This window comes from Miscanthus floridulus, chromosome 8 (genome assembly GCF_019320115.1).
Source record: "Miscanthus floridulus cultivar M001 chromosome 8, ASM1932011v1, whole genome shotgun sequence".
NCBI classification, from domain to species: Eukaryota; Viridiplantae; Streptophyta; class Magnoliopsida; order Poales; family Poaceae; genus Miscanthus; species Miscanthus floridulus.
The window spans coordinates 84,652,965-84,725,053 of record NC_089587.1 but is presented as its reverse complement, the minus strand read 5'-3'; the positions used below and the strand labels follow the sequence as shown (position 1 = coordinate 84,725,053).

Genomic DNA, 72,089 nt, shown 5'->3' with positions numbered 1-72,089 from the left:
AGATGATGCATCATACTCATTCTTCTCTTGCTCTTGAGTTCTTGCTGCCCTTCTCTTAGCTCTTGCCTCTCTTGTGATTCTTCTTTCTTCTTTTCTCTTCTTCTTGTCTTTGAGACGCTGCTCTTCCTTCTTCTTTTCTCTAGCTTCTCTTGTCGAGATCTTTGTGGCTTTTCTTTCTTTTCTTGCCTTTCTTCTTTCGGCATCGGTGGTCTTGGGTTCTTTGATGGTGGCATCACTTGCTGTGGACATGGACAGCTCGCTGCTGCTGTCGACATCCTCAACATGTACACCACTTGCGTTCGCAACGCGAATGTTCTTCAAACCTTCTCCTTCTTCCATACTTCACGCGGTGAAGCGTATGCGAAGCAATCTCGCTCTGATACCACTTGTAGGATCTACAGGATGACAAAGAAGGCCTAGAGGGGGGGTGAATAGGCCTATAAAAATTTAACTCAAAACTCTATTAGAACTGAGAGCGGCACTGCCGGCCTTATAGGGCGGCATTGCCGCTCTATAGAAATTAATCTAACACAGTTGAGATTTAATAGATATGAACCTGACCTCACTAGCTGCTTAATCCTGCAATATAACTTCAAGATCCAGTTCGAAGACTGGATACCACAAAAACTTCACACAAATGTAAATCGAGCAACTAAACCCTAACAACAGCTAGCAACAAAGTAAACAACAAGTATAATCAAGATGAAGCACGCAAGACACAAGATTTATCCCGTGGTTCAGCTCACCACTAAGGTTTGCCTAAGTCCACGTTGTTGAGGAAGCCACAAAAGGCTTGAGCTTGCCACAAAGGCTCGCCTTACCCTCGTTCTCAAATCAAGAGAGTAAACTCTTGAAGTGAGGGGTGATTTCTTAGCTTTCGAATGAGGTTACAAACCTCCTAAGGCTGCCACATAAGTTGGCAAGCACAAGGGCGACGCCTAGTCGGCTAGGAGTAAGCTCCAAGAGTAATAAACCCTAGAACCACCGGCCAAACGTGAACCAAATACTCTTAGACTTTGGGAATCAGTGGATCTACTCTCTAATCGAGTTTTGCTGCCTTTTCTCTCAAGTTTTGATGGTTGGAATCAAGAATTTGCTTAAGGGATGGAGGAGCAACAATGGAGGAGAGGGATGAACTTTGGTTCTATCTATTTTCGAGCAGAGTGACTCAGTGAGGAAGATAACCGTTGTGGGCCGGGTCTGAGGGGAATAAATACCCCTTGAGCCCAACGGTCGGTTAAGGGCGGCACTACCGCTCTTAACAGGGCGGCACTGCCGCTCTAGCCAAAACAGGTAACATGATCTAAAATTTGGTTGGCTGTTTTGACTAGGTGAGATGATGTAGATCTGTGAATTTGAGCATCTGGTTCAACAGTTGACCAACTGTCCTAAAATCCCTCTTAATAGTACAGCTTTCTCTAAACTCAAATTCAAAACATAAAAGAATTTAAACCTTTTTTAAGCTAGGTCTAGCCACCTTTCTTAATTAGGACACCTGTAACCTATACATCATCCTCATTCTTTGATTCCCTGCTTGTCATCTCGATAAACCTCATTAGTTCTCTAATTTGGTCGTCATCAATGCCAAAACCCACAATAGGGCTTGATTGCACTTATAAGTATATTCCAGTTGAAATTGCTCAGCATAATGAGAACCTCATATATGAAATTTGTGAGCTCAATAGATGCCTAAAATTGATTAGAACTCGGAGAACACTCAAGTGTTGTGTATGTTGTTTGCTGAACAAGTTGGAAAAGGAAATCGGCCAAACACACACTTGAATGCACTTGGTTATACTGAGGTTGAGAAAGGATTCAAAGAAAAGACTGGAATTGTGGTTACCAAGATTCAGATAAAGAACAAATGGGACAAGTTGAAGGAAGATTTCAAGGCATGGAAGAAACTAATGCTGAGGCAAATAGGGACTGGTTGGGATCCTATAAAGAAGACTATTGCTATGGATGATGAATGGTGGAAAAAAGCTAGAGCTATAAGTTGGTTCAAAAATTTTGCTATATTTGTTTTCCATATGTCAAATCTATTGGTAATACTTATAATAATATGTGTTGTTTTGCTTATTTCAGGACATTCCAGGTTGTGGAAAGTTCAAAAAGAAGGGCCTTAAGAATGAAGATGACTTAGGCAAGTGTTTTGTTGACATCACTACTATTGGTATTGATCATTGGTCTCCTCATGTTGTGAATGTTGAAGCAACTGAAAATGTTGATGAGACACAAGATGAGGCAACCAATTTTGAGCCACAAGATGATGATGTCATTCCTGAAACACAAGAGGAGGATATTGGTATTTCTCCTCCACCTGCTAGTGGTAAGAGATTGGCTAGGCCTATTGAAAGAAGTGGCAAGAAGGTGAAGTCTGGAAATGCACTCCTAATTTAAGAAGCAGTAAACAGTATGGCAAGTTCAGGCAATGAATATGTTTCGAAGAGACATGAAAAATACTCTATTGATGAAGTGATGGAGGTTGTGATTGCTTGTGGGGCTGGCTATGATAGCAATGAACATTACATTTGCAACTGAACTGTTTGTGAAGAAGGAGCAAAGGGAGATGTTCATGACCTTGCCTACTAATGAGATTAGGTTCAATTGGCTTAGGAGGAAGTACAATGATAAATATGAAAAGTAGAAATGGTAGTGAGAGTATGGCAGTTGTATGCTACATTTTATTTTTGTCGCATGTATACTACATTTTATTTTCTTGCAGTTCATTTATGTATGGCAGTTGTATCTTACATTTCATTTATGTCAATGTGCACAAGAGGATTAGGAATGACAAGAGAGCATATCCATATTTTAAGGATTGCATTGGTGCACTTGATGGAACCCGTATTCGTGTGTCTTTATCACCTAAAGAACAAGTGAGATATATTGGTAAGACTGGAATTGCAACTCAAAATATGCTTGCCGTTTGTGATTTTGATATGCGCTTCACGTATGTGGCTACGGGTCAACCGGGTTCTTTGCATGACACTAGTGTATTGTACCATGCATTGGAAGCAGATGTAGATGTCTTCCCACATCCTCCTCAAGGTAAATATTTTTGCTTACGTTCTTTTTCATACTTGAATGCACAAACTTATCTTGTTTTACATACTTGTAGGCAAGTACTATGTTGTAGATGCGGGCTATCCTAATCGTCCGGGGTACCTAGCTCCATACAAGGGTGAAAGATACCACTTACCCGAGTGGCATCGAGGTATGGAACCAAATACTCCAAAAGAGAAGTTCAACCATATACACTCATCTGTTCATAATGTTATTGAGCGCTCATTTAGAATATTAAAAATAAAATGGCAAATTCTTTACAAGATGCCCAGTTATTTAATGGTCACACAAAAGAAGATTATTGCAGCTACCATGGTCCTACACAATTTCATACGTGAACATGCTAGTGTTGATGTGGACTTTGCTAATTTTGATAGAGATCCTACCTACATGTCTACTATTTTAGAAAGGTACAACAAGTATGCCGTGTCTCAACATGCCTCCGATGGATCAACTTCGAAATCAAGCTTTGTGTCTATGGACACCTTTCGTAATAATATGGCTACATCCATCGCCCTAGCATGGAATTAGTGCAATAATTATTGTAACGACCTTATTTTGGAACTATGAACTTATTTCATAATTTCAGTTCTAGGCAAATGACATGTAATTTATTATTATTTTGGACTCCACTGCATGTACTTTCATTTCATATTTGTGATAAGTAGTTCAAGTCGAACCAGGGGCAAGAATGACAATCTACCCTCAAACTCATCTTTTCTGGAGCTGGAGACACCCTCCCAGCCAAACATCATCATCAGACAGCTCCAACTCCACCCAGAGCTAACTCCACCTGGAGTTCTGGAGTGAAGCAGCTTCACCCAGAGTTGGAGTCATGCCAAACAGGGCCTAAGAACCCCCCTGGAATGAAGGAGGAAAACTATAGAATTTCAATTTCTAAAGAATTTATTTCTTGTAGCAGCCTTTGGTTGATAAGAATATGTCATAGGAAAACTAAAGGAAAAATTCCCTTCCCTCTGGTTCCATATGCACAAGCACAAGGAACAATGACGAACAATAGCTATGTTCGCTTTGCTGAAAAACCAGGCTGAAAAGTACTGTTCGCTGATTTATTGTGAGAGAAAAACAAGCTTGGCTAAAATGAGTGGCCAAATTTCATAGTTTAGCCATTTTTTAAAATAGAAAACTTCTCAAAAAAGAAGAGGTCTACAATAACCTTACTATTTCTCATCTTTAGATAGCTAGTGCCCTGGTTGGCTTTATATGGCCACCTAAAATCAAGGAATAGTCAGCTTGCTATTTTACAGAGACAGATAGCATATCTATTGGAGCTAACTTTTTGCTATAATAATGCTAAAATAGCCTTCAAAACAAGGATAACTAAATTGTTGATGTTGCTAGGACAGGATACCACATTCCTATGTTTTGTTCTTAAACAAGGTTTGTTCTTAAGATTCCTTTAGAATTTTTAGTTTATTCTTGTACCCTGCCACACACATAAGTTTACAGAAAATTCGAAGACGTTCGGCCGGTACAGATTTCTACTGTAGTTCGGCTGATTTTGGATGATTCAATAATGTTCTGTGAGAGAGAATAAACTGAAACAAGCTGAAACAATCCAAGACCAGATCAGCTGAACACGCGGTTTGTTCTTAAGGTATCATGTTCTTAAGGAAATTTCTGTTACTTCTTATTTATCCTAATCAAGTAGTAGTGTTGAATAAAGAAGTAACATGAATTGGTTCTTAATATTTATTTAAAATTTCTTAGTTTTTTCTGTACTCACCCTAACACATAATCTTACACAATTATTTAGGTTTGCACATGCATTTCTACCATATTTATGTGTTTTCTCACCTGTGTTCCAAAGGGGGACTTAAGTAGTATGTACTGGTTTAGACTAGCAACACAAAATTTTACATATTGATCAAGGGATTTTCTCATTTGAAATGAGAAATAGAACACCATGTTTTGTTTCGAAAAAATTATTTGTGCTTGTGAAACGGAAGTATCAAATACATACAAAAATGGCATCTACTGGTTTCGGCTAGCAACACAAAAATTTATCATACTGATAAAGACATTTCCTCGTTCAAAATGAGAAACAAAGCGTCATGTTTCGTTACGAAATAACATTTCCGTGCTCGTGAAATGGAGAAATCAAATATTTCTGAAGTCACGTTATGCCATAGCCTTGGAGGATAATTCCAGTATCTAGGAGGGAATATTACGCGTTTGATTCCAGGACCGTTCGCTAGAAAGAAATAATAAGCAAGATGACGAGGTACCAAAGTGAAAGAAGTAATCCATCTCAGCAGCATCTCCTCTGTCTCTGCCTCTCTCCTCCCCCTGCTTCCCACGCCTCGCCACCTTCTCCACGCGCGCCGCCTTGCACGCCGCGCTCTCGCCGCGCGTGTGTGCAACAGCGAGGCTCCGTCCACGCCGAGCTCGAATACCTAGGCCCCGCAACCCGCGCCGGCGCCGCCAGCCCGCCATGGTGATCTCGGTGGCCACTCCCCGCCGCTCCACCTCCATACGCGACGCCGTGCTCGGCGGCGGCGGGCGCCAGCTGTACCAGCCCCTCCGCTGCGCCTTCTACGACTGCGCGGCTGGGGGAGGTGGCGGTGGATTGCCCGGGGATGGCCTGGCCGCCGCGCTCTCCGAGGAGCCCACCCGCGTCTCCGCCGCCGGCGGCGGCGGCAAGCAGAAGCAGGCGGCGAGGAACGTGCTGATCCTGATGAGCGACACCGGCGGCGGCCACCGCGCCTCGGCTGAGGCCCTGCGCGACGCCTTCCGCATCGAGTTCGGCGACGCCTACAAGGTTCGTCGTCGTCTCTGCCTTCCCGCCCAATGCTCCAGTCCTTTCGAACTCTTTTGAATTCTTTCTTCGAGAAGAAGAAATCGATCGACGATCGAGCTCCAAATTCTTCAGCGAACATTTTGGAGTTTTCCCCTAACAAAACAAATAAAGGATGGATGAAATATGAAGTCGATAGATTAGTTTGCTGGTTGGATTGCTTGGCGCAGGTGTTCGTGACGGATTTGGGGAAGGAGTACGGCGGGTGGCCGCTGAACGACATGGAGCGGTCGTACAAGTTCATGATCCGACACGTGAGGCTCTGGAAGGTGGCGTTCCACGGCACCTCCCCGCGATGGGTGCACGGCATGTACCTCGCCGCGCTTGCCTACTACTACGCCAAGTACGTACGCTTAACTCGACAGACGACAGCCGCAGCATTGCATTGCCTGATCATACACCATTGTTGCTGCTGCTGCTGGTCTTCTTGTTTAGTTTAATTTTCTCACTGATTCAATTCATCCCTGATGCACATGTTCTGAGTTATTGTTATCGACGCAATTGCAAATGGATGCTGCGAGGTGGTGGCTGGGATCATGAAGTACGAGCCGGACATCATCATCAGCGTGCACCCGCTGATGCAGCACATCCCGCTGTGGGTGCTCAAGTGGCAGAGCCTGCACCCCAAGGTGCCCTTCGTCACCGTCATCACCGACCTCAACACCTGCCACCCGACATGGTACGCACATGCATGCTAACCACTAATCACCACTGTGCTTGCTTCTCCTCCTCCTCGTCCTGTGCAGTGCAGTGTTGTGCATCAGCCTCGCCATTTGCCAACTAGGAGTTTCTAGACAGTCTTGCTGACATCGGTTTGGTTCAGGTTCCACCACGGCGTGACAAGGTGCTACTGCCCGTCCGCCGAAGTGGCAAACAGGGCCCTGCTGCGCGGCCTCGCCCCGTCCCAGGTCCGCGTCTTCGGGCTGCCCATCCGGCCCTCCTTCTGCCGCGCCGTGCTCGACAAGGTACGAATTCTGATCGACCTGCATTGCCTTGTCATGCCTTGCCTGGGACGCCGGCGGCCGACGGCCGACGGCTTACTTTACCTTACCTCTGCTGGCTGGCTCGCATGGTTCACAGGATGAAGTGAGGAAAGAGCTTGGACTGGATCCTCGGCTGCCCGCTGTTCTGCTGATGGGAGGCGGCGAGGGGATGGGTCCGGTGGAGGAGACCGCGAGGGCCCTCGGTGAGGAGCTCTACGAGCACCGGAGACGGCGCCGGATGGGGCAGGTCGTTGTCATATGCGGCAGGAACCAGGCGCTGCGGTCCACCCTGCAGTCCCTCAGATGGAAGGTCCCTGTCAAGGTAGGTACCATGCATGTCTGCATGAGAATGAATATGCCGTATCTAGAGCATGAGGATGCCTTGTTTAGATGCGCATTTCGGATGGATGGATACCTCTGCATTTTTACGGTTTGGATGGAATTGGAACTGCTGGTTGTGGTTGCCTGACGTCTCAAGCTCTTTTTGTCTTCATTCATCAGATCAGAGGGTTCGAAACACAGATGGAGAAGTGGATGGCCGCCTGCGATTGCATCATCACAAAAGTTTGTCCTTGGCTTGTGATGCTTTATCTGATCTGATGACTGTTTATTTCGGAGTACTAATTGCTTGCTTGCAGTGTTAGTATTTTGCACTGACTGAATGACATGCATGTTTTTTCTGGCATTTGCAGGCTGGTCCTGGTACAATTGCAGAGGCACTTATAAGAGGACTTCCTATTATCCTGAACGACTTCATCCCAGGACAGGTCAGTGTACCTCTGTCTGTTGTTTCAGTATATATTGTGGAATTTTCAGCCAGCCTCTACAGCTCTACTACCCCATCAACTGGCAGCATCACTAATTTGGTTTACTGAAATTATTCTTAGGTTAGGTGGCTGACTAGTTCTACAAGCATGTAGGCCACTTGAGAGTGACTGTTTCTGTATTTTATTGGCTTTTCTTATACCTTACCCTAAATTGTTTCTGTAAATTGGTTCTTTGCATCGGTGTATAAGAATTGCAAATCAACAGCTTTTGCTCTTATTATGCAGGAAGTTGGAAACGTGCCTTATGTCGTGGACAACGGTGCCGGTGTGTTCTCCAAGGACCCAAGGGAGTCGGCAAGACAGGTTGCGCGCTTGTTCAGTACAGAAGAGGATGAGCTCAAGAGATACTCACGTAACGCGCTGAAGCTAGCACAACCCGAAGCCGTGTTTCACATCGTCAAGGACATCCACAAGCTCCAGCAACAACCAGCTGCAGTTACCCGGATCCCCTACTCGTTGACCTCATCGATTCCGTACCATATATGAATTCAAGAATACTTTTACAGTTACATATTCTGCGTACTGGATAACCTGTATATACATAAGATTGGCATTATTCCTTAGCCTAGCTTGGAGTAGCTCTCAGTTCTGTTCATACATGTCAAGTTGTCATCTCAATAGGAATTGAAGTTATTGAGCTGTCTGAACCTTGTAATCTGCTGACTTAAGGGTTTATAGGAATTCCTAGAGGACGCATGTGGCCTATAGTGATACATGAGTGATCTTTGTGCAAGTCCCATAAAGAACTATCAACTAGCTATATAGCTAACTTGATCCTTTATGTCGGTTCTTGTTATTATGTAGCAGTATTTGGTGACGGGGATGTGCAATGTATTTCTCGCTACTGAATATGAATATTATTTGAAAATAAGTTGCATATATATTGTGACTAAGAATGTTATATTTCTATCCTTTACCAAGCTTGATATTCCAATTCTAGAGTTTGAGTTTCTGGATGCTTTCTACTTTCCATGCAAGTAAAGAAGATGCTTTTTTTTTAGAGAGAACTGATGCATGCATTTTTTTTAGATAATGTATTTGCATCAAAGAGGAATCAAACCAACTTATTACAACTTAATTAACACCATAAACAAGTTCAAGCTAAAACCCAATTCTAGATCTTGAAGGCCATCCATAAGGTCTCCAATTTTTTACAAGCCCACAAGCGCTCGTTGGTCCTCATGCCATTGCAATTGAGCCCAGAATCAAAGCGAATGGATCCCCTTGAATAGAACCTGCAAAAAAATATTTAGGTTGGCATTTGTAAAAAAGACAATGTTGTTCTTTATTATCTAAATTAACCATAAAATGGCTGTTTCACCTATCAGTGAAAAAGATTGGAAAGTTTTGATCTTTCCGAGAATACCAAACATCAAATAAGTCTAAGAAATTTTGAGGTGGGTTAATTCCTTGTTATGAAAGGGATGAACTTCAAGGAGTTAGATTTGTTGAATGTCTCGTGTGAAGTCATTTATAAGAAGAAATAAGTTTGTAGAATACTTTTTGAACTATTTTTATATGATGAGCAATACCACCAACCCAGCCATATATTCGCCTCCTCATGTGATTTCTACCATTTTTAATATTGAGAAATTGACTCAAGTCATATATGCATTAGGTGTATCAGCATTCACAACGCATATACATTTATGCAAGGTACAATGATATCTATTTCCATATCAAGCACATATATAGCTCAAGCTAATGTTTCAATCAAATACATTCAAGCACACATGGAGATGCGATAAAATCAAAGGGGAACTGTACTCTAAAAAAAGGGGAACTGTGAATACATTAACAGGGTTATTATAGCTATTACCACCGGAGACAGATAACATTAACAGGGTATTTGGATGATTACTAAGTAATATACCAAAGACAGATGATAAGCAATTTTGATTGAACTGTCGTCACTGTCAATGAACTGGTAAGAGACACAGGTGCCACAATTGTTTGTCTCCAGGAGACAAAGCTTCAAAGCATGGACCAGGGTGCAGTAAGTCGAACAGTAGGTCCAAAATTCGCCAATTCCTTCGCTATTTTGCCAGCGGCACAAACCAGAGGTGGTATCCTGCTCGCTGTAAATGAGGATTTCTTCGATCTATCAGATATCCAGTCGTCCACAAATGCTATCACTGTGACAATTACCATGAGGGCGGACAGGATCCAATGGCAAATTACTGTGGTCTATGGACCACAAAGGGACGAGGAAAAGATTCGGTTACTGCAAGAACTAAAAAGCGTCCCCCCTCGGGCTCACGATAGATGGCTCATTTTGGGAGATTTCAACCTTATCTAGCAAGCGGAGGACAAAAATAATTCCAACCTCAACCGGCGTCTGATGAACTCCTTCAAGGCAACCTTAGGGCACGTACAACGGGCTTTGAGATGCCGTCTCCATGATGACAAAATTGCAGAAACACCTCCATCCAGCGCAATAAATGAAGAAAGAGGGAGAAGCCGTCTCTTGGTGAGACGACGGCAAGAGCTCGTGCTCCCAGGCGATCTCGTCGAGCCGAGGTACACCGTGCGGATCGGCTGCGGGTGTGCACGAGAGATGAGCATTGCGCGCCAAATCCCTTCCATCGCGCCTGGCATGGACTCTGACACGGTTCATTACATGCTGCAAAAGTATACACTAGCAACTGATACAGAGATGGCAGCTCGTCTGCATGTCTGATATATACAGTGATCCTCCCTTGGTCTATAGGGCCAGTCAATGATCCTGAATATTTTGGTCCGTAGAAGATTGTAGTATGTGAACATTTGGGGAGAAAGCAATTTGGCATGGAATAAATTTGATTTAAATCTAGATATAAATAAATTAATATATCATTTATATTGATGAGAAATATTATAATCATGTTCATCTTATTTATGTTTGATTTCTTTTATATCAACAAGCAACATAATGGTATAGATGAACCATATTCACATTTGATCACTGCTACATGTAATCATTAAATAGTTTGAAGGATATATGATTTACTTTGAATGATTTATTTTGTATCAATTAGCAACACCATGGTACACAATGGTACATAGAAATGATATTCATGATTGATCACGGCTGCATGTAAGCATTAAATAATTTGTAGATAGCCAAATAGATAGTAGCTGTCTCAGAGTTGTATGAGCTGTCTGTTTAGCTGTCTATATTGTAAATCCCAAAAACTTACAGACAGCAGCTGTCTGTCCATTGTACATACCCTAAGGGGTCAAAGAGGTCAAATTAAATGGTCATCGATTCACGTGGAGCAACGAACAGGCAAACCCAACGCTAAGGGCACTCCCAATGCAGAAACCACTATAGTTTCTATGGGCATTAATTGTACTGCCACCTAAGCATTTGGCTGATGTGGCAAGGTAGTTATTGAAGAGAGAGAACAAAAATCATAGAAACCGGGTCTAAGTTAGAAACCATGTCTACACGAGAACCAAGACACGAAGGGATGTGATTGGTAGCGAATGGAGAGAGAGTGTATGTGATTGGATAAAAAGTTGTTCTGTAGAAACTATCCATTGGAACCATGGTTTCTATACATAGTGTCTATAAAAATTAATAGGTATAGAAACTATACGTAGTTTCTAGCATTGGGACTGCCCTAACCAAAATTGACAGAATTTTCTGCACCCTTGAATGGGACTTGTTGTTCCCAGCTTGCTTCTTTCACTCCTTGCCGTCTCTCATGTCGGACCATACACCGCTTTTATTACAAGGTGACCTCGACCATCGCCCCAACACATTCTTGCAGTTTGAGAATTTATGGACCACCATGCCCGGTTTCCACGAGATGGTCCAAGCCACTTGGGGCCGGCCGGTTAATTCACAGCTTCCTCTCAAGCGCCTCCATATCAAAATGGCAAGGCTGGCCAAAAGTATTAAAAGATGGCGTAGAGAGAAGATAGGGGACACCAAACTGCAACTAGCAATAATAAAAGAGGTTTTGTTGCAATTGGAAATGGCGCAGGAATCCAGGACACTCACGGACCAAGAGTTGGACTTGGGACGACGTCTGAAAATTCGCAGCACCGGACTTGCGGCAATTGAAAAATCAAGGATAAGGCAAAAATCGAGGCTCACTTATATCCGCTGTGGAGACGAACATAAAATTCTTCCACATAAGAGCAAGCGCCAGACGTAGAAAAAATTATATCCACTGCCTACAAACAGATGAGGGGATGGCTTTCAGCTATGAGGAGAAGGAAAAAGTGGCCGGAGATTATTTCAGGAATCACTTGGGCACATCGGCCCAAAGAGCCATGACTTTAGATTGGCAATCTCTGGGATACACCCCGCGGGATCTCTCGGAGTTAGAAGTGCCTTTCATACGGGAGGAGATCAAAGACACGATAAACTCGATGCCGTCCGACAAAGCCCCGGGCCCCGACGGCTTCACTGGCACCTTCAAAGCTTGCTGGGAGAGCGTCAAAGATGACGTCACGGCGGCCATGAATAATTTGTTCCAATTGAACTCCCAAGGCTTCGAACTCATGAACTCGGCAAACATTGTTCTACTCCCCAAAAAAGAAGATGCACTGAGGATCACATATTATAGACCCATTAGTCTTATCCACAGCTTTGTAAAGATCTTCTCAAAGCTCCTAGCCAACAGGCTTGCCCCTCTACTCAACTGGCTGGTCTCCGGTTGTCAGAGCGCGTTCATAAAAAAAGAGAAGCGTCCACGACAATTTCTTATATGTCCATACCACAGTACAAAACTTCACAAACAAAAAACCCCGACCCTCTTTTTGAAGCTGGACATCCACAAAGCTTTTGGCACAATCAACTAGAGTTATTTGTTGGAGGTACTGCAGGCCCTGGTCTTCGGGCAACATTGGCGCAAATGGGTATCCATCCTTTTTCGCATGGGCACAAGCCAACATGGGCCTAATTTCGGCCACGGCAGAGGGGTTCATCAAGGCAACCCCCTTTCGCCCATGCACTTCATCCTTGCCATGGATCCCCTGCAACGTCTGCTGGAGTTGACCACACAACAAGGAATCCTATCTCCTCTACCTTCGGTTGTTGCAAGGTGGAGGATCTCCATGTATGCTGATGACGCGGTCATTTTCATCAACCCCATAAAGGATGATTTGGATGCCATCAAAACGGTCATCTAAGCTTTTGGGAGTTTCTCAGGCCTGCACATAAATTTGCAAAAAAGTTTGATCCACCCGATTAGGTGCGAGGAGGTGGATTTGGAACACATCTTGTCTTCCTTTGCGGGAATCAGAGGTACCTTCCTCTGCCAGTATCTAGGGCTGCAGCTGCACATCCGTAAACTTCGGAAAATTCATGTACAACCACTTATTGAGCGCATTGGCCAAAGACTGCCGGGGTGAAAAGGAAGATGGCTGAACAGAGCGGGTCGCCTCACTCTAGTCTCCTCGGTACTCTCATCCATGCCGACCTACCACCTCACGGTGTTCCCCCTCGCAGCCTGGGCGAGGAAGAGAAACGACAAAATTAGGAGATCATTTCTATGGAAAGGTGAAGAAAATGTAAATGGCGGCCACTGTCTCGTAAACTGGCCAACGGTGGCTAGACCCAAAGCCTTGGCGGCTTGGGGATACCGGATTTAGAAAAAATTGGTAGAGCTCTTCGCCTACAATGGCTCTGGCAAGATTGGATAGATGAATCCAAACCTTGGGTAGGCGCAGATCTACCTTGCAATGAGACCGACCAGATACTCTTCAACATATCAACCAAGGTCACGGTCGCTGATGGTGCAAAGGCCCGTTTCTGGCACAACAACTAGCTGGAGGGCGAGGCCCCCAAATTTTTAGCACCACATTTGTTTGAGTTGGTTAGAAGAAAAAACAAATCGGTCCAACAGGAACTCCGAAGCAACAGTTGTATCCGAACGCTAAGAGGCAGGATCATCACCACCGTCCAACTTGAGGAGTTTGTTTCCCTTTGGATAAGGCTCCAAAATATCCAGTTGACGCCGGGTGTTCGCGACTCCATAGTTTGGAGATGGACTCCTGATGCCTCTTACTCCACCCGCTCAACATATAGGATCCAGTTCAGAGGTTCCTATGGTGAATTCCGTAATGACCTCATATGGAAAGCACATGCGGAGAATAAAGGTAGAAAAAATCCTAACAGCGGATAATCTACAGAAGAGAGGCTGGCTTCACCAGGACCAATGCGCCCTATGTAACGGACCTTTGGAAACGTGTCTTCATCTTTCACTGCTTTGCCCGTTCGCCAAGGCGGTGTGGAGCCAGATTCTATCATGGGAGCATTTTGATGTACAGTTTATCCACCCCACTCAAGCACCACCTCAGCAGGCATGCATCCAACTTTGGGCATCTCCAACAGATATATGGTGAGGTGTGGTAGGCTGACACAAAGGACAATGCCCATACACACATGATGACCAACCTTTTTTGGGTTCCATGTAAAAAAACAGTCAGATGACCATCAGGGCAGCTCCATCAATGACTGAACTAGCTCTAAGCATTTTATGGATAGAAGAGAGAGAAAAACTAACTTTTAATCAAGAGCCAGTTTTATATCAATTTCAAGATCACGTGAGGTTGTCACGTGGGTCTAATCATAGTATGAGTCATTAATAAAAGTTAACACTATTGAAGATGTTGTCTTAGAGCTAGTAAGTAGCTCTTACAGTTGTGGATTCTCTCAAGCAAAACTATTGTCCTCCATTTACCTGTTCCCCAGTTTACTGTAGAAACTTTGAGCTTCCTTTTTTTTTATAAAATTTGCCCTATTCGTTTCATTGAAATTTGGCTTATGCTGATATGTTGTGCACTGTTCGTTCGTTGAAAAGTACTGCAGAACAGGGCATTATTCATAATTTACAATGCATAGAATTATTAAAGTATCACAAATCATATGTTATGGATATCAAATGATATTGCCACACTAGAAGTATCGAAAACAATTTGTAGAAAAAAACACGGTCAAAACTGTTAAAAAACGATGCACGTAAACGAAAACATAGGTGAGTGGATGAGATGTGAGACAAGCAGACAAATGCTGCTGACACAAAGAATGAACAAGACAACAATATAATTATAGCAAGTTGCAACAAGAGGATCCTGCACGGCTGCACTTAAGCCCACTGCAAAATCTAGTTGCCTCCACAGATCATCAGCGGTCACAAAGGCAGGGCAAAGATTCTGAACCCTAGAAAAAATCCAACTGGCACAGATGAATTCCTCCTGTGGATATCACCTGCACCCTCACCAGTTCTTGTTCCATAGCATCTGTGCTTGGAATATTAGCCGAAAGCTCAACCACCATCAGCAACTTGGTCTCGGATAGCCTGATCATCACAGTCAGGCTCTAGAAAGTGGATTCAGAAACTATATTCAACTTTTTTTTTTAAAAAAAAATCCACAGATGGCGGAGCCTGCAACTGCAATGCAGCAACACACAAAATTTAGACCCAACAGTAATTTTAAATTACGCGCGCCATGGTGATCGCTGTCAGAGGTCAGAGCTCTCTCTCTCTATATATATATATATATGCTTTCATGGTTCACCATGGCCATACGCCCATCTCTCTGCTGTCATTCCTCCCTTCAGAGTTCAGAGCGCGCGCCGGCAGCAGACAGCCTCCTCCGCCGCCGCCTCCACATCAAGGCAGCAGCTAGCTCCCTCCGATGTCTTGTGCCGCCGCATTCTCGCTCCTCGTCACGCTCGCCGCCTCCGTTACGCCGGCGGCGTCCCAGGGAGCCGGCGACGCGGCCGTCCTACGCGCATTCCTCACTTCCCTGCCGCCAGCCTCCCAGGGCGTCCTCCTCCCGTCGTGGAACGCCACGACCACCAACAGCAGCGGCGACACCAGGCCGAGCCACTGCGCGTTCCTCGGCGTCCAGTGCACAGCCACGGGCGCGGTCGCGGCTGTGAACCTCTCCGGGCAGGGGCTGTCCGGCGAGCTCGCGGCGTCCGGGCCTCGGCTCTGCGCCCTGCCGGCGCTCGCGACGCTGGACCTGAGCCTGAACAGCTTCACGGGCGCCGTGCCCGCCGCGCTCGCCACGCTCGAACTCAGCAACAACTCCCTCTCGGGCGCCATCCCGCCAGAGGTCGCCGCGCTCCCGGGGCTCACCTACCTGAGCCTCAGCGGGAACGGCCCGGAGTTCCCGGCACGCTACGGGCTCCAGTACCTCAGCCTCTACGGCAACCAGATCACCGGCGAGCTCCCCCGGAGCCTCGGCAACTGCGACAACCTCACCGTCCTGTTCCTATCCTCCAACAAGATCGGGGGCACCCTGCCCGACATCTTCGGCTTCCTGACCAAGCTGCAGAAGCTGTACCTCGACAGCAACTTGTTCACCGGAGAGCTGCCAGCGAGCATCGGCGAGCTCGGGAATCTGGAGAAGTTTATGGCCTCGATGAATGGCTTCAATGGCTCCATCCCTGAGTCCATCGGGAAGTGTGGGTCTCTGACAACGCTACTCCTGCACAACAACCAGTTCACCGGCACAATTCCGGCGGTCATCGGCAACCTCAGCAGACTGCAGCGGCTCACGATCAAGGACACGTTCGTCACCGGAGCAATTCCACCGGAGATAGGGAAATGCCAGGAGCTGCTCATCCTTGACCTGCAGAACAACAACCTTACAGGGAAGATACCGCCGGAGCTCGCCGAGCTCAAGAAGCTGTGGTCCCTGTCCCTGTACCACAACATGCTCCATGGACCTGTGCCTGCAGCACTGTGGCAGATGCCGCAGCTGGAGAAGCTGGGGCTCTACAACAACAGCCTAAATGGAGAGATCCCTGCAGAGATAAACCACATGAGCAGCCTGAGAGATCTCCTCCTGGCATTCAACAACTTCACCGGCGAGCTCCCACAAGACCTGGGGCTGAACACGACGCATGGACTTGTTCGGGTTGACGTTATGGGGAACCACTTCCATGGCACAATGCCACCTGGTCTCTGCACCGGAGGTCAGCTCGCCATTCTTGACCTTGCATTGAACAGATTCAGTGGGAGCATTCCAAGTGAGATCATCAAGTGTCAGTCTCTGTGGAGAGCCCATCTTGCAAACAACCTGTTCAATGGCAGTTTACCTTCAGATTTGGGGATAAACACTGGCTGGTCATACGTGGAATTGGGTGGCAATCAGTTTGAGGGCAGGATACCAAGTGTGCTCGGTCCATGGCGGAACCTCACAGTGCTTGATCTGTCTCGGAACGGCTTCTCTGGTCCCATACCACCTGAGCTCGGCGCTCTAACCCTTCTTGGCAACCTGAACCTGTCGTCGAACAAGCTGTCCGGACCAATACCACATGAGTTGGGAAGCTGCAAGAGACTCGTCCGTCTGGATCTTCAGAATAATCTTCTCAATGGAAGCATACCTGCAGATATCATATCACTCAGCAGCCTGCAGCATCTTGTACTCAGTGGAAACAAGCTCAGTGGAGAAATTCCAGACGCCTTCACCTCAACGCAGGGCCTCCTTGAGCTGCAGCTTGGCGACAACTCTTTGAAAGGAGCTATCCCTTGGAGCTTAGGCAAGCTCCAGTTCATCTCTCAGATCATAAACATCAGCAGCAACATGTTGAGTGGCACGATCCCAAGCAGCCTCGGCAATCTTCGGATGCTCTGGCCCGATCCCACCGCAGCTGAACAACATGATCTCGCTCTCTGCGGTGAACGTGTCGTTCAATCAGCTCTCTGGTCTGCTCCCTGCTGGCTGGGCTAAGCTTGCAGAACGGTCTCCGGAGGGGTTTCTGGGAAATCCTCAGCTATGCATACAGTCTGAAAATGCACCTTGCTCCAAGAATCAGTCTAGGAGGCGTATAAGAAGGAACACACGGATCATTATAGCACTGCTACTGTCAGCTCTGGCTGTCATGGCTTCTGGGCTGTGTGCAATTCACTACATGGTGAAGAGGTCACGGCGGCGCCTGTTGGCAAAACATGTCTCGGTGCGTGGCCTGGACACGACGGAGGAATTGCCTGAAGACCTGACCTATGATGACATCCTTCGTGCCACTGACAACTGGAGCGAGAAGTATGTGATTGGAAGAGGCCGGCATGGAACAGTCTACCGGACAGAGCTTGCTCCCGGAAGGCGGTGGGCGGTCAAAACGGTGGACCTGTCCCAGATCAAATTCCCCATCGAGATGAAGATTCTTAACATGGTGAAGCACCGGAACATCGTCAAGATGGAGGGCTACTGCATCCGCGGCAACTTCGGCGTGATTCTGTCCGAGTACATGCCTGAAGGAACGCTCTTTGAGCTATTGCATGGAAGAAAACCTCAGGTGGCTCTCGACTGGAAGGTTCGGCATCAGATCGCGCTTGGCGCGGCGCAGGGCTTGTCCTACCTGCACCATGACTGCGTGCCGATGATTGTTCATAGAGATGTCAAGTCAAGAAACATACTGATGGATGTGGATTTGGTGCCTAAAATTACAGACTTCGGCATGGGGAAGATTGTAGGCGATGAGGATGCAGATGCGACGGTGTCAGTTGTTGTTGGCACCCTTGGCTACATTGCTCCAGGTAACATACATTTCCTCATTTCAGAAATTTCACAATCATTCCGATGCCGTATCATCTGGTCTCTTATGTTAACCTGTGTTGTCGGAAAATTTTCAGAGCATGGATACAACACAAGACTGACCGAGAAGAGCGACGTCTACAGCTACGGTGTGGTGCTGCTCGAGCTCCTGTGTAGGAAGATGCCGGTAGATCCTGCTTTCGGAGACGGCGTTGACATTGTGGCATGGATGAGACTGAACCCGAAGCATGCTGATTACTGCAGCGTGATGAGCTTTCTAGATGAGGAGATAATGTACTGGCCTGAAGATGAGAAGGCAAAGGCGCTGGACTTGTTGGAGTTGGCGATTTCCTGCACTCAGGTGGCTTTCGAATCCAGGCCTTCCATGAGGGAGGTGGTGAGCACCTTGATGAGAATAGATGATCAGTATATATAACAGATTTTTTTTAGAAAATGAAAAATTTTCGGCTTCAGCCTTCTTCTAAAAAGAAAAAGTATTAGTCCAAACTTATTACAGTAGCACACCCATAATTAAAACTTATTACATGTTCAAAACTAAAGTCCAAGACGGTAAATGAAAGACCATCCATGCGATGCGAAGAACTCCATGGCTCTCGATTCTAGTAGCTTGCAATGTCAAGAATCCGTTCATTGCCGTCATCCGAGCGCTGCAATAGGGCCCAAAACCGTAACCAGTATGTTCCCCTAAAAAGAACCTGCAAAAAAGTTTTTGGGTGACCTTTATCAAAAACCACATCGTCCCTTGTGATCCATATTGCCCAGCAAAACGCCGCAGCCCCAGTCCATAAAAGATGATTATGTTTAGAACCTCCTAGCTTAGACCAACTATTGAAAAGATGGTTCGTGTTCCTTGGAGGATTAATGCCAAACAAAACAAACACAGCACGCCAAAGAAAACTGGCATAATGGCAATAAACAAAACAAGTGTTGGATAGTTTCAGGTGTACTACAAAAACAACAAGCCTTACTGCCATTTCATTTCCTTCTAGCAAGATTGTCTTTTGTTAGTATCACCCCCTTCTTTAAGAACCAAAGAAAAATCTTAATCTTCAGGGGCACTTTTATATGCCAAATTTCCTGGATAACCTTAATCCCGTTATTGACTAGGTATTAGTACATGGGTGTAACAGATTACAAGCCATTATTATTTAAGTTCCAGATGAAAGTATCCCGACCCTCATTTAAGTTAATAAAAGCAACTCTCGCAACTAGACTTTGCCATTCCAACAGCTTGTTCCCAACTAGTGCCCTTCTAAAAGATACATTGAGAGGGGTGGAATTAAGTACATCAGCCACCGTTGCTTGTTTCTTCCGCACTATATTAAATAAATTCGGGTATTGGATTTTCAAGGCTTGGGAGCCCAACCATTTATCTTCCCAAAATCTAATTTGAGTTCCATTGTCTAGTTTAAACTTCCCAAGACTTAAGAAAATGTCTTTGACTCCGAGCAAATCATTCCAAAATTGTGAAAACCCATTTTTCTTTTCAATTTGACTAAGAGTCTTGTTCTTTAGGTACTTGTTCCTTATTAACTCCTGCCAATTAACTCCTGCCAAGTGCCTTCCTCGTTGCAAAGTTTGAAAAGCCATTTGCTTAAAAGACACTTATTTTGTAAATCTAGATTTTGAATTCCTAAACCACCTTGCTCTTTTGGTTGGCACAAAATATTCCACTTTGCTAGTCTATATTTCCTTTTGTGCTCATCATTTTGCCAAAAAACCTCTTGATCTAAAATATTCAATCTTTTTAGAACACCTCTTGGGACTTCAAAGAAAGACATCATGAATATAGGTAAGCTTGACAAAATAGAATTGATTAACACTAATCTACCCCCATATGATAAATGTTTTCCTTTCCACCCACTTAACTTCTTTTCAATTCTTTCTCCAATTAATTTCCAATCCTTATTATATAACTTCCTGTAATGCATAGGAAGGCCCAAATATCGAAAAGGGTATGATCCCATTTTGCAACCAAATAGATATGAGTATTGCTCCTCAAATTCTTTTGCTTGGCCAAAGCAAAATAATTCATTTTTATGGAAGTTGATTTTCAAACCTGATAATTGTTCAAAAGTACCAAGCAAACGTTTCAAATTTTTTGCCTGTTCAATATCATGGTCAAAAAATAGAACCGTGTCATCTGCATATTGCAAGATAGACAAGCCATTTTCCACTAGGTGTGTAACAACCCCTTTTATTTGGCCTTCCTCCTTGGCTCTAGATAAAATGATAGCTAGCATATCTACAACAATATTGAAAAGGATCGGTGACAGAGGATCACCTTGTCTAAGACCTTTCTTGGTATGGAAATATGAGCCCATTTGGTCATTAACTTTAATGCCCACATTCCCACCTTGAGCAAAAACTTTGACCCAATCACACCACACCGGATGAAAGCCCTTTATTCTTAGTGCTTGTTGTAAGAAATTCCAATTCACCTTATCATATGCCTTTTCAAAATCAATCTTAAAGATAATTCCATTTTGTTTCCTTTTATGTAACTCGTGTAAGGTTTCATGTAAAATAACTGCACCCTCCATTATATTTCTCCCAGGCAGGAATGTTGTTTGGGATGGTTTAATTATGCGTTGAGCTATCTTTACAATTCGGTTAGTAGCCACTTTAGTAAAAATCTTGAAGCTAACATTTAACAAGCATATAGGTCTATATTGTTGTATTTGTTTAGCTTCTTTAGACTTTGGTATTAAAATGATTGTTCCGAAGTTTAGGCTATGCAGAGGCAATTCTCCCTTATGGAAATATGTGAACAAAGCCATCATATCATCCTTAATTACATTCCAGAATACCTGATAAAACTCTGGAGGAAAGCCATCAGGACCTAGAGCTGTATTATGGTTCATTTGGAAAATTACACCTCTAATCTCCTCCTCCGTAAACTCAGCAACCAAGAGATCATTTTTCTCAGTTGTAACTTGAGGGATGTCATCACGGTATGACTCATCCATCACCAAATTGTTATGATCAGATGGCCCAAATAATTTTTTATAGTAAGTGGTGATATATTTTTTAAGCTCAGCATCACCGTGAATTAAACCTTCCTCCCGCTCCAGCCTAAATATCCTAGTTTTCCTGTGTTTCCCATTTGCTACTAACTGAAAGTATTTTGTATTGGCATCCCCTTCTAATAAATTCTTTACTTTAGCATGTTGGTACCATTTTATCTCTTCCTCTCGTAGAAGTTCGGACAATCTTTCATTCAAGACATACTTAAGATTCAATTTATTTTGATCTAATAAAGTTGATTCAGCCTTTTTATCCAATTCATCCAATTTTGCTAGCAACTTTTTCTTTTCTTTCTTGTAAGCACCACTTGTATTTTTGGCCCACCCTTTCAAGTATTGACGCGGGCGTCTAATTTTAGCCTGCCAACACTCTAAAGAGTTACGCCCCTCATCCACACTATTTCAGATATCTGTAACTAAATCCACAAACCCCTCTCTTAACAACCAACCCAACTCGAATTTAAATAAGTATTGATTATTATTAGATGCAGGTTCCCCGATATTAATAAATATGAGTGTATGATCAGAGATCTCTCTTGATAGAGCTTAGACAGTGGTACATGGGAATTTTAATTCCCACTCTGTACAAGAAAGAATCCTATCTAACTTTTCAAATGTTGGAATTTCTAGGTTGTTAGACCAAGTGAACTGTCTTCCAGAAAGTTCCAACTCTCTTAAGTTAAAGGCATCAATGATAGCATTAAACAAGAATGGCCATCTATCATTGTAATTGGCATTTTTTTCTCTTGTGGCCCTCTAATGATGTTAAAATCACCACCTATCAAAATAGGTAAGGTTTCTTTAGAACATAGTTGGACTAACTCTGTTAAAAATGCCTCTTTAAGATGATGTTGAGCTGCCCCATAGGCAGACACAAGCAACCACTGAAAGCCATCCTGTTTATTTCTCAATTTCAATTTTACAAAGAAATCTCCTTCTTCTATCTCACCAATGTCGAACTCTAGAAGGTTTATGCCTACTAGCATGCCACCATATCTTCCCTAAGGAGGTTTACAGTGCCATAAAAAGTTCTTGCCACCACACAAATTTTTTAGAAAATTTGGTGAGTAGTCTCTCCTACCGGTCTCTGATAAAGCAACAAAACCTAGCTCCTTTTCCCGCACCAAATCAGACACAAATCTATGTTTCTTTGGGTCACCTAACCCATTACAAATCCAAAATATGCCCTTCGTTTGTTAAACTAAAGGTTCTCTTTTGATTTTCTCTTGCCTAATTTCTTTTTCTTTTTTGAACTTGATTTATTTTTTCGGGGCACCGCCTGTAGATCATATAGATCACTAGCTTCCCCTTCACTCATATCCTCGGCTATCTCACCACAAAGTTGGTTAATAGCTAAGAGATCAAGTTCATCCTCCGAATCTGTTAAGTTACAATCCAATTATTTGCTACTAGCATGTAGTTCCTTTCGTCTAACACTAGTATCTTCTGAACCTAACAAAACCACCACCTTACTAATGTTATCAGCAACTACATCTTTAGAGAATGAAAGAAACGTTTAAAATGTTACCTGAATTATTAGGTTCCTCCAAATTTTTATGTGCCTTTAGCTTGGCCGCTCTCTCAGTCGAGTCTTGGTCGCCTATCGCCACATTGCGCTTGCTCCTAGAGGTAGGCGTGGTATTCTCAGCAGGGTTTGTGCAGGGGGTTCTGAATTTAAAGGCCCATGGAAAGATTTAACTACCCAAGCTTTGGTCGAGTTAGATAACCCGGTCGACTTCAGCTCCAAAATGGGCCATGACAGAACAACAGCCTGTATCCCTTTGTTTGAATTTTTTGCTGCTGGTGGAGCAGAAGAACTCCCATCTTTCTTATCTTTCTTTGTGTTCTCCTTGTTGGAGTATTAGGTCCTGAATCTTTGTTGAGTTTGTCCAAACCATCATCTTTTTTGCCGGATTCACCCGGCTGATTATCCATGTCAATTAGTCTTGGGTCATTTTCCTCCTCTTCTGTTTCTAGCCTGAATTGGAGTTCATATACAAATTCTCCGATTACAACGTCAACTAAATCCGGAATTAGTTCTAGACTTAGTACAGCAACTCTCAGCCTTGGTCTTCCAAATCGCTTGGTAAATTTCATGTCCACCATCTTTGTGGCACCAAGAATAGTACCACAGCCCAGATGATACGAAAAATTCCGTAAGTCGCTTGGGAGACCATGGACCTGTACCCAAACTTTAGGAATTTCATACTTGTACACCTCTGCATCTTTTTTCTTTGAAATAGTCAATTTTGCTTTTTGCACTCCTTGCTTCCACGGGACCCCAATCATCCATCCGTTTTAACTCAGCACTAGATGGAAAAGTTGTGGCAAAGGAGTTTTTATTAATTTCTTCCAAAACCCATTTCCAGCCTGGTACGAGTCTCTCAAGCTCTACTGTGACTTGTTGCACAGTAAGAGAACCATTAGAGACCTTCACTATTGCTTCTGTAGGCTCAATTTTTGCCTTTTGGTTACCTGAAAAAGGGGTATAATAAAAACCCAAACCTGGAACTGCATAATCACATAGCTCTGCAGGTTCTGAAGAGATGGAACATCTTCCAATGATGAGTATATATACAAAGTAAAATGAAAAGCACAATTGTAAAGTTATGTTGCAGATTAAGGTGTCCTGATTGTTATCTTGAAGATTTTTAGTAAAACAGTGGCAAACTAGTCCCACAGATTGCAGTGGGCAGGCTTTTCCTGTAAGTGAAGATTAACTAACCAAACCATTGTATCATGGGGCCTGAACAGCTAATCTAGTGTAGAGAAATCAGCGAAAACCAAATGCGATTCGAGAGGAATCTGTAGAAGAGGAAGAAAATTACACAAACCAACTCATGGATTCGAAATGCCGTAACCTGAAGCGTAACTGGACCTGTACTGGAAGACAATATCATAGATAAAAGGTTGTTGCATTCATGTATTAGGCTCAATCAGTTAAGGCTGTGAGGTGGAGGGTTACTCCCCTCTTATGTTTTCTTGCTGTTCGTGTGTGCATGTGGGATTGTGTAGTCCTATGTAACCTTGAAACTCTAGTTCTATATAATGAAATATGTGCCCTAGGATATGATCGAAAAAAAAACAGGAAAAAAAGGAATCAACTCCAATCCATTGTTTTCTTTTCCTACACTGTTGCTCGAGCTGATGAGTACTTACAAGCTGGTGGCGGATGTCATCAGCGAGCCAAGCATCCTGACTCCTGAGGACCGACGGCGTCGACGGAGAAAGCGAATCCACGGAGCACCGCCGGCGAAGCTTCGGACTGAGAAAGGCCCACCAAGCTGCGGGTCTCACCCCTGCCCCTGCATCTGGACTCTGGAGCAACCCCCAACCCCAGACCCCTGTTGCATCTAGCCCTCTACTGCTGATTAGTGGAGCCGCACGGCCTCAACTACTTGCCAATAAACGAGGGCACCCATGACACAGGAGATCAAGAGATGGAAGAACTAACGGTTTGGGCCCTTTTACCTTTGGGCTTGTTGCTATCGTCCATCAATTGGGCCAATACAGAGGCGAAGAATTGAGCCAGACCACGGTCCATTATTAAATACAGCAACGCCGTGCAGTATTGGTGGGTCAAGATTAGCGCTTCTAAGATGAACTTTTTTTTCACCTCTCATCTGTAGCATCTGTTCGTATACAGACACACATCTACACGTGCTCTAGAGAGATCACGAGAAACCAACAGGCTCTGTAGGTGATGAGAACGTCACAGTCCATTTATGACACCACACGTTGAGAGGCTTCACTGAAAGTTATTATGGGAATAAATCCCAGTGAGAACACCAGCGCCGAACCCAGGGTTCGAACGCTGGTGGGCAGCGTGCTCACCTGCACGGCTGCACCGCTTGCCAACCGAGCCAGAGCTCGTTCTCGATGAACTTCCTTTGTAAAAACGGTAATGCATCCGTCCGCGTGCGGGGCTCCTACGGTCCGGCCGTTCGGATGACTCCACGCGCCGACGGGCAACGCGAGAAAAGCGGCAGCGTGGGAAATTTCGCAGGCGGCAACACACGGACGCATGGTGCGCGCAGGCTGGCCAATCGTGCAGGGCCCACCACATCCACGTGGCATGCGGTGACTTTTAACGAATTAAAAAAATTATAACTCTAAAACTAAATATCCAAATTAAATTCTGATTTGCACCATCGGTTTTCTTTTAATAAATCCTTCAAAACAAGATCCCATATGGATATTCCGATAAAATTTTATTAACGAACATTTATCTTATGGAGATAAAATATTTTCTTTTATTGAGCGGAGACCATATTCTAGGTTCAGAGAATAATGTTTTGTCTACGTAAGAAAAATATTCTCGGTTTAGAAGAACAATATTCTAGTTTTAGGTTCATGAAATTGTTATTATAATATTTAAATAAATAAATGCATAACATAAACAAAAATCATAAAATCTAGAACAAAGCATAAGGGAAAAAATAAAGACTTTGTAATAGAGAAAAATTTCAAAAGAACATCACAGTGATACTTTTCAAACATCCTAAAATATACTTAAAACATCATATGTATATTAAGTGAACATAACTAAATATACCATATACCATCATTAAATACATTATAGAACATCGCATATATATATATATATATATATATATATATATATATATATATATATATATATATATATATATTACGTGAACATTTATCTTATAAAGATATAACATTTTCTTTTATTGTGCAGAGACGATGTTCTAGATTCAAAAAACAATGTTACACCTTTGTAAGAAGAACGTTGAAAGGTCCTAATGGCTAGAGGGGGGATGAATAGCCAAATAAAAATTTCTACAACAACACTTATCAAATTGGTTAGATAATTATGAGGTGAAGCAAGTGTTGCGCTAGCCTACTAAAAATACAAGTCATCTACCACAATTTTAATTTCTATTGTCTCTAACCACACAATAGCTATGGCACTACACTAAGTTAGTGTGCTCTCAAAGACTAACTAAAGAGCCACACTAACCAAACTAACAAGCTCTCACAACTAGGTACACTAAAGAGCTTGATAACTAGTTTGCGGTAATGTAAAGAGAGAGAGCAAGATAGTTATACCACCGTATCGAGGAGTGAACCAATCAATCATAAGAATCAATATAAATAAAGACCAATCACCTCAGAATCAAATGATAAACACAATGATTTTTTACCGAGTTTCACTTGCTTGCCGGCAAGCTACTCCTCGTTGTGGCAATTCACTCACTTGGAGGTTCACACGTTAATTGGCATTACACACCAAACCCTCAATAGGGTGCCGCACAACCAATACAAGATAAGGATCACACAAGCCACGAGCAATCCACTAGAGTATCTTTTGACTCTCCGCCAGGGAAAGGTCAAGAACCCCTCACAATCACCATGATCAGAGCCGGAGACAATCACCAACCCCGCTCGACGATCCTCGCTGCTCCAAGCCATCTAGGTGGCGGCAACCACTAAGAGTAATAAGTGAATCCCACAGCAAAACACGAACACCAAGTGCCTCTAGATGCAAACACTCAAGCAATGCACTTGGATTCTCTTTTAATCTCACAAAGATGATGAATCAATGATGAAGATGAGTGGAAGGGCTTTGGCTAAGCTCACAAGGTTGCTATGTCAATACCAATGGCCAAGAGAGTGAGCTTGAGCCGGCCATGAGGCTTAAATAAAAGCCCCCACGAAATAGAGTCGTTGGGCTCCTCACTGCACTGAACACGGGCCAACCGAACGCACCGGTCAGATTATCCGGATGCTGGACCTCAGCATCTGGTCGTGCGATGCACGTCATGTGTCACCTTTCTTCAAATACCGAGCGCCTGATCCCAACGGTTAAGTGATGACCGAACGCGCTGCTACGAAGTGATTGGATGCTGGACCTCAGTGTCTGGTTGCGAAGTAATCGAACGCTGGACCTCAGCGTCTGGTCGTTTCCAGTAAGCATCCAGAAACGATAAATCACGACCGGACGTGTCTAGTCATGCTCGACCGGACTCACCCAGCGTCTGATCACTCAGCGTCTCCTCTATGCACTGCCACGTCAGCGAGACTAGACGCTGCCCTCTAGCGTTCGGTCACTAAGTGACCTAGCGTCTGGTCATTTACAGTGACTTCCATCTTTTCTATATAGGGCACCGGTGGCACCGTTAGACTGTTCGCACACTACGGGTGGACACTCCGTTAGTGAAGTTCCTAACCCTTGCTCAAATGTGCCAACCATCAGGTGTATCTCCTTGTGCACGTATGTTAGCATATTTTCACAACCATTTTCAAGGGTGTTAGCACTCCACTAGGTCCTAAATGCATATACAATGAGTTAGAGCATCTAGTGGCACTTAGATAACTACATTCCGATACGAGTTTCACCCCTCTTAATAGTACGACTATCAATCCTAAATGTGATCACACTCACTAAGTGTCTTGATCACCAAAACAAAATGGCTCCTACCATTTATACCTTTGTCTTAAGTCTTTTGTTTTTCTCTTTCTTCTTTTCAAGACCAAGCACTTGATCATCACCATGGCATCGCCATCATCATGTCATGATCTTCATTTGCTTCACCACTTGGAATATGCTACCTGTCTCATGATCACTTGATAAACTAGGTTAACACCTAGGGTTTCATCAATTCACTAAAACCAAACTAGAGCTTTCAAACGTTCTCAGTTTAGGTTCATGAAATTGATATTATAATATACATAAAAATAAATAAATAAATAAATAAATAACACAAATAAAGAATAATGAAATCTAGAGCAAAGTATAAGGAAAAAAATAAAAACACATAGTAGAGAAAATTTTAAAAGAATATCGCATGGGTACTTTTCAAACATCATAAAATATAGGGAGAATTGGTTGTTGGACATACAAAATGATGGTCATTAGCTAGCGGACACCCACTTTTTAGCATTTTGCCAGAAGACACACTGGTTCGGTGAAATTAGGCCACAGAACACAGTGGACTAGTTGCAGCTAGTTGAGGAGAGAGAAATTTTTGTTTTGGACATCTGATGCCCCTGAGCCATAGTTGGGTCCGCCCCTCTCCCTCTCACTGGCGCGCGGGCCCCACCTGTCATCTTCTTCTTTCTCCTCTTCTCTTCTCTTCTTCCTTTGCTGAGCAGCAGCCACCACCGTCGAGCAGCCCTGGCCATGTGGGCAAGTTGGCGACTCCGTCCCTACAGCACCGCACGCGCCGCCATTCCAAGTTGCGGCGATTTCACCTAGTGAAAGGGACCATGACGCCTAAGAGGGGGGCTGGATTAGGCAACTTAAAAATCTAACTCCTTATAATGGCCTCTTTTTCTAACCCTAGCAAAACCTATGCAATAGATAAACTATCTAAATGTACAACTACAGTTTTGCTAGTGTGTTGCTATCTCTACCATAAAAGAAGTAATACAATTAATGTAAATGCAGAAGCTAAAGAGCAAGGTAGAGATATGCAAACTCTCGTTGACAACTCTGGTATTTTTACTGAGGTATTGAGAAGCACGCAAGCTTCCCCTGGTCCTCGTTGGAGCCCCTCGCAAGGAATCCCTAGTAAGGGCCAAGCTCCCAGTTGGGTAACTCCATGGATAGCCTTGGGCCTTCCCCACGCGTAAGTGGGTCTCCAACGTGCCTTTCGGCAAGCCTCTCTCGGATGCTCCCCACTGTCTTCACTATCAATCTTCCAGTCGAAACGACACAGGCCTTGTTCCCTCCGGTACACGGTGGTGGCCACACCACAAACTCATTTGGTATGATCTCATAAGACTACAAGCCCCTCTGATGTACAACAATGGTGCGCGCAAACATCGAGTGGTAAGAGGTATGCAACCCTCACTAAACACTAGGCCTAAACCTAGAGCAAGCGCATAAGCGGTGGTCTAATCAACCTAAGTACTTCGCAAAGCACCTATGCTAATCACCTAATGAATCACTAAACACTAAGCAAGTGGAGATCACTAAAATGGTGTATCAACACCCTTGGTATGTTTTGTTAGCTCCACGATGCTCAAATAGTCGGTTGGGTGTTGTATTTATAAGCTCCACTAAGAAAGTAACCATTGGGGACAAAGTCCCGCTTTTCTGCTACTGACCGGACGCTGGAGTCATCTTGATTGGACGCGTCTGGTCGTCCCGACCGTTGGAGCCACGAACAACTGATTGGACACTGCCAACGTCCGGTCACTTGCCACCGGACACGTCTGGTCGCAAGTTCGCCGCTCTGGAACCTCTCTATACTCGATCGGACGCTGCTGTCTAGCGTCCAGTCGGTTTGCCGCCAGCGTTCGGTCACTTGCTGAGTGTGTTGTCAGACTGATGAACAGTGCCATCAGTGCGTCCGGTCGATTCACTTGTTTAGCGTCCGATCACTTTCTTCCAGCGTCCGGTCTAGCGTCCGGTCACTTCTGTGAGCTCGTTTCTTCGCGATCTTGCATGCAACTTGGTTCCTATCTTTATGCTTGGACTTTGCTTGATATCTTGGGTCTTCTCTTGTGCTCTTAAGGTCTTGCTTGAGGTGTTGATCATCGGATCATCACGTCGCCTCTGTTCAAGTCATGTCTTGCACCCTATTGAACTACAAAACAAACACTTATAAATTCATTAGTCCAATTTGATTGTGTTGGTCATCAAACACCAAAATCTAAAGTAAATAGGCCTAGGATCCATTTTCCTTACAATCTCCCCCTTTTTGGTGATTGATGACAACATGACCAAAGTAAGCAAATAATAGAATTTTGAAATTTAAAAACTACCTACTTGCTAGGATGCAATGCAAGGGGCAAGATTATATGATGCTAAAAGATACTACTTGTAAGACTACATAAAAACTTATCTTGCCCTTGCAAATGTCCCCATGTGGTATTATGGATTTAAGCCTTGCTTCCTATAAATTCTCCCTATTATATAGGCTAATCTATAATCCACTATCCTCCCTTTCTCGGACTATCATCACTTGTAGACACCACTTGTAGACCATTACCACTTGTAAATGATCTAGCTTTTGGTCCTACTTATTAATGCTTGCTTTTGGTCCTCTAAATTCTCCCCCTTTGGAATCAAACACCCAAAAGAAGACATTAGTAGTATAAGGGAGGGGCAAACTTTGTGATCCTTTGTGTATAGAGTGAAATAGATCACAAAATTTGACTCTCACTTTATATAGACTAAGCTCCCCCTAAATATATATATACATATGATAGAAGGCAAATCATATGCATAATTGGCAAAGTATTGCACAAGGGAATTTAATCTATATAATGTATGGAGAAAGCATATAAATATCAAAATGAAATCAACATGATGATATCGGTTTAGAAATACCACATGTGAAAATAAATTTGATTTCTACCACTTGCAATCGGTGGTGAAAATTTAAAGTATGATGCTTAACTCTGGAGACTCTATTTTCCTTATAATGAGACTACTACATACATGATAAGCTTAAAAAGGTGTTAGTCTCAAAGCATCCAACTTGTAGAGTAACCTCCCCCTAAATTTGTGCACACAAGTATAGAATACTTGTAGGAAATATGCACATTGATTTTAGAATAAAAAATACCACTTGAAAGATGACATCACATAAATGTGAGAGTCATTTTCGAAGGTAATATTTGGGAGAAATTATCTATAATTTGGACTTTGACATATATTAGATGAACAATTGAAGGACAAGCTATGTGCCATGCTCCTAAACAATTTTAAACCATGTAGGATTGCTCCAAGGAATAAGAGTAAAATCGAGCAAGCCTACCATATGAAGTACCTAGTGTATGCATGACAAAATATATAAGAATGCAAATGTAAACCTAGGCATGAAGAGTAACTAGATGCTAAAAATACTTATTGTAGAAAAATTTAAATCTAATATCAATTGAAGTAAATTGAATCTAGTTACCTAACATGGGAAGGGGAATTTGAGTTCATAGTATTTACTAACCCACTTGGTAATGATTTTGTCCATCATGATGCACCCCATGAAATGCATCCATATTTTGCCAAGTCTCCAAATTCCCAAAGTCCATAGGACTTCTCACTTCCCTTTTGGGATCCAAACCTTTTTGGTGCTCTTCATGTTAGAAATGATTTCCTTTGGCACCTAAAAGCATTTGACCCTATTGTTGGCTTGCTTGTTCACCTTGATGGCCACCACCTTGTCATTTTTCTTCTTCTTTAACAAGTATGGTGTGGAGGCCTTCTTATCACTACAAGGTTTTACCCCTGATGCAATGGCCTAAAAGTGTTGCACTATACCAAAAATGGTTGCGATAGACAAAATTGCAACACTTTTTTTCATTGGCAGGCGTTGCCATAGTAACCATGGCAAAAGGTTTGCCCAATGACTCATTTTGGTGTTGCAATAGGTTTTTCCCTATTGCAACACCAAGGAGTGTTGTTGTAACGCCATGTAGTGTTGCAACCCATAGTATAGGCAACCATCGTGGGTGTTGCAATAGTTACTATTGCATCACACCCAATGTTGCTAGAAATACCTATTGCCACGTACCCAAAGCTGAAACACATCCAATGTCAAACTTAGTCGATAACACACGCACAGCTGAAACACATAAGGTATCCGACACACACTAGCTAGTTTGAACACATCAAAATGTAATGAACTATGTGTAGCACTATAGCAAAGGTTGACTTGACATTGACCATCCCATCACTTGTGCGCTCCACTCAAACTCTATCTTGCTCCGACCAGTACTTGTACCTTCCGTTGTGGTAGCTATGAGTTGTGTTTGTGGCGGGCTGCTATCTTGGTTTTCCTACAAATCAATAGATGAAGGGAAAATTAGGCCCCATACTAAGGACTATCACATGACAACATTAAACACTCTTCAGTTCACAAACTACAAACATTGACTTTGAGGATAAAAGAAATACAATGATCTCTACATTGTATGAGCAATATTGTGAACAAAATTTTAAGCATCTTGTACATGTTACGTTGCTACCTAGAAAACGATATACCACACTACTCAAGTGCATCTTGTACAAGTAACCTTATAACATGGCAGGTAACTATCCTTGGCACTTTTACCATGAGCTTTCAAAATATTGATGCTCTAAAGATTAGATAAAACCCATAGTTACAAGCTAAATTTATGAAAGAACTCAACAATAAGAACAATTAACACCAAACCTGGGAGATTAAAGAGAACAATAATACATGTTTAAAAGTTGTTGTCCATGCACTACTAAGCAACCAATCATCAAGGTCTTTGACCCAGCATGGGTAGAAGGACCACCTAGATGGTCTAAAGCAGTTCATGCTATAGTTAACATCGAACATCCTAATTGAATGTTTTGGTAGAGCACATTGTCTAGACAATAATATGGCAACAAGTGCCACTACAGAGTACGTAAGCAGTGGAAAAGTAAATTGATCAAAAGGATATCGCAAAGATGTCTTATTCACAACATAACAAATCCATATGATAGAATATATTTAGTGGAGCAGTGTTGTAACCAAATGTCATTGACTGACCTTGATTGGATACTTCACTTTTCCCTTGGTATTTGTAATCTTCACACCTTGAACTGCCTCAACAACCTAAGAAATAAAAGTCAGGATGACTTACATCAAATAGTTCAAAGCAATGCCAATAGAAAGGCAGTGAAACCATAGCAGTTAGCTACTAAGATAAATTCTGTGAGGCAGAAACCATAACAGCACATTATTACTGATCTCAAGAGAATTATAAGAGCACAAATGCAGATAACCACTAAAGTCATGACAAAAAAATCCTCTTGAGTCCATAACAGTCACTCCACTATAGTTTTGTACAACACACTTTTGAGTCCATAACTTTGTCTAATACAAAAAAATTCCAAGATACCAACCTAGTAGCAGCTCCATGCATGTAGCGTGGATGCAAAAAGAGTTGTGTGGTTCCCCACAATGGCTTGATATTGGTCTCATCTTACATTTAGTTCAGATGAAACATAAAATTGAGCAAACAGAGAAATGCACTACACTTTCGTACAGCCCAAGTGCTAGCAACTTAGATTACACTAACCTAGAGCTACTTTGCTAGCTCAACTATCTCATCCAAGTTAGCATTTGTTTCCTGCAATGTCAAATAACGGTATTAGGAAATTTTTGACGATCAAGTTACACCCAACCCCACAGAAATTCCATTAGTAAACCAACGTCGTCAAATGATATGGCCTAGTTGAAATTTTGAATACTGACAGGCTGAGCAGGACAACAAGTCAACAAGTGAGAAATGAGAAAGTGATCTATTAGGCTAATAACTTGGACTTCAAGATTGATACAAACTAGTAAGGAACTCATTCTTAAAAAAGTTATTTCAGTGTTGCTACCTTTTTCTTTCAAAGGACAATTCCTTTTGCTAATATGCAGTCAAATGCATAATAGAAATTACCTTGTCTAAGGAGTGGTGGAAGTGGAAAGCAAGTTAGAAAACAAGGTTTTATCCGCAAATAAATGAAAACATTTTAGATTATGACAACAGTAGCAAACTAGGATCAGTGACAAAATGACTTGAAAAAGAAAACTGGTTAGTTTCACTTAATTGCAAACTGTTATAAAAAAGTAATATGACATTAGTCTAGAGACCCGGGTTCGAGCCCTGCATCTCCTTAATTTAAAGCGGGGGTTCGGTCTGCTCCTTCCCGTGAAGTTTTTTTAAAAAGTAATATGGCATTAAAATACTAAGTTAGTAGTAATTAAAGATATCAAAATAAGATTAGCACAAACTTCAAAAAGCAAATAAAAGCAAATACAGAAAAAAAACAAATGCAAAATTAAGTACTCACACCTCTTGTAGGGACTATGCACCGGTAGTCATCTAACTCAGGGAGATGAAAACACTTGGGGTTGATGGTCCAACAGAACATACCACTACCAGGCTTAAAGGGGTTCTCCCCAATCCAAACCTCATCAGGGTACTCAGTTACCGGCACACTCTGTCAGTACTACCATTCCAGTTAAGACCACTTTCCCTCAAGAGCAGCATGTAGAGGAAAAAGAATTAAGGGCATCAATCAGATATAGCAGGAATTCAATTAGGCAAAATAATACAAACAACATACTAGCTATAATGCATAAATGTGATGGACATAGGATCGATGATATGGTAGAGAAAACTTGATAGGAACAGCTAGCAAGTAGACCTTGTAGTCTATGAATTAAAGCTTTCAGAAACTTACCACTGCAAACTTAGTTCATCACTGGCACAATGGAATCCCTACTAGACTATGAATCTGAGAGACCAATGGGGCCCACAAAAGAAGGATGCAAGGTAAAAAATACTGCCCAAAAACTTACCAGAGCAATTTGCAAGCGAATGGTTTAGTAGAAGCCCAATCCCACATGACTACGCACAGAATCAGACGATACCAATTTGCACATGGATCTAAGAACAGCTTAGAGGGGATGGAAGAATATCTCGGATTCGATGATGCGCCAGGCAGGACCGCAGGATGATGATGGGTCAAGAGTGGTGGCGGATCTCCAGAGAGGCTGGCGGCGCCGCGACGATGGATGACCGGCGACGCGCGCAGGGGCGAGGGTGGCCGGTGGGGGGCTAGCAGTGCCGCGACGATAGGCGACCGGTGGCGCGCGTGAGCGCCACCCGTGGACGGGGGGCACTGGTGGCGCCACGAGGGGTGTGGCCAGGGGACGGATAGGTAGGGTTGAAACGTGGAGGAGCTAGGCCTTAGAACGGTTTTATAGATCTATTTTATGCTAGTTGAGATCTTGATCGTCGTTTTGTAGATGAACGATTATGCGGAGCTGGGCCTTAGAAGAAACATCTCAGGACATGATATTTGAGCCCATTTAACAAAATCAATCAACATGTTTATTGTTTAAATAGAAATACATTTAAATTAAAAATATTCTTATGAGGAGCAAAATTTCCATGCACGAGCAAAATTTTAATTTTGTTGAGAATTTGAATTTAATGAAATGTATTATATCCATGAACTTTCCACATTGTATGAAATGTAATTAAATATCATGGTTTGTATACATGGTTTAACTTTCCCATGTACTCTTAATTTTGAATTTTCTTTTGCCAGACCTATGATGGGAGAAATTTTCATTTAGATGGAATAGCTTTATATTTCAACATTGACGGTGCATGTTACATGCTATGTTTTGAGCTTGATGTTGACAATGGCTATCTAGGTGACACTAATTTAGAATAAGTGACATAGATGTGCTCATCCGGAAAACTACAATGCAAGTATCACAAATGAACGCGATTTATACCATGAGGGTGCAATCAGAACCACAGGATCGGCGATAGACGGCGAAAAATATTTGGGCCATTTGGGCTAAAATGGGCTTGGTTCATTCTTTCTCTGCTTAATGTTTTTCTTTTTCTTTTTTCTTTTTATTGCACCATTGTGAAGTAACACACAAAATTAATTATCTATTATACACCAATATATTTTATATATACAATAGACTACATATAAGTTGCCTTGTAGAAGTTTCAAAAAATTTCTAACTCATATAAGTTTAAATGATTTTTTGTAGGTTTATTGAAAGTAATTACAATTTGAACTACATGTATCTCAAATAATATTTAAAAAAATCTTAAAAAATATATTTTAAGTATCTATGTTCTATTATAGCTCGTATATTGAAAATAGATGATATGTTTAAATTTTTGCTAGGGATAATTCAAACTTCTAGTTACAACCTTATTATAAAATAATGGTAATAATATCTAAAACTTCTCCAAAAAATCTGAAAATTGCCATACAATCAATTTATTGACGTATAAGCTTGACATAAAAGTTTCATAAGATTTTACAAAAATTAGAGTGTATGTTGTTCACAAAATGGATAATCCTCTCACATTGTTTCATACAACTCAAGTCAAACTTTGAGATTTGAATACCTCATAATATGTTTGAACTCGTATGCACCTCAAAATTGGACACAACCTTACCTTTACCATGCTGTTGATATTTGTGGATTTACATTGCCACTTGTTGTGCAAAAAAGTTATTTTTCTATTTTTAACTAACTAATTAATACACCCTTGTGAAGTAACATGCAAAATAATTATTTTATATACCCCTAATTACATTTTTACATGTAATAGACAACATTTAAGTTGTCATGTTGGAGTTTCCAGAATTTTTAATAGATTTAATATTTTCTATCATTTAAATGAATTTCTACACGCTTATCGAAAGTAATTCCAAGTTGAACTATGTGTACCTCTAATAAGATTTCAAAAAATGCACACAGTAGCTTGCTCGAGCGGCGATGCGTGTGGACGGCGTGGTCGGGCGCTGGCGACGAGCTGTTGGCGCGACACGGCGGCGTTGAGGCGCATCGAGCGCGGTGATGGCAGCCAGATGGTAATATAAAGGTTGCTTAATGTCGAACACACCTTAGTACCCTAGTGGTAGATGAGGGTTTGCTTGTACTTTAGTTCCTAGGATCAAATCCTCCATGGAGCATTTTTTTTGTTAATAGAATATATTTTTTTTTGTCTATTGCAACCATTTTTGGTATATTACAACACTTTTAGGCCGTTGCATCAGGGGTAGTCTACTGTGTGGAGCATTTTGTCTATTGCAATCATTTTTGGTACATTACAACATTTTTAGGCTATTGCATCAGAGCGGGCCCCACTGGCTAGATTCCTGCGCAACCAGTATTTGTTCCCATGCAGGTGTGAATGAAATGGTGCGGTGAGCGGCGTAGGCCGCGAGGCTGGTGACGTGGTCCGGCCAGTCCTAGGCCTCCACGTCGTTACGGTGGGCACCATGGTCAGCGATGAAGACAGAACCGCTTGCCACGCATGTCATCACGTGTTCGTTCTTTTTCTTTTTCTTTTCTTTCTAGAATTTTTATGAACTTCTACAATTTTGAAATAGTAGATAATTTCTAATGGAAAAGTCATCAAAAACAAAGTTGTAGAACCCACTAAGATCTACAATTTCGGTTTTCGTCCTTTCTCCATCCGACTTTGTTTCAACAATTCAAAATTTGAATTTTAAAATATAAAAATTCAAATAGATTTTTGGGATAGTAAATGATTTCAAATGAAAACGTTATCAGCAACAAAGTTGTAGAAATCATCAAGATCTACAACTTTTATTTTGGTCATTTTTTTATCCTACTTTGTTTGAATAATTCAAAATTTGAATTTCAAAATATGAGTGCTTCAAACATATTTTTGGGATAGTTAATGATTTCAAATGAAAAATTTGTCAACAACAAAGTTGTACAACCTAACTTGATCTACAACTCTCGTATTGATAATTTCTCCATCCGACAAAATGGTAGTATACGTTGTTCATAATTGGGTACATCTTTCATATTAATCGCTTATAACCATGTGAGAGATGTATTAATACGTGAACAATGTCTATTGCCACCTTGTTAAAATCATTTGAGTTTTTTTATATGATGATTAGATAACAAAAACATGTTACCATGCAAAATTGTAGAATTTTCTGATAAACTTTAGAATTATTACAATTATTTGATATTAATTTAGGAATAGAAGGATGAATTATCCCTAGCAAACAAATGTTTTCCCTAACAACTATGGGATATGGGATAGAGTGAAATGTATGACTATAAATATGTTCTTTGTACATTTTTTTTAACTCCTATTGGAGGTATGCACAGTTTAATTTGGAATTACTTTCGGTAAGCACGCAGAAATTTATTTAAAAGATAGAAAATATCTAATAAGTTCTATTTTTTTTGAAACTCCTACACAACAGCATATACGTAGGCTATTGCTTGTTAAAAAAGTTTTAGAAATACCAACTATTAAGAATAGAAATACCAACTATTCATATGTTCTTCATTCCAAATCAGTTATCTAACTGGACGGAATTAGTACTTGGAAGAAAATTCTCCCAACTTGGCACAAACACTTGCTGTAATCTGGTGGTTAGACTTCCTTGGTTCCTTGTCGAGGTCTTGGATTCGAGTCTCAACTAAGGCATAATTTTTTTCTGATTTAATTTCTCTATTCTCTCACTGACATGTTAAGAACAATGTATGCCGAAGTAAGTCACAAACAATGAAGTGGTGTGATGGTACAATGCGCTTGGCTTTAGTCCGAGGTTTTAGGTTCAATTCCCTTGGCCAGCATCTTTTTTTGCCCTTTTAACGTCAATTCCCTTGGCAGATGGGCTCTAGCTTGCAACTGGTGCCAGTCGGCCTGCTCGGACCAGACGCAAGCGTGCAACCTAGCCCATATTTTTTTGGTTTTGAATTTCAAATGATTGGAACAAACATGTATAAGGAAACATGCCAAAAAAAATCACAAACACAACCATGATGTGGTGGTAAGACATGCTCATCTTTAGCAGTAGGTCAGCGGGTTCGAATCCTTCTCACCCCCACTTTTTTGGTATATTATTCAGAAATGCGTGGAGCATTTTGTCTATTGCAACCATTTTTGGTATATTGTAATACTTTTAGACCATTGCATCAGGGGTAGTCTAATGCGTGGAGTATTTTATCTATTGTAATCATTTTTGTATATTGCAACACTTTTAGGCCGTTGCATCAGGGGTAGTCTATAGCAACACAAAAAAATCATGGCAATATTAACATGATATTGCGTCCATTTAGGATTGTAGTTGCAATAAGTACTTAACAATTGCAATGCCACAAAAGATTATTACAACCCCATAAAACCATGGCAACAGAAACATGCTATTGCATCCATTCAGAATTCTTGTTGCAATAACTACCCTAGCAATTGCAACACCATGGAATATTATTGCAACCCATAATAACCGTAGCAATAGTCACAAGCAAAAGCAACCAAATCCAATATAGTTGCAATAACACCAAGTAATTGCAACGAAAACCAATACTATTGCAACTCAAAAATGCCATTATAATAATGCCAACTAATTGCAACATAATTCTTAAATGGTTGCAGTAGCACAAGCCTATTGCAACGACAAACCACATATATTGCAATAAATTTAGTCCGTTGCATTATAGACACATATTGCAACCATTTTTTGAAAAGGTTGCAATACGACCCACCTATGGCAACCAAATTAGTGGTATTGCAATCATGTGGCGTGGCCTTAGAGGTAGAACCTTGTAGTGTGTCCACCTTATTGGTGTAGGTGTTGGAGTGCTTGCTTGCTTGCTTCTTCTCTTTTTTCTTTGCTCCTCCCACATTCTTCACCTTGCACTCATAGGACTTGTGCTCTTCCTTATGGCACACGTAGCAAACCATGGTTTGTCCTTCATCAAGCTTCTTCACTCCCTTGATGGTGTTATCTTGATGAAGTTGGGCTTGCTTCGCCTTGCCTTTCACTTGAGTCAAGTCCTTGGTGAGGCGAGCTACTTCTTGCTTGAGTTGCTCATTCTCCTTTGCAACCTCTTGTGTGCATGTATCTACAACAACTTTCCCAACACAAACTTAGTTGCACAAAGGTGAGTCTAAACATAAATCATTACAAGAAGTAAAGGCATCCTTTTTTGACATGTTAAAGATAGAACTTTTCTTTTTAGATGCCTTGATGGGGGTTGTACTAACGACTTCAAGATTAGCAACTTTATTAGTTAGATTATCATAATGTTTGCACATAGTTTCCATCTTAGCAAGCAAACTTTTATAAGCATCTTGTGAGCTAGCTAACTTTTCTTTTAATCTTTCATTTTTTTACAAGTTGCTCATCATTGATTGTGTATGCATTTGTTATTGCACTAGCTTTAAGTTGCTCAATTTTAGTAGATAGTTTAACATTGAGATTAGCAAAGTTCTCATATTGTTCAAGCAAAGTTTTGTATGGTTCTTGTGAACTATTTAGCTTTTCTTTTAATTTTTCGAGCTTCTTTTATTGACTAGTGCAAACTTTAGCATAATTAAGATTTTATTGCACAATTTCATCATAAGAAGGCATTTCATCGTTACTATCACTCTCACTAGAGGATGGGCTTTCGTTACCTCATGCCATAAGGCACACACGAGAAGAGCTTGATGATGAGTGCTTGTGGCCTTGCCTCTTGTGATGGTGTTCTTCTTCACTTGAAGAATCATCCCATGATCTTATTGATGTGAGGGCTTGGTTCTTGCACACCTTCTTCTTTATCTTGGGTGTGGGCTTGTTTGGACAAACTTCCACAAAGTGCCCCAACTTGCCACATCCATAGCATCCTCTCTTTCTTTGCTCATTTCTTTGATTAGTGAAAATGAGATCTTAAATTTGGATGGACACACCCTTGACATTGAGCCTTTGGATCATCTTCTCCACCTTGTTGATAAGTTTGATTGATTTTTCATCAAGGTCAGAGGTGGAGGAGGAAGATTGATTATCATCACTTGAATCATCATCATCCTCATCTTCTTCTTTATTTTCACTTGAGGAGCTTGAGCTTGAGCTTGCCTCAACTTGCTTGCCCTTCATCTTCTTTTTCTCATTGCATGCGAGGGCTTTGCCTTTGCTTGATGAAGAGGCTTCTTCTTGACCCATCTTGCATGACATTTCAAATGCCACTATCTTGCCAATGACTATGGCCGGGGTCATGATGCTCAAGTCCTCCATGTTGTGAAGGATGGTGATGATGCTTGCATATTTCTTTTGTTGTAGCACAGAGATGATCTTCCTCATGATATTTGCATCATCTAGCTTTGTTAGTCCTATTAAATGGAGCTCATTGATAATTAGATTCAAACGAGAATACATATCACGAATGAGCTCATCATCATTCATTGTAAAGGAATCATAATTTTGCTTAGCTAGATAATGCTTTTGCTCATGGACATTAGATGTGCCGTCATGGAGCTCTTGGAGTTTTAACCATATTTCATGTGCTATGTTTAAAGTGAAGACTTGGTTAAATACATCCATGCTAAAAGATTCAAACAAGCAATTCTTAGCTCTAGCATTGAAATAAATTTTTTTCATCACTCTTTGTGGGTTTATTGGGATTCTTAATGGGTTTCATCCCGTCATGAGTGACTCTCTAAACTCCTAAATCAACCGCCTTAAGGTAGCAAGCCATTCTAGCTCTATAATAGGGAAAGTTAGTGCCGTCAAAGTGCGGAGGCCTAGAGGTATCCATCCCAACCACTCTAAATAACGTCGGCTCAACAGCGTTTAAGCCAAAGGTCCAAATTGAGCCAACCGGCTCTGATGCCAATTGAAGGGGACCGTGATGCCTAAGAGAGGGAGGGGGTGAATTAGGCAACTTAAAAATCTAAGTCCTTACTATGGCCTCTTTTTCTAACCCTAGCAAAACCTATGCAATAGATAAACTATCCAAATGTGCAACTACGGTTTTGCTAGTGTGTTGCTATCTCTAACACAAAAGAAGTAATACGATCAATGTAAATGTGGAACCTAAAGAGCAAGGTACAGATATGCAAACTCCCGTCGACGACTCTGGTATTTTTATCGAGGTATCAAGAAGCACGCAAGCTTTCTCCTAATCCTCGTTGGAGCCCCTCGTAAGGAATCCCTCGCAAGGGCTAAGCTCCTGATCGGATAACTCTATGGATAGCCTTGGGCCTTCCCCATGCGTAAGTGGGTCTCTGACATGCCTTCCGGTAAGCCTCTTCTAGATGCTCCCCGCCATCTTCACTATCAAGCTTTCGACCAAAACGTCGTGGGCTTGTTCCCTTCGGTACACGGTGGCGGCCACACCACAAACTCGGTTGGTGTGATCTCGCAAGACTACAAGCCCCTCTAATGTATAACAATGGTGCGCGCAAGCACCGAGTGGTAAGAGGTATGCAAATCTCACTAAACACTAGGCCTAAACCTAGGGCAAACGCATAAGCGGTGGTCTAATCAACCTAAGCACTTCGCAAAGCACCTACGCTAATCACCTAATGAATTACTAAACACTATGCAAGTGGAGATAACTAAAATGGTGTATCAACACCCTTGGTATGTTTCTTAGCTCCACGATGCTCAAATGGTCAGTTGGGGTTGTATTTATAAGCCCCACTGAGAAAGTAGCCGTTGGGGATGAAGTCCCACTTTTCTGCTGCTGACCGGACACTGGAGTCATCCTGATCGGATGCATCTGGTCGTCCCGACCGTTGGAGCCATGAACAACTGATCGAACGCTGCCAGTGTCCGGTCATAAGTTCGCCGCTCTGGAACCTCTCTGTACTCGATCGGATGTTGCTGTCCTACGTCCGGTTGGTTTGCCGTCAGCGTCCGGTCACTTGCTGAGTGTGTTGTCGGACTGATGAACAGTGCCATCAATGTGTCCGATCGATTCACTTGTTTAGCATCCGGTCGCTGCTGCTGACGCCTGCTGTTGCCGAGCCACTGAACGGAGCATCCGGTCACTTTCTTCTAGCGTCCGGTCTAGCATCCGGTCACTTCTGTGAGCTTGTTTCTTCACAATCTTGCGTGCGGCTTGGTTACTATCTTTATGCTTGGACTTTGCTTGATATCTTGGGTCTTCTCTTATGCTCCTAAGGTCTTGCTTGAGGTGTTGATCGTTGGATCATCACGTCGCCTCCGTCCAAGTCACGTCTTGCACCTATTCAACTACAAAACAAACACTTGCAAATTCATTTGTCCAATTTGGTTGTGTTGGTCATCCAACACCAAAATCCAAAGTAAATGGGGACTAGAGTCCATTTTCCTTACACCTAGAAACCCCGCCGCTGCTCTGGCCTCCACGTCGCACCCCTATAGTACCGCACGTGCCGCCCCCGTGCCTGGCCCCTCCGCCGGTCGATGGCCTATGGCTCCGTGCACCGATAGACCAGCCCCTACGTGGCACAGCCCTGCGGCACCTCTCCCATCCCTAGCGGCCTACCTACATGTCCTCAGAGTCACGGCGGAGGTGGTCGAGGTAGAGCAGGCAGCGAAGCCCGCCCGTGCGATGGAGCAGCGCATGGAGGGAGACGTAGGCAAGTGACGCTGCCAGGGTCAGTGAGACCTGGACCTACCCGTCGAAGGGCCACAGTGGGGGTCGACAACGGGAGAGGAGCTGGACGGCTGTGGCACCACAACAGTGAGGAGGACGAAGACCGCCTAGGATCCCACGTCCACCACGCGCGACGAGAAGGAGTGGTCGAAGCAGAGCCAGGCGAGGTAGGCGCGTAAGCTGCAGAGCTCGTCGTTCGTGCTCGGCGCGCACCACGTGAACCGCACCACGGTGGCCGATGACTTCCTAAGCTCCGGCTGCAGTAATGGTGACGCATCCGCCATCGGTGCTAGCTTTCCTGGCGGGGCTTGGGTGTCGGCATGGAGCGAGCGACCGGGAGTCTAGGAGTGGAGGGCGAAGTGGGGTGATGTGGCTGTGCGTGGGCGGCAAGCAGCATGAGCAAGCGAGCGCATGCAATAGAAGAAGAGAAGAGGAGAAGAGGAGGAAGAAGATGACAGGTAGGGCCCGCGCGTTAGTGGGAGGGAGAGGAGCGGACGCAATTGTGGCTCAGAGACACCGGATGTCCAAAATAAAAATTTCTCTCTCCTCAACCGGCTACAACCTGTCCGCGGTGTCCTATGGCCTAATTTCATAAAAACAGAGTGTCTTCTGGTAAAATACTAAAAAGGGGTATCTGCCAGCTAATGACCATCACTTTGCATGTTCAACAACCAATTCTCCCTAAAATATACTATAGAATATCATATGTAGACTAAGTGGACATTACTAAATACAACATAAAATATCATAAGAAACATAATAGAACAACACATGTATACTACATGAACATCACAGAATAAATCATAGAATATCATTATATGCTACGTGAACATATGTATACTACGCGAGCATCACAAAATACATCATAGAACATCACATCTATACCACGTCAACATAAAAATATGATAGAACATCACATTTATAACACGTGAACATCATAAAAATATCATAGAACATCACATGTATACTACATGAACATAAAAAACATCACAGAACATGACGTTATATAGCACGGGAACATCACAAAAAATATCGTAGAACATCACATCTATACTATATGAACATAGAATCTCATGGAATATAGAAAAATAAAAAATTAAACATAAAAAAATAATTAAGTAAGGTAAAATAAAAAATAGAAAATGAAAAAATATATAGAAAAGATAAAGACAAAAGAGAAAAGGAAAAAGAAAAAGAAAAAGAAAGAAATACAAAAAAGAGTAAAATATAAAAATAAAATAAAATAAACAAATAAAGTAATTAATTATAGTAAAAACAATAATAATATAATAAATGAAAAGAATAGCAAAGAAAATAAAACACACATAAAACATGAATAACAAATGTAAATATATAGAAATATAAGAAATAAATATGTACATGAAAAATAAAGTAATTAATTAAAGTAAAATAACACATAATAGAAAATAAAAAAGCAAAAGGAAAAGGAAAAAAATAAATTTAAGAAATAAAAACGAGAAAGAACATAAACATACGTGTAGGGAACATAGAAAATAAAAAAAATAAAAACAAAAATGAAAAATAACAAGAAACGTGAAATAAAAGATAAATTGAAGAAAGGAAATAAAAAAATAAGAAGAAAAGAAAAGGAAAGAAAAGAAAAGAAAAGAAAAAATAAATAAAAGAAACATACAAAATATAAAAAATAATAAAAAATCACATAACACATAAAAGAAATAAAAAAATGAAGCACGAAAAGAAAGAGAAAGAAAGAAAAAGAAAAGAAAAGAAAAAGAAAGAAATAAGAAGAATAAAAAAAGAAAAAGAAACTAACGTAACATCGTACCTCGGTCCTAGTATGCCGCTGACTCCCGTGCTTTGGTGACTCCTGGGTGCTCTTTCCCGCCTTCGGTGATTCCCGCGCATACTGTTCAACAAATGCATCCGGTCCAGCGGTTCGGACTGGATGAATGTCTAAACGCCCTCGTTCTCAGGCCTGCACAGCGATCAGACCCAATAGGTAATTGACCGACTTCCCTCTACGCTCTCTCCTCCATCTTTACCCCGCGACAGAACCCCGTTGATAGAAATTTGCAGCTTCACCGCATTGAGCGCCTGCCCCACTCCGCTCACCGCCGCGCACCACACATGCCCTATCCCGCTCTGCGTTTGCCGTGACACTGCACCCGCTCCTCCTCTAGAACCTCGACAACGTTGGGGTGGTTCACAAGTTGGACGTCTTGGGCGACGTGGGGGGGCGACAACGATGACCTCCTCTGTGCGCTCATCAACACGGACCTCCCTTGCAGGGACCTCAACCTCGGCGTGTGGAAGCTCTTGGCCATCGCGGCGCTCTACTTCGCTGGCGTGCCCGCGCTGCTCGGTACCTCCTCCAAGCAACAAGGTGACATTTGCACAGCGCATGTTGCAAGTTTATGTTTCAAGTGTTTCATCTAGATGTTGAAAAAGTAGATCATGATGTTGAACATGTTGTAATGACTATACATGTATATTTCAATTCCAAATGTTGCATCTATTTTTTCATACGTTCGTTGCAAGTATTTCATCTGGATGTTGCATAGGTTTCACACATATGTTGCAAGTATTTTATCTGGATGTTGCGTATGTTTGCAATGGTTTTCAAGAGTTTTCAAGTGTTTTAAACACATATTGCAAGTTTTTCAGTTATTTTATACATATATTGTAAGTGTTTCGTCTGAATATTTTAAAAGTAGATCAAAATATTGCACATGTTGCAATGTGACCCACTCTACCACAACCTCCTGTTGTAGCTGCTTGGGCGCCGTGCATGCATGTGGGGCACGAAGGGATGGAGCTAGCACTGCTCGGTAGCAGGCGCGGGAAGCGGAGGGCAATGGCGGTAGGGGCGCAGGTGGTCCCGGTGCGGCAAACGAAGGGGACGTGGGAGGAAAGTGGAAGGGGCTCGGGCGCCCGGACAGAGGTGTGAAGTGGGGGCACACTTTCCTGAGAGCAGCAGACACCGGCGTCAGGCACAGAAAAGGTCTGTAGCCACGGGCGTCTGAACGTGGACATTCGTCCGGACGTCCGGGCGTTAGCGGTGCCGTTGTAAAAGTATTATAGGCTCTCATAAAACGAGATGTGCAGCTATTTTGGAACGGAGACAGCAATAAGCTGCAATACATTCTTGGTCGCAAATCACTAATGCATCATGATAGGTAACCTCAAATGAAAAGTTCCAGATGATTTGGGCCACCACTACATACATCGTCATCCAAAGAAGCAGAAGATTCAGTGTACGTAGAGAAGAACTAGCTAGTGTCTAGTGGCGTGTCTTGAACCATCACTACCGCCTGGTTTCGTCTAACATAGTGACAAGCAATTTCATTTTCTTATCTTGATAGGAGTACCGAATTAACAAGCCAAGTGCTTTTTGGATGTGGTTACCAGTCCGCAAATTTGCGCATAAAGCAAGGCTCATATGTCTCCTACTCCTTGAACATTCTCCACGAACTTCTCTTAAATAAATCAAATGCATGCACTCATACTCATACTACTATTAAACTTCACACTTTGCATAGAGAGCGGTGGTCAGAAGCAACTTAACATGCACAAACCCGTTTTAAAACTTGTATTGGCAACGTTGCAAAAACAAGCAATGGGATCAAAAGGGTTACGACTGCTGCGTATTAGTATGAGGCGCCTACCCAACAAGTTTTTTTTTTTGAATTCCCTACCCAAGAAGTTTTGGTCAAACTAAAACACTAGCTTTAGGCAGCTAACAAGATGTGTAATGGCGCACCAGCAAGCCAGCTACTAGTGTCACGCATGCAGACGTACTGTAGACCACCGATTGGTTATAGATAATACACGAGCGTTATGATGTACAATGCATCAGAATAATTGCCAACCGCTGATATACATACAATCGATTAGTTAGGTGTACATTATAGTGTTTTCTGAACCAAAAATAAGATATACATATAATAAATAAGGAGCTTAAATATATAATTAAGGTCAGTACGTCCATCAGCATGGATGGATCGTTCACCCGTGCACAGTGTCAGAGATTCTGAATTAATTTAAACGTTGAATTTTCAATTCAGACAAAAATAATTTTTCGCGTGTCATTTGAAAAATTGTGGCGCCGTGGGAGATGGCATGGTTTGTCTCAACAACCAACAGCTCGGAACAACACAGCATCTGTACGAATCCGATGGGCGTGTTTAATATAAGCAACGGCCATGGTGAGTCAACAATTATTGAGAGTATGTGTCTGTCTGAGGCCACATTAGTTAAGCTCGTAAGCTGTAACTAAGCCATGAAACTCTGTCGATCACCCCTATATATGAAAGCCAACCATTGTTGACAAATTCTGAGATTCAGGTCCACCGGTAAATTGAACTTAGGAGTTTAGTTATGATTGATATATAGATGGTACAATCTTCACCTTAAAAGAAAACTACTGACCGTTTGAGTTATTGCTTGGTTCCCCACTATGCAACTTCTTTTAATTTGCGGTTGTATTTATTATTGCTTGGCCTTTTGTTTTGGTGTGCTTATTGTATATTTTGTGATTACCTCGCACCTTAGTTTTTGTATTTAGCTTTGGCCTTGTGGCTAGTAGTCTGATGGTGGTAAGATTCAGTCGCTTTGGCAGGGCTTATGAAAATGAAGCCTCCATTGTCGACCGTCGCAAAAACTGTTCATGTAATACAGTCCTAAGTGTTGTAGCACTGGGAGATGGATCCGGTAGTTGTTGATTACCGATCCTTCTTGTACTATTCTCCTTCGTCTTAATGTCATAGACACGTTTGCGAAAAATTAATTAGCTCACTACTACACAAAAACTTTTGTGCAGCGTTTCACTTTGGGGCTCCGAGGCGGGTGGTCTGGTTGCCCGCCTCAGTTATTCGAGGTTGTGCAGCCGGGCCAGCAACTGCCTGTAAAGAAACCGCCACGGTTAATGTGGATTAACCGAGGCGGTTGGCTTAGGGTAACCACCTCGGTTAATTCATTAATCGAGGCGTTTGGTCTAAAGCAACCACCTCGGTTAATAGACGATTAACCGAGGTGGTTTTCTTATAGTGCCCACCTCGGTTAAGTCTGGGCTATAAATACAGCCGCACCCATCCTTCTTTCCCACGGCTTCTCCTCCATTTTTTTGGGTTTTGACCTCAAAACCCTAAAAACTGTCCATTTTCTAGGGGGAGGTTTTGCCCTTGCATTTGGTGAAGGGGGCACCGCAAGAGGTTGATTCTCGCTCTCAAACCCTCAATCCTCTCTCTTTTCCATAATTTGGGCACCTTTCCTCAAGATCTAGATCTAGATCTATTTGGAGGAGAGAGAAATCATCAGATCTAGAGCTACCCGGTTGTCTTTTTTCTGTAATGCTCTGCTTATATGCGCCATTTTTGTTGTTTGTGTGTGCAAGGTGTTCACGGTCATAGATAGGGAATGGATGTACAAGACATCGAGGCTGCATCCAGGTTTCCTAGATCATGTGACAAAGTTTATTGCCGCTGCTAAAAGGCATCGTCTAAGTCTGAAGCGGGAACTCATCATCTGTTAGTGTAAGAGCTGCAAGAACCTTCTTGCCCACGGAGATGACACGATGAAATCTCACTTGATCTGGTACGGTTTCGTCAAGGACTACACCGCCTAGAAGTTTCTTGGGAAAGCAGAGGATCCGAGTGCCGGTGCATCTGGAGGAGGGAACTCATCGACAACGACGACGGTGGTGGTGAATGCCGAACAACAAACCTCATCAGCAGCGGCCGATGGGCATGGCAATGCTGCTACTATCGACAATGCAGATCATGATTACATCACAATGGATGATCTACTCCAAGACACGGCTAACGATGATGATGGGGATTGCGGACCTTTTTGAGTCAATCGCTAACCGTCTTGAGCATGACGACATTCTATTTGGGAGCCTGAGGTGGCTGGAGAATTTTAGAGAGATGAAGCAGGCGGCAATTGATCCTCTCTATAAGGACTATCCAAAGCACTAGATGGTGCTGTGTTTTAACCTCCAGATGCTGATGCTAAAGGCTTGCCATGGCTGGTTCGATACTAGCTTCAACAACCTATTACGTATCCTTGCTGACACATACCCAGAGGGTAACAAGATGCTCACCAATACCTACCGAGCGAAGAAGCTGATTCGGCCAGTGGCGATGAAGCTTAAAAAGTTCCACGCCTACCCTAACCACTGTATACTTTATCGGGGCAAGTATGAGAACTTGTAGAGCTGTCCGCACTATGGCGCGAGTTGGTACAAGAGGAATGCCGATTGTCACGTGGATGTGGATGACGAGAGAGGGCCAAAGAAGAAGAAGATGGCTAAGAAGAGTACCGCGAAGAAGCAGATCCTGTCTCCTGAGGACGAGGAAGAAGAGGGTTACACGCAGAGAAAAAGTCTGGCCCTGTCGATGTGGTACCTACCCATGATCGATCGCCTGCGTGATATATTCAAGAACCCCGAGGATGCCAAGCTTTTGTCTTGGCATGCATCTGATGAGCCACGAAGGACGATGGCAAGCTGCAGCACCCTTCCGATGGCAAGCAATGGAAGCATTTCAACACCAAGTTCTGAAAGTTTGGCGACGAGGCAAGGAACATCAGGTTCACATTGAGTACCAATAGGATGAATCCGTTCGGTGACCTCAGTAGCTCGCACAGCAATTGCCCGGTGATCCTCACCATCTACAACCGACCTCTCTGGCTATGTTAGAAGCGCAGGTATCTTTTACTAACCATGATTATTTCTAGACCTAGGCAGTCATGCAATGATATAGATGTGTTCTTGGAGCCGCTCATGGAGGACATGAAGATATTATGGGAAGATGGGGTCAAGATGATGGATGTGTTCCTAAAGAAGGAGTTCACTCTAAAAGCCATCATCTTTGTCACCATCACCGATTACCCTGGTCTTTTTTCATTATCGGCACAGATCAAAGGTAAGTCAAGTTGCATAGTTTGCATTGACGGTACCTGCTACACTTACCTTAGTGCATCCAAGAAGATGGTGTACATGAGGCATAGGTGATTCCTCATTAAAAAGCACAGGTACCGGGTAGCTATGATGAATAAGTACTTCGACAACCAGGAGGAGTCTGAAACTGATGAGCCAAAAAGGATGAGGTATGGGCAAAAGGTTTTTTAACATGGTGAAGGGCATAGACGTTGAGTTCGAGAAGAAGAAGAAAGAGGAAGATGGGACCATGATAAGGAAGAGGAAGCGAGATAAGATGGAGGAACCACCTATCACCCTTGTTCCTTTTAAGAAGTAGTCGTGTTTTTTCAAGTACCTATCATACTAGAAGGAGCTAGATACGCCCCATGCCATCGACTACATGCACCATAAGAAGAATGTCTTCAAAAGCACCATTAGCATAGTGCTAGACATCAAGACTAAGATGAAGGATGGTCTGAAGTCATGGATGGATCTTGTCAACCAAGACATCAGGTCCGAAATTCACCCGACACCAGCGACGCAGAGCCAAAAAGTTGACCTTCTGGGCGCGAGCTACAACCTAATGAGAGATGAGAAGAGGGTCATGTGTAGTTGGCTTAGGGGTGTCAAGGTGCTGATCGGTTTCTCTTCCAACATCAAGAGCCTAGTCTCGATGAAGGACCTCACACTAACCAGCTTCAACGCACATGACTACCACATCAAGCTCACGGTGTTCCTTTCAATTGTTATCAGGGCTATCGGTCCAAAGTATGTGAAGATGGTCATTACACGCATGTCCTACTTCTTCAACTACATCACACAGAAGGTCATCGATGAAGCTGAGCTACCAGGCCTAAAGCAGTTCATCACGAAGACCCTTTGCCAACTCGAGATGTGCTTCCTGCCATCTTTCTTTGATATTATGCCACACCTAATGATGCACATGGTTGATCAGATACAGGAATTGGGCCCCATGTACCTACACCAGATGTGGACATACGAGCGGTTCATGTCGACCCTCAATAGATATGTCCTTAATTGTGCCTACTCGGAGGGCTCTATGATCAAGGCATACACAACCGAGAAGGCTGTTAACTGCTGCACTAGGTACATCAGGAATGGAAGGGCGATTTGCCTGCCTGTCCCTCAGCACGAAGGCAAAACCTTAGGAATGGGTTGCACAAAGAGGAAAGTATGTACCGATGTATAGTACGAAATGGTGCAAGAAGTTCATCACAGCGTCTTCAATCAGCTAGTGGTTATGGAACCATATGTTGACAAGCACTTGGAGGAGATCCACACCGCTCAAGATGGATAGCGCATGGAGGCATGGGTCCAGAAATAGCACAAGATTAGTTTCACAACATGGATCAAAGAGCTATAGGACATACCCCGTGGAGAGTCCGATGAAGCGAGGCTTGCATCCGGCCCATCCACCCAAATCTCCACATGGCAAGGGTATGACATCAATGGATATAGGTTCCACATAAAGGAGAAGGATAAGAAGAGCGAGGCACAGAACAGTAATGTTCGATATGAGGGCATCAATGAGTCAGCGGGGTAGACCAAGACATACTTTGGGCAGATTGAAGAGATATGGGATCTTGACTACTACGATAACCTATAATTAGTTGTCTTCTGGTGCCAGTGGGTCAAACCAAAGGGGGTTGTCATGGACGACTTTGGGCTAACCACCATGGAGCTCCAAAGTGTTAGCTACAAAGATGATCAGTGGGTACTAGCAAGTCGCTGCATGCAAGTAGCCTACTGGCCGATGCCCAAAGAGAGCAAAAAACACGTAGTTATGTTCGAAAGGCAGAGGATTGTAGGAGTTGATGGAGTCCAGAGCCCCGAAGAATACAAATACTACGTTGAGCTCTCACTCTTTACCGATCATCCATAGAAGATCAAGTTGGTCGAGACCTACGTCAACATGTGTAAACAATACCAAGATGATGCCCTGGTTCCACCCCGATAGTGAGAAGAAGACCGTCGTGGGAACACTTACAGCAAAATGATATGTGTGCCACACAAATATGTAATATTGTAGTCACTTATTGATTAACAAGAACTTTTATGTAACTGATTATTATTGTAATGGAATCATATATATATATATATATATATGACTGTGGGAGATCGTAATCTGTACGTGTTAAGTGTTTGATTTTTAAAAATAATTTGATATTTGTTGAAAGGAATGAAACGAGTATTTCATTAACAAGTCCTACTCTACTACTACTCCTACAATTCTACTACTACTCCTACAACACTACTACTCCCCCTCCTAGTACTCCTATACTACTACTCCTACAACACTACTACTACTACTCCTAGTACTCCTACAACACTACTACTACTACTACTCCTACTACTATACTACTACACCTACAACACTACTACAACTCCTCCTAGTACTCCTACAACTCTATTACTCCTATGAATTTTAAAAAACATTACAAATTAAATATCAATTTTAAAATGTTGTAAAACCAAAATAACTAACGAATTTCATCAAATATAAAAAATGCAAAATCTTAACCGAGGCGGGCACCCTAAGTCGCCCACCTTGGTTAATATTAACCGTGGTGGGCACCCTAAGCCGCCCACCTTGGTAAATCATGGCCTATATATACCCCTCCTTCCCCCCCAATTTTTTCTAAGTCCTTCGGTCGTTTCAATTTGACCCCGAAGGGCTACCTAATTTTTTTGCCACCATCACCATCGCTAAGCTCCTCCACCCCTACCCGGACCTTGCATGCTTAGGCACCCGCCCCTGCCATCAAGAGCCCAGAGCACTACCACAGCCCTAGCCCTGAGAGCTCCACCACGCCATCCATCGGGGTGCCACAAACCCTAGCTCTATCGTGTCGTCTCATCTCTGGCCGACCGCAGCACCGAGGAGATTTGCCCCGTGCCCCACTTCATCATCCCCAGCGCCAAGGAGATCCACCCTGAGGCCACCGCGTCATCTTCTGTGGACCCGTCTTCACCAAACCGTAGCTCCACCGTGCCGTCCTCATCTCCGACCAGCCACTAGCATGGGTTCCCGCACTGTACGCTCCCACATTGAGGAGATCCATCCTATGCCCCACATCATCATCCCCCACACCATGGAGATCTGCACCATGCCACCATGTCATCTTCCCTGGACCCATCTTCTCACCGAACCCTAGCACCGCCGCTGTCCACTGCCGACGTGTGCTCCCTCCTCCGCACCGAGAATCTCCGTCGGCTCCGTCTTCCCCAACTTCTCCCCTGACTCCATATTCCCCAGCTCCATCTTCCCTAGTACACTGGTTGTGATGTTCTTGTCCCTGTGCCTATGATCTGTGATGCCTGTGATGTGTTTTTTTGTTTCAATTTGCCAGTTTTGATTAAATGCTGCCCGTGATGCATTTTTTGTCACAATGCAAATGCTACTACCTATGATGCCTAATGTATTAGTTAATTGAGCATTTACCACTACCTATGATGCTAATTTGATGAACTATTGCCTATAATGCAAATTTTTTAACTATGGTAGTGCCACTGCCTATGATGCCAATTTCATATTCAACTGAGCACTTGTCGTTGTCTGAATGATTTATTGAGAGATGTCCACTTTTAGTTGAATTTGAGGTGAATTTGACTAAATTGGGGTCAATCTGAGATGAATTAGGATAAATTTGTGCTGAATTTGAGGTAAATTGGGATAAATTTGAGATGAATTTGACAAAATATATGCTACTTGTCTATTTAATTCTCTCTTCTATGTCTGCTGGCTACTGCTCTTGTATACTGCTGGTGTTGGTTGCTGCTCTCTGCTACTCCTACAACTATATACTACTGCTACTGGTATATACTACTACTACTCATCTACTCCTACAACTATATACTACTACTGGTACATACTACTACTCATCTACTCCTACAACTATATACTACTGCTACTGGTGTATACTACTCATCTACTCCTACAACTATATACAACTACTACTCATCTACTACTACTCCTCCTCCTCCTCCTATATACTACTGTTGGTGGTCCTCTACTCCTACTAGTTACTACTCCTATACTCCTGCTACTTACTACTTACTACTCTATCTACTACTACTATTTTCTGGCTACTCTTCTATGCTTCGGGTAGCCCTTTGGGGTCGATTTGAAACGACCGAAGGAGTTAGCATAGGGCAAGGCTAGTGCTTGCTGTGCTTGCTCTCTCCCTCTCTGCCTCTGCCTGTGATGCAAAATTATGCTACCTATGATGCTTACTGTTGGCTTATTATCTGAGCACGCACATGCCTATTTTGAATTGAGCACATGCTGCCTATTCTTGAATTGAGCACATGTTTACTTGGCTGGTTTATTTTGAATTGAGCACATGCTACCTATTTTTGTTGCTTACTGTTGGCTTATTATCTGGTTGTGATGCCCTCACTGATGCCCTCCCCAAATTTTGTCACCCTCCTCTGGTTGTGATTCCCTCACTGAATTTGGTTGTCCTCTACTCCTACAACTACTACTACTCCCACAACTACTACTACTCCTCTATACTCCTACAACAACTACTAATACCCTATACTAATTACTACAACTACTACATACTACTTACTACAACTCTACTACTCTTACTACTCTACTAGTGTGTTGGCTGCTGCTCCTATTTTTACTACTGCTCTACTACTCTGTACTACTCTATACTACTACTACTCCCTAACTACTGCTGCCTATATACCTCCTATATACTCCTCCTCCTCCTATATACTACTACTACTACTCCTACAACTGCTCTATACTACTCTATGCTCCTATACTCCTATTGCTACACTTCTACTACTTGCTGGTCCTAGTACTGCAACATTGTTGCTGGTCCTAACTACTCGTTGGTCCTAACTACTATTTCCTACTGTACTACTACTACACTTACTCTACTACTACTACTACTACTACTCTACTAGTCTACTCCTCTACTCTACTATTGCTACTCCTACTACTTCTACTACTATACTACTCTACTCCTCTACTCTTACTACCCTACTACTTCTATACTATTGTCCTACTACTACTCTGTACTCTACTCAAATACTCTTAACTACTATCCTCTACTCTCTACTCCTACTACTCTTACTACTATCCTCTCTACTCTGTACTCCTACTACTCTTACTACTATCCTCTACTACTCTCTACTTGTCCATATCCGGTTGCTCCTTCGAGGATGATTTGAGCAGCCCTACCTCGAATAACCGAGGCAGGCAACCAGACCAACCGCCTCAGAGCCCACTTGTGAAACGCTGTGTAAAAGAATTTGTGTAGTAGTGCCTTTGGGGTCAATTTGAATTTGAGCTTCTCTGTGGCATATGCAATGATGAACTGTTTAAACTTTGAAAAATATGCAGAGGCAGTGGCATTTGCAATGATGTGAACCCTTTTATGCTGAGGCAGCAGCTATGATGATCAAATGCCCCCTACTGGTACTAAGCTCCTAAACTAGGATGGTTTGTATACAAGCAACCAGTTTAGAAGCGATGTGATGACAATGGGCGAATCTGAGCCAACTATGTACATGACTTTTCTCCAAATTCTTAAATTTTGTACTTTTCTTGTATAATTTTGTACTTTTCTTGTACAATTTTATACTTTTCTTCACTTTTTGAATCCCTACACCCAATGTATATGAAAAAAGGATGTAATCTTATTTTCAAATGAATATATATAATTAATGATTCCTTTATATATGTTCTAAGATGAATATATCATTGTGTTTATATAATTATGAAATGTTCCTATAACTCTCTCTTTGTCATAGCTATCAATGTCGACCAAGGAGGCTCTTGAAAATTGGCGCGAGGCTACTCCTGATGCGAGCAATGATGAAGGCCCATCATCAGATGGGAGCACCTCGTATGAGAGCAAGGAAGTAACATCGAGGCTGGTGAAGAGACCTTGTGGTGAGGATGAAGATGATCCAGACTTTGATCCAAAGGGTGAGGCATGAGGTGCTCGCACAGAGCCATGATAGCCTCTAGAAGATGATACCCAAGCCCAAGGCTCGAGGTACGTAGACGAAGCAGTGCCTGTCTTGGGTTGGTTAGCATTGGGTGCGCGGTCACCATGCAGCCTCCCCACACCACGCACACGGTCGCATCCCGCATGATCACCCATGCCATCGCGCTCGATAGGTCAGGTCACTTGGGCTTGGCCGAGGCCAGCCGTAGTGAGCCGCTGGCCTCGTGCCCTACTGCTCTACCTCACGCTACCGTCTTGGGTGCCACTGCGGCCGTGCTGCGCTGTCATCGTGTCTACACTACCGACACTCCTCGCATCATGACGCTGCCGCAGTCATCGCATCCATGCCTATACGATGTAACCGCTACATTGAGCTACATCATTGGCCTGCTTTAATGTTGCGCACACGTGGCAATGCCACTGTCGCCATGTCATTTATGACACTATGACGCATGGGCCATGCTGGTTAGACATGCACACACATTGTCTGTAGCGCCAGCACGTGGGTCTCCTAATCCCGCCACTCCTGTCCTACTAAGGCGTGGACGAGCTGAGCCCACCTGCCACGTCATCTCTCTCTTTTCTCTCTTTTCTCTCTGTTTCCCGCCATCGTTGTGTAGCATCACGGTGAGCCAGAGAGTGGGCACCTCTCATCAATTGCTTATGCTTGCATCATTGCCTTCACATCCCCTCTCCAACCATACCTCACCTCGCCTTGATTACGGCCAGGCTGAGCTCCAATTTTTGGAGCTTTGTCGCCACCGTTCCATTATGAACCATCACCGCTCGCGTCGTGTCCAGCCTCCACCACTTCACCCCATGCAAATTCCTCTGCACCACTTGCTCGCCTTGGCTCCCTCTCCACCATCCACATGCCAGTGGGAGCGCTACCTCCTCCCCATTGCCACTAACGTAGTCGTGTCTGCTATGGCGCATCTCCTGCTCGTCGCGTGCATGTGGCCAGCCCTACTCAGGTAGTTGCCAGCCGAACCACCACTTCGGTCGGGTTTGTGGTGTGCCCCTAGTGCTTATCCCCTATCTCTACCATCCTATTAGCGTTATGGCTCATCGGAGCATGGTTGCCACCATTATAGGTTGTTGCCGCCGGGGAGAGCCCGCTCTACTTTACCCTGTTCGTGCAACCACCGCCCATCATCGCGTGTCAGCCCATAGGTGAGCATCGGTCCCCTAGCTAGGTCTACAAGGGTCTCAGGTGGCTGGCGTACCGCCTAGTGCCACCGCCCACCATGCCGGCGAGTGCGTGGCGTCCCGAGGACCTCTCCGGTGCGAAGGTGATAAGATATGAGGGCTTAGTTACAAAGTCGTTGTCTATAGAAATAGTACGTATAGTGTTCGTGCTATTGTCTGATAACACGAGGGCATTTTTGCAAGAGTGCCAGCGCACACGCGGGCTCCCCACCGCAGGCCGCCTCCACGCGTGGGCCGCGCCTCGCGTGGGCCGTGTTGGGCCGAAATGAGTTTTTCTTTTTTGGGGAAAATAGAAATAGCTTTTCATTTGTATTTTTGAGTTGAACTTTGGTAAATCATATAAAATCATGTAGATGTCCAAAAATTATGAAACAAATTTTGTTAAGTTCCTAAAATTGTGCTCTATCTGTTAGCATATTTAGTTCATATATATACATGTTGATACCAGGAGCTATGAAATTATTTGAGAGTGCTTAATATTATTAGGTTAAATATTGTAGGAATTTTTGTGGTAGATTGGTGGTAGCTTTAGCCCTAAAAATTTTATAGCAGCATCATGGTATTATTATGTGCTTGCTGTAATTTTTTTAGCCTTAGAATAGGCCAAGTACTAGGGTAGTTAGGTGCTCCTTGTTGTAATATAAGTTAAATCGCTAATAAGAGTATGATTACATTTTAGTTGCTAGGTTAATACCTGTTAGATGAATCCATACTTGTTTCTATGGAAATGATAGGTAGTTAGTATCTTAACCATTAGAGCTACCTTAGTGGCTGAGTAGATGTATTCTTATTTAAAAATTGTTGTTGCCTTAATATTAAAGTGTTGCATCATCATCGCATGCATGTAGAGAACGAGTTGGCGAAGATCATGACCATCAGAGATCACGAGTTCGAAGAGGTGATAAAGGAGTATGAGGAGGAGATCCTTGTCTATGAGGTGATCAAGGAGTTCGAGGAGGTGATCAAGGAGTCATGTTATATCACTTAAGGTTGAAAACTAATTTTTATTAGGTAAAATTGTTATAGAACATATATGGGTCACCTTAATAAAGTTTGAAGTATAAACTTTGTAGATGATAGTGAAATACTTGCGGTCGAAAAATAATGTTACTAGCTAGTATTTCTAATAGTCTAGAAATTGAACTTGAAATCAAATTCAGCTCAAAAACTTAGAAATTTTCAAGTCTACCAACAGTTGACACTGCTATGTTTAGCAATTTATTGTGAGAGATTGGATTAAGGAGTGGTGTAGTGTTATAGCTCAATTTGGTAGTCTCATATGCCATCTTGAGCATGGTGAAGACGGTTTAGGTTTAGGAGCAACCGTTTGGTCATGTTGAGCACTTTAAAATTCGTGCGTGTCACGGTTTTGGCTGGTTGGCCATGTGGCCGCGATCACCACGCTCGGGTGCTTGGCATCACTGTGTTGGTCGCACATGTGCGTGCATGTGCTGCCGCATGTGGCAGGCCACGGCCGCCTCTGGCCTAGCCAGGTCTCGGCTATTGCTAGCCCCGCTGTGCGGAGCTATCACTGCTACTGCCGACTGCCCCGCACACACCGCGACGGAGCCGATGTCAGCGCCATCAACTCACAATCACGTCCTCACTGTCGACCTGCCTCGCGTCATGATGTTGCCACTACCGATGCCACTACGACGTTGTGTTGCTGTCGCTTGCCTTGTCCTAGTTCGCACATGGGCTACCCCGCGCCGTCATCTTGCCTTAATGGTTTGGCCACATTATTGTGTAGCAGGTACGCAGACACCGCCTTAAGTCTAGTCAGCCATGTCTTGCCAAGGCATGGACAAGCCAAACCCACTGTCATGCCCCGTATCTCTCTCCCTCTGTTTTCCACCATCGTTGGGTCGTGTCACGGTAAGCCAGAGAGCGAGCACCTCTCATTAATTTCTCATGCTCGCATCTCTACCCTCACGTCTCCTCTCTAGCAGACCCCACCCTGCCTTGACTCATGTCACACCGAGCTCCAATTTTGGAGCTTTGCTGCCATCATGCCATTAAGGCCCATCATCGCCCGTGTTGTGGCCAGTCTCCACCACTTCGCCCCACACCAATTCCTCTACACCACTCGCTCGCCTTGGCTCCCTCTTCATCGTGCGCATGCTAGTCATAGCTCTAGTGCCACCTCCTCACCACTGATGTGGCCATGCCTTTGTGGTCTGCCGTTCACCTTGCCGCACGCACATGGCAAGCCTCGCTTGGGTCGTCTTTGGTCGAGCTAGCTTCTCGGTAGGGTCACTGTTGAGTTGTCGTTGCTCACCCATTACCCCTATAGCCTTGTTGTTGCTGTGGCTCACCTGAACGCCATTGCCATTGCCGTAGTTTGCTCGCTTTCATGGAGAGGTCCTTCTATGGTGTCCCGACTCTTGCAACCACCACCCATCATCTTGCGTCGATCCCTAGGTGAGCCTCGGTCTCGTAGATAGGTCTGCGTGGGTCTAGTATGGCCAGTGTGAGCACCAGTGCCATCGCTTGCCGTGTCAACGCGCGCGGGGATGGTAGACGGCCTTGTCATTGTAAAGAGGAGAAGATCTAAGGGTTTCATTGCAAAGTCGCTGACTATAGAAATAGTAACGTAGATTGTGGGTTGTTTTGCTCATAGTCTAGGGGCGTTTTCATAAATGTGCCAGCGTGCGCAGGCATCCTCGTCGTGGGCCGCCTCGCGTGCGTGGACCGGTGCCGCATGGGCCACACCATGGGCCACCATGAGCTCACGCGCGCTACGTGCATGTGGGCCGCGTTGGGCCAAAATCAGTTTAGCTTTTTCGTGGAGAATAGAAATAGCTTTTCATTTGTATTTTTGAGCTAAACTTTGGTAATTAATATAAAATCATGTAGGTATCTAAAAATTGTAAAACCAATTTTGTTAAGTTTCTAAAATTGTGCTCTATCTATTAGTGTATTTAGTTCATATATATATACTTGTTGATACAAGGATCTATTAAATCATTTGAGAGTGCTCAATATTATTAAGTTAATTATTATAGGAATTTTTGTGGTAAATTGGTGATAGGTTTTGCTTTGAAAATTTTACAGTAGCTTCATGGTATTATTATGTTCTCCCTATAATTTTTGTAGCCTTAGACTAGGCTAATTACTAGCATAGTTAGGTGCTCCTTGTTGTAATATAAGTTAAATCGCTAATAAGAGTATGATTACATTTTAGTTGCTAAGTTAATATTCGTTAGATGAATCCATACCTGTTCTTGGTGGAAATGATAAGTAGTTAGTATCTTAACCATTAGAGCTAGCTTAGTGGCTTAGTAGATGTATTCTTATTTTAAGAATTGTTGTTGCCTTAATATTAACGTGTTGCATCATCATCACATATATGTAGAGAACGAATTGACGGAGATCGTGACCATCGGAGATCATGAGTTCAAGAAGGTGATCGAGGAGTATGAGGAGGAGATTCTCATGCAGGAGGAGGTCCGAGAGCCACCACTAATTGACTGAGCTGACACTGCGCCTACCTAAGGCAAGCCCTGGTGCATAACCCTTATTTTGAATAATCAATGAATATATATATATATGTGATGTGCATTTACATTACATGTTTATTGTGGAAACTACATGCATAGATATACCTACCTATGAGTCCTACTAGCTTAGGTCAAGTAGCTGTTATGCTTATGTTTTCTAGTAGCGTGAGTAACCTGCTGTTACTCATAATAGGTGATTATTATTATCACTCTCACGATAAAATGGTGAAAAGAAATGGAGACCGGGCAGGGATATGGTATAGGTATTAGTGGGTGTAAGAGGTTGTGTCCCATGACCAATGGGGCATAGCTTGGTTACACTGTTTTCCCTGTCTGTGTCGGTTAAGGACTGGTCGTTGCATTGGATTCTAGTCAGGTCATAGACTTCTTATCCTGAACACATACTTGTTTATGGGAGCAGGGAAGGCTCGTTGCTCTCTTATTGTGGGTTTTGGCTCTTTTTGACCGACTGATTGGTGGCAGGGATGGTGGAGGTCTAAGCACCACACTAAGTTCAAGACTCAGGAGTGGGGGCTTGGAGTCTAAGTTTCGATGAGGGCCTAGACCCCTTGATAGGAGAGTAGTGGGTTGGTCCTGCTTGTACCTAGGGTACAAGCGGGACGTGTGTTTTGGGGTACCCAGCTAGGCTACATTTATTTACGAATCGTCATGTAATACGGTACAACTTGTCTATGATCTAGCACCATAGTAAGAACTAGAAGATGAATGATGGTGAATTGGATCTAATTGCTCAACTCTTACTTGAAAGTAGAACATGTGCTTACATAGAATAGTTAGATAATGAACTAATCATGACTGCTAATAAGAAACATACATAAGGTTGCACAACTAGTAAGGCTTTTTGCAAAAAGAAAACCCAACAAACTATAAAGCTTATCATATCCTTTGGAGTCAGGAAATTATTCCCACTAGTTGAGTAAGTCTTGCGAGTACATTGTGTACTCAGGGTTTGTTACCCCTGTTATAGGTGTAGCTTGAAGAATGACTGTTGTGTGGAAGATTCTTCTTGTGGACATAGATAGATCCTCGTATCTCACCATTAAATGTTTATTTTAATTCCACTGTTTAAATTCTGCACTCTGAACTTGGTATTATAATAATATATTTCTAAGAACTTTTGTTGTATGAAATAGACTAAGTAATGTAAACTTGTTCTTATTATTGGATCCTGGAGGGAAAACATGGATTTGTTCGAGTTCTCCCTTAGGGTGTGCTCGACGAAACCATCTAATGTAGCTACCTTTTGGTGTGCTTAGTGTCTGGTGGAAGACGAGCACCTCTGGTAGCATGCTATTTTGGGTGGTTCTACCAAACGTTAATTGACACAATGTTCGCGGGCCTCACACAAGTATATAACTAATGCGAGTTCTTGTCCTCGACAAATACCGATGGTGCCTCTTCATTTGGAGTACCCCGATGGTAAAGAAGGGGAGGAGGAGGAAGCACCCGATCCCTCCTTGGGCACTTCTTCAACCACAACGATGGGTAGCAAGAAGAAGTTAGACTTGAAGAGGGGCCAACACGGGAGGCATCAGATTAGCAAGAAGAAAGTGCGTGCGATACACAAGATAGGGACGAAAGGAGAGCCTTGGAGCCAACTATCATCATCGGCACCTTCGACAACTAGTGTTCCTGTATAATCAGGGAGAAGGTGCCTATAACATATGATGATTGGAGGAAAGTCCCAAAGGACATCAAGGGAAATGTGTGGGGAGAGGAGAAGAGGCGATTCACGTATCTAGTGGAGGGCTATGATGAAGACAAGTGCATGGGGCATGTGCTGTTTGTTGCAGGCAAAGCGCTTCGCAACTTTAGGTCCATACTCAATAGGGAGTACATGCAGAAAGTGACGACACCATTCAAAGACTACAACTTCATCATGCATGACATCTAGGAAGAGTTCATCGTGAAACAATCGACTGAAGAAGCAAAGGCCAAGGCGAGAAGTTCTCTGAACTCACAAAGAGGAACGAGCTCCACCACCACCTAGGCATGACAGGGTACGCCGTAAAGACGGAGAAGTGGTGGCAATAAGAAAGGGAGGCCACTAAGGCCGGGCAGCCGAATCCATTATAGGGCATCAATGAGAGGTCATGTAACTACCTCTATGCCTGCAAGCCAAAAAAAGCTAAAGGAGGGCAGGACCAAGTACAATGAGCCAAAGGTCGAGGAGGTGGTGAAGAGGATCTTGGAGGTCTCTATGGCCAAGAAGAGTGGATCCTTTGAATCTTGCCGAGAGAGGGACGTACTAACCGAGGCGCTGGGAAACCCCGAGCACCGTGGCCACATCCATGGGGTTTCCTCGAGGCAGAGCTAGAAGGATGTGGAGGCCTAGCAATCCAACGCCAACTCTTACCACATGAGGCAAAGGTATAAGGAAGGGATCCTCCAGAAAGGTCGTGATGAGGCAGTCAAGGACATAATCATGGGGAAGATATAAGATGCTTTCACGAGCACTGACCCTAAGATGGTGGAGCTAAGGACATAGATGTTTTGCCATGCTAGCATGCTGCTACCACAGGGTCAAGCCACCGTACAAGGGCAGATGGTGCCGTGGACCAGACAACTCCCCAGGTATCCGGTCGACAACATCATTGAACCAACAAGTTGCACGCTCCAAGTGCCCTTCGGTAGGGCGTACGGAAGAAGGATGTGGCCATGGGAGTGGCACTACCACCTGAAAGCGGTGCCATGTACGATGTTAAGCCAATCCCGCCCAACTATGCCTGGGTCAATGTGACGAGGACCAACAAAGATTTTGACAAGGATGAAATCAACATTCCCACTGAAGAGGGGTACAGGTTCATCGGTGCTACTATTGGCATGCGCATGCTATGGAACAAGAGCGACATTATCTTGGACATGCCGATGCCAGCGTCACAGCCCTCACACACAGCGTCGTCTCCCTCGAGTGACCTAGGTGATGACGATGATGGCGGTGATGATAACGACAATGCTAGTGGCCCAGGCAGCAGTCCTCTAGGTAGTCCGCCTCCTGGCAACAACAATTCATAAGGAAGCACAGGGGTAGCATCAGGCGATGTGACACCACCACCTACAAGTGGTTCGAAGCAGTGCTCAAACCAATGCCCCCCCACTAAGGAAGCCTGTAGATGAAGAGGAGGCCATACCCCTGAACCACACCAAGTCGAGTTGGGTGGCCTATCAAATAGCCGACGAGCACCCATACTCAACTACATTTGAAAGGTATGCTACTAGCAAGCATAGTCAATCTATAATTCATTTTGAGATGCTATCTGTTGCTTCCACTCCCTAACGTCTTAAGCCCCGGTGTTGCAGGCCAAAAACACCACCATCATTTTGGCCCCGGTCGAATGATTGCCCCAAAAACTACATGCATGGGAAGTTTATGTTGACCTTAGGCGACCTCCTTGATGCATGGAACGAGGTTTCCGTCTATGATACATGGAAGCAGCGAAAGTGGGCCAAGAAAACTTTGTCATCAACATTCCGGTGGAGTACTTCCACACGCCCATGGATGGTGAAGTCATCGTAGATTTCCATGACATGCATAAACTACTACGGTGAAAAGACCTTAACGTCGCCCAAGTCACCTTATTTGCCCTGTAAGTTACTTATGACTTTGACACTACTGCATCGATGTAGGTACTTTAGGAACAAACTAATAATGTCATGATGACTTTTCCTTACAGGATGCAGGCGTATGTAAGCAAGGAATTGGGCAAAGATATTATCTATCTCTCTCCGATGCTTATTACAGAGAGAACCATCATGGGTTACGATATACCAGACACTCATGAAAAGCTAGTGAACTTGAACCCAAAGGAAAGAAAGAAATACAGGGAAGATCTAGTAATCGAATATAAGTATCGGGCGAGAATGTACATTTATGAGGCCATGAAAAAGGTCCGGGGAAATGGGTGCGTCATGGCCGCCCACCAGTTCGGGTAAGTCCAAAAGATACTTGGAACATATATATATGTACTGGGATCATGACTTCTCATATTTAAACATTTCTAATATGTATTGTGTGAATAGTGCAGCCAGGGCATCATGGGCCATTGGATTGCATTTATAATCTATCCTCAGGACAGAAGGGCCTATATATTTGACTCTTTGCAGGATACAAACAAAGTAGGGTATAAGCAATTTGAAAGCTGTTTGAGATAGTGACGGAACTTATTCATTTACAGTTAACATACTTGTTGAAAATGTCGTTGACACTAGTGATTTTTCGTACAAGGCTTATAAGAAGTACGTGAAAGATCCCGACTGCTATAATTGGAGATCTGAGAAAAGGAAGATCAAGAATGACACGAAACTGAAACTCTGACGTGAGTTCCCAGTAAGTAACAATATTATTACTACTCTACTACTACTACTGCTCTTCTCCTAATACTACACCTACTACTCTACTCTACTCTACTCTAGTACTCCTACTACTACGACTCTACTCTACTCACTACTACTAGTTCTACTACTACTACTGATTGTTTATTATATATGCTCTAATGATTGTGTATTATACATAATGCAATAGCTAAACAACCCTATGGCTCAGTTCTATGTGGATTCTATGTTTGTGAGTACCTAAGGACATGCAGCAGATTCAGCAGCAGCTGGCAGCAACACAAGAAAGCACAAGGATGGTGGCGAAGGGAAAAGGTCGACCAAGACTTCAGACAAACAGTAGCAGACATATGTAAGTTTGTCACAGAGAGCGCGCATGAAGGGAATACGTTCTTTAACCAGAAAAGCGAGTTAGCGCGGGATCCAAAGTTCGAGAGGATCAGAAATTGGAGCACCAAGTTACGAATCTCGGATTACATTCTGCCGAACATCTTTTCTGGTAAAAAATGATATGTATGAATGACCTTAGTTGCTGATATATGAATGATTTGTGTTTGTGAAACAATGATGAAGACATCACTAATGTAATAACTTAATGTCGGTTCATCGAACGAGAATGAATGTAATATATGTTTGTCATTTATTTTCTGCTTTATCTATGTTTTCATTAGCGAAATTTTAAATTCAAATTTAAAAAAGCTTTTTTTTAAATCTGAAAATCATTAACCGAGGCGGCCAAGTAATAAAAACCGTCTTGGTTAAAATCTTAACCGAGGCGGGCGTCTTTATTCAACTGTCTCGGTTAAAATCTTAAGCGAGGCAGGCGCGTTACGACAACCACCTCGGTTAATATGTATTAACCGAGACGGTTAGCTTATGATGCCCGCCACGGCTAATCTATTAACTCCAACCGCCTCGGTTGAGGCCACAATTAATCGTGACCTTTACGCCAAGACGGTTAGCTTGCTCGCCTCGGTTAAGCAAAAATGCCCGCCTCGATTAAAATTTCTGTAGCGGTGGCTCAACTAAAGATTGTGTATTATGATGATCAGAGCACTGCACATTGCCCGGTCTATGAAACAAAAGAACTACACTACTTTAATTCGCATCAGAATTCATCATTGCGTGTACGCTGTAGGAGTAAACAAGCAGTAAAATTGCCTAAGTCACGTTATCCTTCTTTTTCTTCGGTAATCATGTCATCATCGCTTGCAAGCCAAGCGAAAAAATCACACGAAGAAAAATGACTCGAGCGCAGCGCGCGAGCCCACACGTGCGCCAGCCAGCCCTTCCTAAAATGTTTGCACAACCCCACCGACTCTACCTCGAATTTACAGCACCATCCCCGCCTCCATGTATCCACCCTCGATCCTTTGGTTACAATACAGTAATCTACTGAGCACCAAAGCGCAAAAGGAGCTAGTCCGTCAGAGCTCAGAACTCCGTCGAGAAGTCCGACGAGGACGACTCCGACGCAGACTTCGTCGGCGGTGGCTGGTGAAGGTCCTTGAAGTGGCCCCTCACGTCGAACCCCTCGGCGCCGTCCGCGAGGTCCTCGTCGGTCGGCGGCGGGATGTAGGGCGGCCGGGACACCTCCATGAGCATGTCCCACGCCACGCCGGCGAAGAACGGGTGGGCGCGGATCTCGTCGGCGCCGCCGGCGTAACCGAGCCTCCTCCTCGGGTCCCGCTCCAGCAGGCCCGAGATGAGGTCTGCGAGCTCCGGTGACCGTCGCAGGCTGTCGCCCGGGAACTCGAGCTCCTTCTGCAGCACGTTCCGGAACGTCTCCTTGCGGTTCTGCCCCTTGAACGGCGTCCGCCCGAACGCCATCTCGTAGACCAGCACGCCGACGGCCCACCAGTCGACGGCGAAGCCGTGGCCCTCGCCGCGCACCATCTCCGGCGCCACGTACTCCTCCGTGCCCACGAAGGAGTAGGACTTGCCCCACGCGGCGGCGGCGGCCGACGCGCCCGAGCCGCAGCCGCCGAAGCTCGCGGGCTTCCGGCTCACGGGCGACACCCGCGCCGACTTGCTCTTCCTGCTGCCCACCCCGGCTCCGTCGCCGCCGCTGCCCATGATGTACCGGACCAGGCTCTGGAGCTGCTGCCGCGGCGACGCCGCCGCGGACCACGGCTGATGAGGGGGCTTGGAGTTGGAGTTGGAGTTGGAGTACGACTTGGCCTGGCCGAGAACCGAGTCGCTCCGCACGGGGACGCGCGACCGGCGGTTGTTGTGGCCGCGGGATGACGCCGGCGGCGGAGGCGGCGGCGAGTCCGCAGACCTGGGATTGAGGAGGCGGGACAGGTCGAAGTCGGTGAGCGTGACGTGGCCGTCGGCGCGGAGGAGCACGTTCTCGGGCTTGAGGTCGCGGTACACGACGCCCGCGGCGTGGAGCTCGGCGACCGCGGAGATGATCTCGGCAATATAGAAGCGGATGGCCGCGGGGGAGAAGACGCGGTCGGGGAGCGAGTAGCGGAGCTCGTTGAGGTCGCCGCCGGAGCAGTACGGGACGGCCCACGCGAGGAGGTCGTCCGTCTCGGTGAAGCCGAGGAGGGAAGGGAGGTGCGGGTGCGCGAGGCGGGACAGCACGTTGATCTCCCACCGCGCGCGGCGGTCGGCGTCGGGCTTGCTGCTGCCGGAGCGCTTGTCGAAGACCTTGAGGGCGTACCGGCTGGGGCGCAAGGCCGAGGGGCCCGCCTCCGTGACGAGGAACACGGTGCCCATGGCGCCGCGGCCGAGGACGCGAAGCGCGCGCGCCCGGTCGAGGTCGATGTCCATGGCTGCTTGCCGGCACGGCACGTACGGGTGCGCGGGCCGGGGCAGCCGTGTGTCTGCACGCCGCGCGCGGCCGGGACGTGTTGTGGTGGCGCGCTCTCTGGGCTAAGAATAGCGAGCAGGAGCAACCGTGCAACGGAGGCACTATAGCTAACTAATGGAGAGGCGAGGAGGGTTTGCAGGGAAGATATAGGAGGCGCGGCCAGGGAAACACTGACAGCACCCTTCTGCTTTTAAAATTGTCTCGTTCTTCATCTAACAAGTTGTTATAGGGGGCGTTTGGCCGGGTTCCCTCCGGCTCTGGCTTCCACACTGTAGCGCGCAGGAGCTAGAGTCGGAGGAGAAAAAAAAACTTCTCTAGTTCCGGCGCTGTCAGTGAGAGAGGAAAGGAGGAGAGAGAAAAACGGCTCCAGAGATGAACAGGGGAGGAGTCAAAGGAGCCGGAGCCGCTCGGAGCCCGGCCAAACGGGCTCTTAGTTTTTATTATTGGGACCTGTTATATTTCAGGTGCCTCAAATATTGCTTCTTTTTAGGTAACAGTTATCATCCCTTAGATTCACATTCTTTAGATTCGAAGACGCACAAATCTTGAAGCTATATCAGCGAACGACACGTTGTCTGAAGAAAGCACGGAATTCAGGCGACCGTTGTATAGAAAAAGTGGTTATTATTAGGGACGTATGTATCACCCTTGAACATCTTACTGCTACAGTCTTGAAAATAAGGTCTTAAGGAATTTAGGATCAACCATACATTGCGCACTCACCTTAGGGACAACCTTAGCACAAAGAGATAGAGGACAAGCCTCAACCCTAAGACCCGGCTTTATAAATGTTTTTGCTTGGTGTCATTGGCAATGTTCATCGAGCACTGAGGAAGAGGCAGCCCTTGGCTCCGTTGTCTTCGTCGAACCCCCTGACCCCGCCATCGCTAACCGATCGCTGGATAAGGAGGCAACTCTGGCTCGTCGTCTCCCCTAACTACGACTTTAGCCATGTTCGTTTGTCTGATAATCCATACTTTTCAGCTTGTTTTTTCAGCCAGAACAATATTTTTCTCTCACAACAAATCAGCCGGAACAGTGTTTTCGGCTTGTTTTTCAGCGAAGCGAACGAGGCCTTTATCGTCTTCCTTGACATGTCACCACCTATGCGTAATGCCATGGAATGTGCCCATGGCCCCTGACATCACCGAGGAAGTAGCAGGCGAGTGGCAGTTCCCGCTTAAGGCGGTAGGGACGCTGGGAACAAGGGAAGGAAAGGGAGGGAGGCGGATCCGGTAGTGGGGAAGAAGAGGCGTGAGGGTCTTTTTTTTTAATAAAAAAGGTTTGAGGAAGTGGTACGACTTACCCACCTAAAGATCAGTCCCAATCTTAAACATAACATGGATAGCCTCATGCTCAATGGCACCCATTTTATGACTGATATCGGCCTCAAACATTACTAATGCCATTACTTCAAGATTCAGTGACTTGGTTCATCTTTCTACCTCCGCAGTCCATTTGGTTCGAGATAATTGGTGGAGGAAATAGGAGTTTAGAGATATAGGTTTCTAAAATCTAAATATGTCATTTGTTTGGTGGGAGTGAAACTTTTGATGGGATGAGGAATGAGTTTAGGAGAGAGGGAGGCAATTTTCGCTAGTCAAATGAAAGATGGATGCATCCGCATCTTTTATCATAACTTATGATATAACTTTTCACTCTCAAACACTCACACCAAACAAAGGACATATTTCCTCTCTTAATTCCCTCAATAACTCAAACAAAGGAATAATAAGACTAACAGAACAAACTTTCAAGCGACTACCTCTATCAACTCCCACCACCAATAGGAATTCTAAAGGATTGAAATGCAATAAGAAAATTTTCTAAGATGCCCTTTGGAATAAAAGATTGGCATCTTATAAATTCTATAAAATTCCTATGGAATTTCTTATTTGATAGGAACTATAGAGGAATTCTATCAACAGATTGAATCTCATGCAAAAGTTACCATCGTGTCAAACTCTCATCAAATTTATGTGTCTTTCCTACGCTTTGTCCAAACATTCAATCTTACAGATTAATTACTGTGTTTCATGGCATTTTATTTTTACCTTTTCCTATTCCCACATTCCAAAGAAGCCTTTAGATGTTCAATTTTTTTTTTTAAAAAAATCCCCTTGCCAAGGTTTTCGAGAGCTAGTAAATAATTCTTGGTTACATATTTTCTCAATTATTACTGCAATATACTGCCTCAATCTTGAAAAGATATAAAATTCTAGCTTTATCTCAAGTCAGTCTTTCTTAAGTTTAACTAAGTTTATAAAAAAGAGCATCCATATCTCTAACACAAAATAAGTACGTATGATATGAAAATGTATGTCATGACGAATGAAATAACACTTATTTTTCCCTGTCTGAGTTGCGAAAAAATGTCCTTGTGTAATCATAACCACATGCGAGAAAGGTGAGGGGCGGTAGTTGTGGGCTTCGGTAACCTTGGATTACCGTGGCTTCACAGTGTTGTAACAAAGCATTCCACTTCTGCTTAATAAAAAACGTGCCATGGCAGGATCTCGAAAAAAAGAAATAACACTTAGACCTTGTTCGGCCTACCCCATATTTAGCTTGTTCGACTTCTTTTTTCAGCCGGAACAGTATTTTTCTCTCACAATAATTCAGCCGGAATAGTATTTTTCAGCCAATTTCAGCCAAGTTTCAGACCAGCGAACAGGGCCTAAGTGTTTTTCAGCCAGTTTCAGCCAAGTTTCAAACCAGAAAATGATGATTTAACTTGATACTATGCTAGAACTTTTTTAGACTCGTTATAACTCCGAAAGGTTTGAACACTGTTTTTTTCCAAGTAAAATAGCCTTACTACAAGTTAACTTTACACTTGCACCAACGTCAAACGCGAATGTAAGTGGAACCTACTAGTCTTTTGTTGGTCGCGCTGTTCGTTTAGCTTATAAGTTGTATTTTTTTTAATTAATAAATAATATATTTTTCTTACCGTAAATCAGTCGACGCTACTTTCAACGATGACTGATGAGCCCAGTAAACTCCTCCCGCTGGGCGTTTAAAATAAAAGGTTGCAAACACGCAGGGTTTCGATCTCGCAAAAACAAAGCAAGAAACTGCTGCTAGTAGCTACCCGATAAACTAGGGATGCAGAGAAAAAGAGCTCGCCGGGCGTGGAGCTCGAGGAGGCAAAAGCGGGGTTTCCACGTGTGGATGGCAGCAGGAATCGAATAAAACCCATCAATCATATGGATGCATGCAAGCTGCGATGGATTAGAAGGAATAAAAGGAACAGTGGCGGCAATTGGACGCCATTGGCACAGTTGCTAGCTACTCTAGGAGCTACTGGTATGTGTTCATGTTGCAATCGCAACTGACGAGTTTTTTTATGAAAGAACGCCAAAATGACAAAATATACGGAGATTTGACGCGATTCGTCGCACAGTTGTTACCTGTTGCTTTCATAAAAGCAGAGTTAATTCTCGTTTAAAAAAAATCGTCGTACAGTAATCTCCCGGGGCGTGCGGTTTGCCGTTTGTCTTGATCTCAAATTCTCAATGCGTCCTGTCCCATCCTGAAGCATCTGAAACGTATTGTCACTGTCGAATAAGCCAATAAGGCCACGGAGATGTTTTTTCAGGCCGATGGATATTATAGTATATGATAAGTACGTTGCAGACCTGCACAATGCGAGTTCAGACGAACTGAGATGGCATTCCATTGTTAATTGAAGCATGCAGACGTGGATTGGCCGTCACTTGTGTACACATGAGCCAATGCAAGCAGCTGATGCTAATGCCAAGAGCGAGTCCAAGACGTACTGGTGGGTATCTATCTCAAACAGGTTCTTACAAATGCGTCGACGATGGTGACTCGCGAGGCCTGAAATCGTTGGCATCGGTGATAACACCAACCTGATCCTTTCAGCTGCTTCGGTTCTGAAAACTAATTAATCTTGTAGCTAATCCATGCATCAGATCACAGCGACTAATATAAATTACAATGCTTATTATTATCTTGGACGATTGCAATTTGTCAGAGCCCGTTGCGAATCGATAGAGTGATCCTCAGACCTCAGCAGCAGCTGCAGCTGCCTGGAAGCAGCTAGCTGCCCTGCCCTGGGTGCACAGGCACAGGTGCGGAGCCTGCAAGGATTTGTTAAGCACAAAGCACTCTGCGCTGGAAATAGTAACAAATGATCAGTTGTCAGTGGTTCATCAGCTCACTATCCTGAATAATACAGCTAGCAGCAGTAGCAGCTGCCCGTGCAA

General features: G+C 43.7%; 2 protein-coding genes and 2 pseudogenes across 2 annotated transcripts; 3 read left to right on the top strand and 1 right to left on the bottom strand.

Annotated features, from left to right (window-relative positions):
• The first annotated feature begins 1,685 nt into the window (after positions 1–1,685).
• LOC136473923 (L10-interacting MYB domain-containing protein-like) lies at positions 1,686–2,647 on the top strand (annotated as a pseudogene).
• Positions 2,648–5,332: 2,685 nt separating this feature from the next.
• LOC136472816 (probable monogalactosyldiacylglycerol synthase 2, chloroplastic) lies at positions 5,333–8,610 on the top strand. The gene is made up of 8 exons (XM_066470521.1): positions 5,333–5,848; positions 6,055–6,231; positions 6,406–6,563; positions 6,708–6,849; positions 6,965–7,189; positions 7,369–7,431; positions 7,560–7,634; positions 7,920–8,610. The coding sequence occupies exons 1-8, from the start codon at positions 5,522–5,524 to the stop codon at positions 8,178–8,180; spliced, it is 1,428 nt and encodes a 475-aa protein (XP_066326618.1). The 5' UTR covers positions 5,333–5,521; the 3' UTR covers positions 8,181–8,610.
• Positions 8,611–15,329: 6,719 nt separating this feature from the next.
• On the top strand, positions 15,330–18,615 carry LOC136469507 (leucine-rich repeat receptor-like protein kinase PEPR2; annotated as a pseudogene).
• A 47,533-nt stretch (positions 18,616–66,148) lies between these two features.
• LOC136472815 (serine/threonine-protein kinase UCN-like) lies at positions 66,149–67,984 on the bottom strand. The gene has a single exon (XM_066470520.1). It carries the CDS (start codon positions 67,815–67,817, stop codon positions 66,474–66,476), a length of 1,344 nt encoding a protein of 447 aa, XP_066326617.1. The 5' UTR covers positions 67,818–67,984; the 3' UTR covers positions 66,149–66,473.
• Between the last annotated feature and the right edge of the window lie 4,105 nt (positions 67,985–72,089).

What these genes read in the sequence shown, in the direction of transcription:
- LOC136472816 (XM_066470521.1), top strand. Translation starts at nt 5,522, where the DNA reads ATGGTGATCTCGGTGGCCACTCCCCGCCGCTCCACCTCCATACGCGAC. An exon ending in AACACCTGCCACCCGACATG is followed by an intron (nt 6,564 to 6,707) that starts GTACGCACATGC and finishes GGTTTGGTTCAG; the next exon opens with GTTCCACCACGGCGTGACAA. An exon ending in ACGACTTCATCCCAGGACAG is followed by an intron (nt 7,635 to 7,919) that starts GTCAGTGTACCT and finishes CTTATTATGCAG; the next exon opens with GAAGTTGGAAACGTGCCTTA.
- LOC136472815 (XM_066470520.1), bottom strand. Translation starts at nt 67,817, where the DNA reads ATGGACATCGACCTCGACCGGGCGCGCGCGCTTCGCGTCCTCGGCCGC.